This window comes from Pinus tabuliformis, chromosome 4_2 (genome assembly GCF_031772625.1).
Source record: "Pinus tabuliformis cultivar Carrire ecotype Pingquan chromosome 4_2, CPIR1, whole genome shotgun sequence".
NCBI lineage: Eukaryota > Viridiplantae > Streptophyta > Pinopsida > Pinales > Pinaceae > Pinus > Pinus tabuliformis.
Genome location: NC_142304.1, coordinates 197,829,239 through 197,901,327, shown reverse-complemented (window position 1 = coordinate 197,901,327; position 72,089 = coordinate 197,829,239).

Below are 72,089 nucleotides of genomic sequence, written 5' to 3'. Positions count from 1 at the left end.
CTGGCTGGGAAAGTGATGCAGAAATGCCGCGGCACCAAGGTGTTGGAATTTTGGCACAGGTGTGGCGCTACGGTACAGGTGTTGTCCTTGATGGCAACTCTCTTTGATGACAGATCTCAGTCCAGACTACAAGAATGAAGAGAAATTTCATATATACAGGTTCATTAAGCCCAAGTTGCGTATACACGCTGGTACGCTATATACTAAGTCGTGGATACGCAGGCTCGCTATATACGAAGTCGCGTATACATGCAGTTTCATGAACAGAAAAGAGCGTACATGTCGAGAAGCTTCCCTTGGTTCGTGGTAGTTAGTCCTCGGTACTTGCGCCTATGTTTTTGGACCAAAGTATCTCGACAGTCATGTTGATCTTGAGTTTTGAAGTTGATGGTATTGCATTACTATGGTTTTGGACCGTGGTATTGAGAAGGGCCTAAGGCTATATAAGGAGAAGAAGATCATTAGGCAAGTGTACTGAAAAAGTCTTGAATATCTGATAAACAAAGAGATCTAGTATGCAGGTTCTGGGTTGCTTGATCTAAGCTAAGGAGAGATCACACCGATTGATGGAAGACTAGATCTAAGGATAGATCAGGATCAAACGGTTTGAAATGAACTATCGGTATATGGTTGATTACGCATATTTTTAGATCTGCATACTGACGCAATGTTATGTTCTGGGTATGACTGATGTCTGGTACAGCTGCAAGTTATGAGAAATTATTTTTAGATCTGTACGCAGGTTGTCTTTGGTAAAAGCGCGTGTATACGCGGGTTGGTTTCATTGAAGTAGCGTATATCTTTTGAAGCTTAATTTTTGGGGTTGCAGTTGGGTTTGACTGTTATTGCAGAGTTCTGTAGTCTGCTCTGTGTTCTGGTGACTGGGTGTTGACAGGGTTTTAGTGGTTCAGTGATTCAAAGATTGATGATGATAGTATTGGTTGTTTTGTGCTTCAATGATTTGTTATGAAAAGTGAATGAATCGTGGTCTTCAGATTGTAATGTTGTGCTTCAGGAGTATCCAGTCTGAAAATTGATGAAAAGTGGTACCTGAAGGAAAGAAGATTGTAGGCCAGCACCTACGTACTAGTATCTTAGCTAGTACAAGAGCAAAGGGGGTTGGAGCTCCCTTCCAAGAGAGTTTGGAAAACGAGAGAAGGTTGTAGCCTTCTGCAGGTTGTAGCCTGCGTACTAGTATAAGGCTGCACCAGTACAAAAGATTGTAAACTGAAGTTTCTTATTAAAGAAAGATAGAGACGACTTGCAGCAGGTGGTTTTCACCCACATTGGGTTTCCACCTTATATCATGGTGTTCATGTGTGTGGTTTTTGTGTGATGATCTGTTCTGTTATACTGCACCTGTTTACTTTTAATATGGTTAATAATGTCCTGATGCATTTACTGAAGATAAACTAACTGAATCATAAGATTTTTGGTTATACGCTTGTTGCTTTAGACACAGTAGCGTGTACACGCTGGTTCACTTAACTGAAGTAGCGTATATGTTTCTGAGTATTGAAAAAGTTTTATTGATCTGATAATACTGATTCACCCCCCCCCCCCCTCTCAGTATTATTTCCAACAATTGGTATCGGAGCAGGTCCTTCAGAGAAGCTTGATCGCTTGAAGGTAGATCGTTCATCATGAGCAACTACGAGAGAGAAGCATCAATCAGGCCACCGGTTTTTGATGGGACAAACTTCAATTATTGGAAGGTAAGAGTTACTGCCTATCTTCAATCTCTTGGTACAGAAGTTTGGGACATTGTAGAGACAGGCTATACTTTTCCTTCAGCTACTCCTACAGATCCAGCCGAGAAAAAGAAATATGAAACAAATGCAAAAGCAGTCAGTACTCTATTAGGATGTATATCCCAATCAGAATTCATGAAGGTAATGCACTATAAATCCGCAAAAGAAATATGGGACAAAATTGTCACGAGCTATGAAGGAGATGAACAGGTAAAGCGTGCTAAACTTCAAACTCTCAGGATTAAGTATGAGACTCTCAGAATGTATAATGATGAAAGTGTGGCTAACTATTTCCTTAGGGTAGATGAGATTGTTAATTGCATGAAAAATTTGGGTGAAGAAATAAAAGAGGCTATTGTGGTTGAAAAGGTTCTAAGATCATTGTCCCCCAAATTTGAATCTAAAGTGTCTGCAATAGAAGAAAAGGAAAATCTACGAATTCTTACTATGTCTCAGCTTCACGGAATTCTAACTGCTTATGAAATGAGAAAAGGAGGTCCATCAGACAGAAGAGAAGCTGCTTTCAAGGCTTCAGGCAAAGAAGATTATTATGAAGCAAGTCACGTGCCAGAAGATGAAGAAGAAGAATCAAATTTTGTCAGAAATCTTCAAAGGGGTTCTGGAAGGTTCAGAGGTAAGTTACCTTTTAAATGCTTTGCTTGTGGAAGAGTAGGTCATTATGCTGCCAAATGTCTTCACAAAGATAAGAATGACAAGGGAAAGGAACCTGTTAGATGGAACAAGAAACAGAATGAAAAGAAGAAAAGCTATTACACTCATGAAGATAGTGATGGTCTTTCAAATAGTGACGAAGATGAACAGTTTAATAGATATAAACTTTTAATGGCTTTTGAATATGATGACTACATGGATGCTATAGATGTAGAAGGTTTTTGTGAAGAAATGAATAATCTCAAAGTTTGCTTAGAAGAGAAAAATGCTATTATTGATTCTCTACAATGTCAACTGGCGGAAAAGGAAAAACATCTTGAAAAATTGGAATGTGAGATTGTTTGTCTTAGAAAGGAGATTGAGAAAACAAAAGCGATTAATCTTAAATTTGTTAAAGGATCTCAAACCTTGGATGAGATTATCAATGTGCAGCGTTCTCCTCTGATCAAGACAGGTCTGGGATATAATGGAGAAACATCTCAAGCTTCTACCTCTAAAAGTTATCTTGATGCAGCAAGGAGGAGCGAGCAAAGACCAAATAAAAGACATCAGGTGAATCAGGGACAGTTTACCTCAAGAACAAATAAAGACTATCAAGAAATTCGGGGACAAGCTGCCTTAAGGACAAACAGAAGCTACAATCAGCCACAGGTAAAATCTTCCCAATTTGCCCCAAGAATGGATGTCAATAGAAGCTACAATCGGTTGGATGATAGATCTGATTATCGCAGAAATTTCTTTAATGGCCAATGTTTTTCTTGCCATAACTTCGGTCACAAAGCAGCTCAATGTGTTGCCTACAAGACAATCATGACTAGAGAAGCTCAAAAGCAAAGAAGTATGACTGGAACCATGAAAAGGACTTATAACAATTTTTCGGTTCTTGAAAATGAAGTTGAATGCTCTATTTGTAATAACTTTGGTCATTAAGACTCTGAATGCAGGAGCAGGTTCTGGAAGACAACTCAGAAGGAACAAACCTCAAATGTCAGAACATGGAGAATAAAGGAACCACAACCAGAAAGATGTGGGATAGCCTTTTATGCAGAAGGTCAAGAAAGTCTATGGTACATTGACAGCGGATGTTCGAAGCATATGACAGGGGACAAAGAAAAACTTGAATCATATACCGCATTAGAAAAGGGAAAGAAAGTTTCCTTTGGAAACGATATCTCTGCAGCCATAAAAGGAAAAGGCGTTGCTCCGTTGAAAGAGAAGGTCAAGGCTGGAAATGTTTTGTATGTTGATGGATTGAAGCATAATCTTCTGAGTGTCAGTCAGATGTGCGATCAAGGAACAGAGGTAATATTTAGATCAAATGGATGTTGTGTTCGTGATCTTGATACAGGTGAAACAGTGATCAAAGGAAGAAGGACTCCAAATAATCTATACATATTTGAAGAAAGACAACAACAATGTTATTTGAGCAAGAATGATGAACACTGGCTATGGCATCGGAGGTTGGGGCATCTAAGCTTTCCACAAATAAGGAAAGCATGCAAATATCAGGCAGTTCGTGACCTTCCAGATATCAAAATTCCAGACAACACCATATGCAAATCATGTCAGTTTGGAAAGCAAACCAGAACTAATTTTCCTGAGAAGGAAGGATCAGCTAGCATGCCTCTTGAGCTAGTACAGACAGATACATGTGGTCCATTCAGAAAAAGAACACCTCGAGGAGAAGAATATTTGATATTATTCATTGACGATTTCTCCAGGTTTGTCTGGTTAGGACTTATGAAGCACAAAGATGAAGCATTCGAAAAATTCAAATCCTTCAAAGCCGTGGCTGAAAATGAATCAGGACACAAAATTAAGTGCCTCAGATCTGACAGAGGTGGGGAGTTTACCTCGAATGAATTTTTCGATTTCTGTGAAGAACATGGGATAAGAAGAGAATTCTCTACAGCTAGAACTCCTCAGCAAAATGGAGTTGTGGAAAGAATGAACAGAACAATCCAACAAATGGCTCGTGCTATGCTTGATGAGTCAGGTACTCCCGCAACTTTCTGGGGTGAAGCTGCACATGCTGCGGTTATTATTCTCAACAAAACAAATGTCCGAGTAAACAGCACTCAAACTCCTCATGAGCTCTGGTGTGGTAAGACTCCTTCGGTGATGCACTTCAAAATCTTTGGGAGCAAATGTTATATTAAGAATACTGATGAGCAACTTGGCAAACTTGAACCAAGAGCAGATGAAGGCATTCTTCTTGGTTATTCTCCACATAGCAAAGCATACAAGTGCTACAATAAAAGACTTGGCAGAATTGTTGACAGCATTGATGTTGTGGTTGATGAGAAGGGATACATTCCTAGGCAAGTTCATCATGAAGACATCGAAGAAGATGAAGGCTATCCTCAAAGACAGAATGATGAAGAAGAACCTCAAGAAGAAGAAGAACCTCAAGAAGAACCAGAGGAGCAGACAAGAATAGAAGAGAAGACTCCATCCAAATATGTTCAGAAGAATCATCCAGAATCTCAGATTGTGGGGCAGAAAGAAGCAGGAGTACAAACAAGAAGAACAATTGCAGAAGCTTCAAGCTATTTGGCATTACTCTCTTCCACTGAACCACAAAATGTGAAAGAGGCATGCAAAGATGAATGTTGGGTCAAAGCAATGGATGAAGAACTTGAGCAGATCGAAAAGAACAACACTTGGGAATTGGTCCCTAGACCAAAAGATAAGAATGTCATAGGGACAAAATGGGTCTTCAAAAATAAGTTGAATGAAAATGGAGAAGTAATTAGAAACAAGGCCAGACTTGTTTGTAAAGGGTATGCACAGCAAGAAGGAATAGATTTTGAAGAGACCTTTGCTCCTGTTGCAAGACTTGAGGCCATCCGAATGTTCCTTGCTCTCTCAAGCTTTCAAAACTTCAAGGTATTTCAAATGGACGTGAAATCAACCTTTTTGAATGGAGACTTAGAAGAAGAAGTATATATTGAGCAACCAGATGGTTTTATTCTTGGGAATGATCCAAACCTTGTATGCAGATTGAAAAAGGCTCTCTATGGTCTCAAACAAGCTCCAAGGGCTTGGTACTATCGTTTGGACAAATATCTTCACCAACAAGGTTTTTCAAAAGGATCAGCAGATAGCAATCTCTATATGAAAGTTGAAAATAACAAATTGCTAATACTTGTTGTGTATGTAGATGATATTATCTTTGGCAGCAATGAAGAGGCTATGAGTCAAAACTTTGCCTTGGTTATGCAGAAAGAATTTGAAATGTCATTACTTGGAGAATTGACATACTTTCTTGGATTGCAAATCCAACAAAATGAAGGAGGTATTTTCTTGTCTCAAACCAAGTACCTCAAGCAGATCTTGAAGAAGTATGGCATGGAAGATTCAAAGCCAGTTTGTACCCCCATGGTTACAGGATGCAGCCTCAGTGCAAATGATGAATCAGCAGCAGTTCACCAACCAACTTATAGATCCATGATTGGGAGTTTGCTTTATTTGACAGGTACCCGACCAGATATTATGCATGCAGTAGGAATTGTTGGAAGATTTCAAGCCAACCCAAAGGACACTCATCTTCAGGCAGTCAAAAGAATCTTCAAGTATCTTCAAGGGACTCAAAACTATGGCTTATGGTATCTTAGAGATACAGATCTCACTCTTCATGCTTACACAGATGCAGATTGGGCCGGAAGTGTGGATGACAGGAAAAGCACAAGTGGTGGTGCTTTCTTCAAGGGTTCCAGATTAGTATCTTGGTTCAGCAAGAAACAGAGTTCGATTGCTTTATCTACAGCTGAAGCAGAATATGTGGCTGCGGCATCTTGTTGCACACAACTTCTTTGGATGATGCAGACCTTGCAGGATTTTCAAATCACTTGCACTCCACCAGTCTCTATCTTATGTGATAATACAAGTGCAATCAGCATCTCAAAGAATCCAGTCATGCATTCAAAGACCAAGCACATACCAATCAAGTATCACTTCCTCCGGGAACAAGTGCTTGAACAAAAGGTCAAGTTGGAGTATGTTTCTTCTAAAGAACAAGTTGCTGATATTCTCACAAAACCACTGCCCAGGGAGACTTTTGAATATCTCAGACAAAAGCTGGGAGTAGTTGATGCTTCATCCTGCTGTTGAAGCTTGTCTGTTCTAAAGAAAAGTTGGTGTACGCGTGTTGTATAAGGGATATCTGCGTACATACGCTGATTTATGCAGGTGAATTCGCGTATATGAAGTTCAGAACAGTAAGGGCAGACTCTGGTTGGAGAAGGTCTGAGATGGGTATGCCAGAGTCCTTCAGGCACAGTTTCAGGGGGTGCAGCAGGCACAGTTTCAGGGGGAGCAGCTTAAAGTCTAATAAAGAATTGTTGGCATTTAGATGTTTTTGGTTCTAGTTCACAACTGTTGTTGGTTTCAGGAGAAGGAGCCAGAAGGAAATCTTGGTTGCTGATCTAAAAGATGATTATCAGATGCTGCTGTTGACTTTCATAAGTCTTGGTCTAGATTTTTTCATCTCTATGTCATGTATCTCTTTTGTGATATATCTTTTATGATGTCAAGGTCATGTAACGGCCTATGTTGGTTTCCCCACTATGCCTGGGATGAATGATGTAATGTAATTGGTTGTTATATGTAAATTTCTGATGTATCTCCTCTTGGTTGGGAGTATGGATGTATGTATTGAGTCTTTTGGTGATAGGAAGGTCCTTTATGATGTATAAGTCTTGGTTCTTTTTGAAGAACATCTTTTATAGATCTTGCCTACGGTCAGGGGGAGCATGTTCAGCACAGCAGAGCAGAGATATCAGCATGTTCTCAGGGGGAGCACAGCCCTTTGCCCTTGATGACAAAGGGGGAGAATGATTCTAAGGATCTTGGGGTTGCCATCAAGTCCAAAGGGGGAGATTGTTGGCATTTTGGCACAAGTGTGGCGCTACGGTACAGGTGTTGTCCTTGATGGCAACTCTCTTTGATGACAGATCTCAGTCCAGACTACAAGAATGAAGAGAAATTTCATATACGCAGGTTCATTAAGCCCAAGTTGCGTATACACGCTGGTACGCTATATACTAAGTCGCGGATACGCAGGCTCACTATATACGAAGTCGCGTATACACGCAGTTTCATGAACAGAAAAGAGCGTACATGTCGAGAAGCTTCCCTTGGTCCGTGGTAGTTAGTCCTCAGTACTTGAGCCTATGTTTTTGGACCAAAGTATCTCGACAGTCGTGTTGATCCCGAGTTTTGAAGTTGATGGTATTGTATTACTATGGTTTTGGACCGTGGTATTGAGAAGGGCCTAAGGCTATATAAGGAGAAGAAGATCATTAGGCAAGTGTACTGAAAAAGTCTTGAATATCTGATAAACAAAGAGATCTAGTATGCAGGTTCTGGGTTGCTTGATCTAAGCTAAGGAGAGATCACACCGATTGATGGAAGACTAGATCTAAGGATAGATCGGGATCAAACGGTTTGAAATGAACTATCGGTATATGGTTGATTACGCATATTTTTAGATCTGCATACTGACGCAATGTTATGTTCTGGGTATGACTGATGTCTGGTACAGCTGCAAGTTATGAGAAATTATTTTTAGATCTGTACGCAGGTTGTCTTTGGTAAAAGCGCGTGTATACGTGGGTTGGTTTCATTGAAGTAGCGTACATCTTTTGAAGCTTAATTTTTGGGGTTGCAGTTGGGTCTGACTGTTATTGCAGAGTTCTGTAGTCTGCTCTGTGTTCTGGTGACTGGGTGTTGGCAGGGTTTCAGTGGTTCAGTGATTCAAAGATTGATGATGCTAGTATTGGTTGTTTTGTGCTTCAATGATTTGTTATGAAAAGTGAATGAATCGTGGTCTTTAGATTGTAATGTTGTGCTTCAGGAGTATCCAGTCTGAAAATTGATGAAAAGTGGTACCTGAAGGAAACAAGATTGTAGGCCAGCACCTACGTACTAGTATCTTATCTAGTACAAGAGCAAAGGGGGTTGGAACTCCCTTCCAGGAGAGTTTGGAAAACGAGAGAAGGTTGTAGCCTTCTGCAGGTTGTAGCCTGCGTACTGGTATAAGGCTGCACCAGTACAAAAGATTGTAAACTGAAGTTTCTTATTAAAGAAAGATAGAGACAACTTGCAGCAGGTGGTTTTCACCCACATTGGGTTTCCACCTTATATCATGGTGTTCATGTGTGTGGTTTTTGTGTGATGATCTGTTCTGTTATACTGCACCTGTTTACTTTTAATATGGTTAATAATGTCCTGATGCATTTACTGAAGATAAACTAACTGAATCATAAGATTTCTGGTTATACGCTGGTTGCTTTAGACACAGTAGCGTGTACACGCTGGTTCACTTAACTGAAGTAGCGTATATGTTTCTGAGTATTGAAAAAGTTTTATTGATCTGATAATACTGATTCACCCCCCCTCTCAGTATTATTTCCAACAATTGGTATCGGAGCAGGTCCTTCAGAGAAGCTTGATCGCTTGAAGGTAGATCGTTCATCATGAGCAACTACGAGAGAGAAGCATCAATCAGGTCACCGGTTTTTGGTGGGACAAACTTCAATTATTGGAAGGTAAGAGTTACTGCCTATCTTCAATCTCTTGGTATAGAAGTTTGGGACATTGTAGAGACAGGCTATACTTTTCCTTCAGCTACTCCTACAGATCCAGCCGAGAAAAAGAAATATGAAACATATGCAAAAGCAGTCAGTACTCTATTAGGATGTATATCCCAATCGGAATTCATGAAGGTAATGCACTATAAATCCGCAAAAGAAATATGGGACAAAATTGTCACAAGCTATGAAGGAGATGAACAGGTAAAGCGTGCTAAACTTCAAACTCTCAGGATTAAGTATGAGACTCTCAGAATGTATAATGATGAAAGTGTGGCTAACTATTTCCTTAGGGTAGATGAGATTGTTAATTGCATGAAAAATTTGGGTGAAGAAATAAAAGAGGCTATTGTGGTTGAAAAGGTTCTAAGATCATTGTCCCCCAAATTTGAATCTAAAGTGTCTGCAATAGAAGAAAAGGAAAATCTACGAATTCTTACTATGTCTCAGCTTCACGGAATTCAACTGCTTATGAAATGAGAAAAGGAGGTCCATCAGACAGAAGAGAAGCTGCTTTCAAGGCTTCAGGCAAAGAAGATTATTATGAAGCAAGTCACGTGCCAGAAGATGAAGAAGAAGAATCAAATTTTGTCAGAAATCTTCAAAGGGGTTCTGGAAGGTTCATAGGTAAGTTACCTTTTAAATGCTTTGCTTGTGGAAGAGTAGGTCATTATGCTGCCAAATGTCCTCACAAAGATAAGAATGACAAGGGAAAGGAACCTATTAGATGGAACAAGAAACAGAATGAAAAGAAGAAAAGCTATTACACTCATGAAGATAGTGATGGTCTTTCAAATAGTGACGAAGATGAACAGGTTAATAGATATAATCTTTTAATGGCTTTTGAAGATGATGACTACATGGATGCTATAGATGTAGAAGGTTTTTGTGAAGAAATGAATAATCTCAAAGTTTGCTTAGAAGAGAAAAATGCTATTATTGATTCTCTACAATGTCAACTGGCGGAAAAGGAAAAACATCTTGAAAATTGGAATGTGAGATTGTTTGTCTTAGAAAGGAGATTGAGAAAACAAAAGCGATTAATCTTAAATTTGTTAAAGGATCTAAAACCTTGGATGAGATTATCAATGTGCAGCGTTCTCCTCTGATCAAGACAGGTCTGGGATATAATGGAGAAACATCTCAAGCTTCTACCTCTAAAAGTTATCTTGATGCAGCAAGGAGGACGGAGCAAAGACCAAATAAAAGTCATCAGGTGAATCAGGGATAGTTTACCTCAAGAACAAATAAAGACTATCAAGAAATTCGGGGACAAGCTTCCTTAAGGACAAACAGAAGCTACAATCAGCCACAGGTAAAATCTTCCCAATTTGCCCCAAGAATGGATGTCAATAGAAGCTACAATCGGTTGGATGATAGATCTGATTATCGCAGAAATTTCTTTAATGGCCAATGTTTTTCTTGCCATAACTTCGGTCACAAAGCAGCTCAATGTGTTGCCTACAAGACAATCATGACTAGAGAAGCTCAAAAGCAAAGAAGTATGACTGGAACCATGAAAAGGACTTATAACAACTTTTCGGTTCTTGAAAATGAAGTTGAATGCTCTATTTGTAATAACTTTGGTCATGAAGACTCTGAATGTAGGAGCAGGTTCTGGAAGACAACTCAGAAGGAACAAACCTCAAATGTCAGAACATGGAGAATAAAGGAACCACAACTAGAAAGATGTGGGATAGCCTTTTATGCAGAAGGTCAAGAAAGTCTATGGTACATTGACAGCGGATGTTCGAAGCATATGACAGGGGACAAAGAAAAACTTGAATCATATACCGCATTAGAAAAGGGAAAGAAAGTTTCCTTTGGAAACGATATCTCTGCAGCCATAAAAGGAAAAGGCGTTGCTCCGTTGAAAGAGAAGGTCAAAGCTGGAAATGTTTTGTATGTTGATGGATTGAAGCATAATCTTCTGAGTGTCAGTCAGATGTGCGATCAAGGAACAGAGGTAATATTTAGATCAAATGGATGTTGTGTTCGTGATCTTGATACAGGTGAAATAGTGATCAAAGGAAGAAGGACTCCAAATAATCTATACATATTTGAAGAAAGACAACAACAATGTTATTTGAGCAAGAATGATGAACACTGGCTATGGCATCAGAGGTTGGGGCATCTAAGCTTTCCACAAATAAGGAAAGCATGCAAATATCAGGCAGTTCGTGACCTTCCAGATATCAAAATTCCAGACAACACCATATGCAAATCATGTCAGTTTGGAAAGCAAACCAGAACTAATTTTCCTGAGAAGGAAGGATCAGCTAGCATGCCTCTTGAGCTAGTACATACAGATACATGTGGTCCATTCAGAAAAAGAACACCTCGAGGAGAAGAATATTTGATATTATTCATTGACGATTTCTCCAGGTTTGTCTGGTTAGGACTTATGAAGCACAAAGATGAAGCATTCGAAAAATTCAAATCCTTCAAAGCCTTGGCTGAAAATGAATCAGGACACAAAATTAAGTGCCTCAGATCTGACAGAGGTGGGGAGTTTACCTCGAATGAATTTTTCGATTTCTGTGAAGAACATGGGATAAGAAGAGAATTCTCTACAGCTAGAACTCCTCAGCAAAATGGAGTTGTGGAAAGAATGAACAGAACAATCCAACAAATGGCTCGTGCTATGCTTGATGAGTCAGGTACTCCCGCAACTTTCTGGGGTGAAGCTGCACATGCTGCGGTTATTATTCTCAACAAAACAAATGTCCGAGTAAACAACACTCAAACTCCTCATGAGCTCTGGTGTGGTAAGACTCCTTCGGTGAAGCACTTCAAAATCTTTGGGAGCAAATGTTATATTAAGAATACTGATGAGCAACTTGGCAAACTTGAACCAAGAGCAGATGAAGGCATTCTTCTTGGTTATTCTCCACATAGCAAAGCATACAAGTGCTACAATAAAAGACTTGGCAGAATTGTTGACAGCATTGATGTTGTGGTTGATGAGAAGGGATACATTCCTAGGCAAGTTCATCATGAAGACATCGAAGAAGATGAAGGCTATCCTCAAATACAGAATGATGAATAAGAACCTCAAGAAGAAGAAGAACCTCAAGAAGAACCAGAGGAGCAGACAAGAATAGAAGAGAAGACTCCATCCAGATATGTTCAAAAGAATCATCCAGAATCTCAGATTGTGGGGCAGAAAGAAGCAGGAGTACAAACAAGAAGAACAATTGCAGAAGCTTCAAGCTATTTGGCATTACTCTCTTCCACTGAACCACAAAATGTGAAAGAGGCATGCAAAGATGAATGTTGGGTCAAAGCAATGGATGAAGAACTTGAGCAGATCGAAAAGAACAACACTTGGGAATTGGTCCCTAGACCAAAAGATAAGAATGTCATAGGGACAAAATGGGTCTTCAAAAATAAGTTGAATGAAAATGGAGAAGTAATTAGAAACAAGGCCAGACTTGTTTGTAAAGGGTATGCGCAGCAAGAAGGAATAGATTTTGAAGAGACCTCTGCTCCTGTTGCAAGACTTGAGGCCATCCGAATGTTCCTTGCTCTCTCAAGCTTTCAAAACTTCAAGGTATTTCAAATGGACGTGAAATCAGCCTTTCTGAATGGAGACTTAGAAGAAGAAGTATATATTGAGCAACCAGATGGTTTCATTCTTGGGAATGATCCAAACCTTGTATGCAGATTGAAAAAGGCTCTCTATGGTCTCAAACAAGCTCCAAGGGCTAGGTACTATTGTTTGGACAAATATCTTCACCAACAAGGTTTTTCAAAAGGATCAGCAGATAGCAATCTCTATATGAAAGTTGAAAATAACAAATTGCTAATACTTGTCGTGTATGTAGATGATATTATCTTTGGCAGCAATGAAGAGGCTATGAGTCAAAACTTTGCCTTGGTTATGCAGAAATAATTTGAAATGTCATTACTTGGAGAATTGACATACTTTCTTGGATTGCAAATCCAACAAAATGAAGGAGGTATTTTCTTGTCTCAAACCAAGTACCTCAAGCAGATCTTGAAGAAGTATGGCATGGAAGATTCAAAGCCAGTTTGTACCCCCATGGTTACAGGATGCAGCCTCAGTGCAAATGATGAATCAACAGCAGTTCACCAACCAACTTATAGATCCATGATTGGGAGTTTGCTTTACTTGACAGGTACCCGACCAGATATTATGCATGCAGTAGGAATTGTTGGAAGATTTCAAGCCAACCCAAAGGAAACTCATCTTCAGGCAGTCAAAAGAATCTTCAAGTATCTTCAAGGGACTCAAAACTATGGCTTATGGTATCCTAGAGATACAGATCTCACTCTTCATGCTTACACAGATGCAGATTGGGCCGGAAGTGTGGATGACAGGAAAAGCACAAGTGGTGGTGCTTTCTTCATGGGTTCCAGATTAGTATCTTGGTTCAGCAAGAAACAGAGTTCGATTGCTTTATCTACAGCTGAAGCAGAATATGTGGCTGCGGCATCTTGTTGCACACAACTTCTTTGGATGATGCAGACCTTGCAGGATTTTCAAATCACTTGCACTCCACCAGTCTCTATCTTATGTGATAATACAAGTGCAATCAGCATCTCAAAGAATCCAGTCATGCATTCAAAGACCAAGCACATACCAATCAAGTATCACTTCCTCCGGGAACAAGTGCTTGAACAAAAGGTCAAGTTGGAGTATGTTTCTTCTAAAGAACAAGTTGCTGATATTCTCACAAAACCACTGCCCAGGGAGACTTTTGAATATCTCAGACAAAAGTTGGGAGTAGTTGATGCTTCATCCTGCTGTTGAAGCTTGTCTGTTCTAAAGAAAAGTTGGTGTACGCGTGTTGTATAAGGGATATCTGCGTACATACGCTGATTTATGCAGGTGAAGTCGCGTATATGAAGTTCTGAATAGTAAGGGCAGACTCTGGTTGGAGAAGGTCTGAGATGGGTATGCCAGAGTCCTTCAGGCACAGTTTCAGGGGGTGCAGCAGGCACAGTTTTAGGGGGAGCAGCTTAAAGTCTAATAAAGCATTGTTGGCATTTAGATGTTTTTGGTTCTAGTTCACAACTGTTGTTGGTTTCAGGAGAAGGAGCCATAAGGAAATCTTGGTTGCTGATCTAAAAGACGATTATCAGATGCTGCTGGTGACTTTCATAAGTCTTGGTCTAGATTTTTTCGTCTCTATGTCATGTATCTCTTTTGTGATATATCTTTTATGATGTCAAGGTCATGTAACGGCCTATGTTGGTTTCCCCACTATGCCTGGGATGAATGATGTAATGTAATTGGTTGTTATATGTAAATTTCTGATGTATCTCCTCTTGGTTGGGAGTATGGATGTATGTATTGAGTCTTTTGGTGATAGGAAGGTCCTTTATGATGTATAAGTCTTGGTTCTTTTTGAAGAACATCTTTTATAGATCTTGCCTACGGTCAGGGGGAGCATGTTCAGCACAGCATAGCAGAGATATCAGCATGTTCTCAGGGGGAGCACAGCCCTTTGCCCTTGATGACAAAGGGGGAGAATGATTCTAAGGATCTTGGGGTTGCCATCAAGTCCAAAGGGGGAGATTGTTGGCATTTTGGCACAGGTGTGGCGCTACGGTACAGGTGTTGTCCTTGATGGCAACTCTCTTTGATGACAGATCTCAATCCAGACTACAAGAATGAAGAGAAATTTCATATACGCAGGTTCATTAAGCCCAAGTTGTGTATACACGCTGGTACACTATATACTAAGTCGCGGATACACAGGCTCGCTATATACGAAGTCGCGTATACACGCAGTTTCATGAACAGAAAAGAGCGTACATGTCAAGAAGCTTCCCTTGGTCCGTGGTAGTTAGTCCTCGGTACTTGAGCCTATGTTTTTGGACCAAAGTATCTCGACAGTCGTGTTGATCCCGAGTTTTGAAGTTGATGGTATTGTATTACTATGGTTTTGGACCGTGGTATTGAGAAGGGCCTAAGGCTATATAAGGAGAAGAAGATCATTAGGCAAGTGTACTGAAAAAGTCTTGAATATCTGATAAACAAAGAGATCTAGTATGCAGGTTCTGGGTTGCTTGATCTAAGCTAAGGAGAGATCACACCGATTGATGGAAGACTAGATCTAAGGATAGATCGGGATCAAACGGTTTGAAATGAACTATCGGTATATGGTTGATTACACATATTTTTAGATCTGCATACTGACGCAATGTTATGTTCTGGGTATGACTGATGTCTGGTACAGCTGCAAGTTATGAGAAATTATTTTTAGATCTGTACGCAGGTTGTCTTTGGTAAAAGCGCGTGTATACGCGGGTTGGTTTCATTGAAGTAGCGTATATATTTTGAAGCTTAATTTTTGGGGTTGCAGTTGGGTCTGACTGTTATTGCAGAGTTCTGTAGTCTGCTCTGTGTTCTGGTGACTGGGTGTTGACAGGGTTTCAGTGGTTCAGTGATTCAAAGATTGATGATGCTAGTATTGGTTGTTTTGTGCTTCAATGATTTGTTATGAAAAGTGAATGAATCGTGGTCTTCAGATTGTAATGTTGTGCTTCAGGAGTATCCAGTCTGAAAATTGATGAAAAGTGGTACCTGAAGGAAAGAAGATTGTAGGCCAGCACCTACGTACTAGTATCTTAGCTAGTACAAGAGCAAAGGGGGTTGGAGCTCCCTTCCAGGAGAGTTTGGAAAACGAGAGAAGGTTGTATCCTTCTGCAGGTTGTAGCCTGCGTACTGGTATAAGGTTGCACCAGTACAAAAGATTGTAAACTGAAGTTTCTTATTAAAGAAAGATAGAGACGACTTGCAGCAGGTGGTTTTCACCCACATTGGGTTTCCACCTTATATCATGGTGTTCATGTGTGTGGTTTTTGTGTGATGATCTGTTCTGTTATACTGCACCTGTTTAATTTTAATATGGTTAATAATGTCCTGATGCATTTACTGAAGATAAACTAACTGAATCATAAGATTTCTAGTTATACGCTGGTTTCTTTAGACACAGTAGCGTGTACACGCTGGTTCACTTAACTGAAGTAGCGTATATGTTTCTGAGTATTGAAAAAGTTTTATTGATCTGATAATACTGATTCACCCCCCCCTCTCAGTATTATTTCCAACAATTGGTATCGGAGCAGGTCCTTCAGAGAAGCTTGATCGCTTGAAGGTAGATCGTTCATCATGAGCAACTACGAGAGAGAAGCATCAATCAGGCCACCGGTTTTTGATGGGACAAACTTCAATTATTGGAAGGTAAGAGTTACTGCCTATCTTCAATCTCTTGGTACAGAAGTTTGGGACATTGTAGAGACATGCTATACTTTTCCTTCAGCTACTCCTACAGATCCAGCCGAGAAAAAGAAATATGAAACAAATGCAAAAGTAGTCAGTACTCTATTAGGATGTATATCCCAATCGGAATTCATGAAGGTAATGCACTATAAATCCGCAAGAGAAATATGGGACAAAATTGTCACGAGCTATGAAGGAGATGAACAGGTAAAGCGTGCTAAACTTCAAACTCTCATGATTAAGTATGAGACTCTCAGAATGTATAATGATGAAAAGGTTCTAAGATCATTGTCCCCCAAATTTGAATCTAAAGTGTCTGCAATAGAAGAAAAGGAAAATCTACGAATTCTTACTATGTCCCAGCTTCGCGGAATTCTAACTGCTTATGAAATGAGAAAAGGAGGTCCATCAGACAGAAGAGAAGCTGCTTTCAAGGCTTCAGGCAAAGAAGATTATTATGAAGCAAGTCACGTGCCAGAAGATGAAGAAGAAGAATCAAATTTTGTCAGAAATCCTCAAAGGGGTTCTGGAAGGTTCAGAGGTAAGTTACCTTTTAAATGCTTTGCTTGTGGAAGAGTAGGTCATTATGCTACCAAATGTCCTCACAAAGATAAGAATGACAAGGCAAAGGAACCTGTTAGATGGAACAAGAAACAGAATGAAAAGAAGAAAAGCTATTACACTCATGAAGATAGTGATGGTCTTTCAAATAGTGACGAAGATGAACAGGTTAATAGATATAAACTTTTAATGGCTTTTGAAGATGATGACTACATGGATGCTATAGATGTAGAAGGTTTTTGTGAAGAAATGAATAATCTCAAAGTTTGCTTAGAAGAAAAAAATGCTATTATTGATTCTCTACAATGTCAACTGGCGGAAAAGGAAAAACATCTTGAAAAATTGGAATGTGAGATTGTTTGTCTTAGAAAGGAGATTGAGAAAACAAAAGCGATTAATCTTAAATTTGTTAAAGGATCTGAAACCTTGGATGATATTATCAATGTGCAGCGTTTTCCTCTGATCAAGACAGGTCTGGGATATAATGGAGAAACATCTCAAGCTTCTACCTCTAAAAGTTATCTTGATGCAGCAAGGAGGAGCGAGCAAAGACCAAATAAAAGTCATCAGGTGAATCAGGGACAGTTTACCTCAAGAACAAATAAAGACTATCAAGAAATTCGGGGACAAGCTGCCTTAAGGACAAACAGAAGCTACAATCAGCCACAGGTAAAATCTTCCCAATTCGCCCCAAGAATGGATGTCAATAGAAGCTACAATCGGTTGGATGATAGATCTGATTATCGCAGAAATTTCTTTAATGGCCAATGTTTTTCTTGCCATAACTTCGGTCACAAAGCAGCTCAATGTGTTGCCTACAAGACAATCATGACTAGAGAAGCTCAAAAGCAAAGAAGTATGACTGGAACCATGAAAAGGACTTATAACAACTTTTCGGTTCTTGAAAATGAAGTTGAATGCTCTATTTGTAATAACTTTGGTCATGAAGACTCTGAATGCAGGAGCAGGTTCTGGAAGACAACTCAGAAGGAACAAACCTCAAATGTCAGAACATGGAGAATAAAGGAACCACAACCAGAAAGATGTGGGATAGCCTTTTATGCAGAAGGTCAAGAAAGTCTATGGTACATTGACAGCGGATGTTCGAAGCATATGACAGGGGACAAAGAAAAACTTGAATCATATACCGCATTAGAAAAGGGAAAGAAAGTTTCCTTTGGAAACGATATCTCTGCAGCCATAAAAGGAAAAGGCGTTGCTCCGTTGAAAGAGAAGGTCAAAGCTGGAAATGTTTTGTATGTTGATGGATTGAAGCATAATCTTCTGAGTGTCAGTCAGATGTGCAATCAAGGAACAGAGGTAATATTTAGATCAAATGGATGTTGTGTTCGTGATCTTGATACAGGTGAAACAGTGATCAAAGGAAGAAGGACTCCAAATAATCTATACATATTTGAAGAAAGACAACAACAATGTTATTTGAGCAAGAATGATGAACACTGGCTATGGCATCGGAGGTTGGGGCATCTAAGCTTTCCACAAATAAGGAAAGCATGCAAATATCAGGCAGTTCGTGACCTTCCAGATATCAAAATTCCAGACAACACCATATGCAAATCATGTCAGTTTGGAAAGCAAACCAGAACTAATTTTCCTGAGAAGGAAGGATCAGCTAGCATGCCTCTTGAGCTAGTACATACAGATACATGTGGTCCATTCAGAAAAAGAACACCTCGAGGAGAAGAATATTTGATATTATTCATTGACGATTTCTCCAGGTTTGTCTGGTTAGGACTTATGAAGCACAAAGATGAAGCATTCGAAAAATTCAAATCCTTCAAAGCCTTGGCTGAAAATGAATCAGGACACAAAATTAAGTGCCTCAGATCTGACAGAGGTGGGGAGTTTACCTCGAATGAATTTTTCGATTTCTGTGAAGAACATGGGATAAGAAGAGAATTCTCTACAGCTAGAACTCCTCAGCAAAATGGAGTTGTGGAAAGAATGAACAGAACAATCCAACAAATGGCTCGTGCTATGCTTGATGAGTCAGGTACTCCCGCAACTTTCTGGGGTGAAGCTGCACATGCTGCGGTTATTATTCTCAACAAAACAAATGTCCGAGTAAACAGCACTCAAACTCCTCATGAGCTCTGGTGTGGTAAGACTCCTTCGGTGAAGCACTTCAAAATCTTTGGGAGCAAATGTTATATTAAGAATACTGATGAGCAACTTGGCAAACTTGAACCAAGAGCAGATGAAGGCATTCTTCTTGGTTATTCTCCACATAGCAAAGCATACAAGTGCTACAATAAAAGACTTGGCAGAATTGTTGACAGCATTGATGTTGTGGTTGATGAGAAGGGATACATTCCTAGGCAAGTTCATCATGAAGACATTGAAGAAGATGAAGGCTATCCTCAAAGACAGAATGATGAAGAAGAACCTCAAGAAGAAGAAGAACCTCAAGAAGAACCAGAGGAGCAGACAAGAATAGAAGAGAAGACTCCATCCAGATATGTTCAGAAGAATCATCCAGAATCTCAGATTGTGGGGCAGAAAGAAGCAGGAGTACAAACAAGAAGAACAATTGCAGAAGCTTCAAGCTATTTGGCATTACTCTCTTCCACTGAACCACAAAATGTGAAAGAGGCATGCAAAGATGAATGTTGGGTCAAAGCAATGGATGAAGAACTTGAGCAGATCGAAAAGAACAACACTTGGGAATTGGTCCCTAGACCAAAAGATAAGAATGTCATAGGGACAAAATGGGTCTTCAAAAATAAGTTGAATGAAAATGGAGAAGTAATTAGAAACAAGGCCAGACTTGTTTGTAAAGGGTATGCGCAGCAAGAAGGAATAGATTTTGAAGAGACCTTTGCTCCTGTTGCAAGACTTGAGGCCATCCGAATGTTCCTTGCTCTCTCAAGCTTTCAAAACTTCAAGGTATTTCAAATGGACGTGAAATCAGCCTTTCTGAATGGAGACTTAGAAGAAGAAGTATATATTGAGCAACCAGATGGTTTCATTCTTGGGAATGATCCAAACCTTGTATGCAGATTGAAAAAGGCTCTCTATGGTCTCAAACAAGCTCCAAGGGCTTGGTACTATCGTTTGGACAAATATCTTCACCAACAAGGTTTTTCAAAAGGATCAGCAGATAGCAATCTCTATATGAAAGTTGAAAATAACAAATTGCTAATACTTGTTGTGTATGTAGATGATATTATCTTTGGCAGAAATGAAGAGGCTATGAGTCAAAACTTTGCCTTGGTTACGCAGAAAGAATTTGAAATGTCATTACTTGGAGAATTGACATACTTTCTTGGATTGCAAATCCAACAAAATGAAGGAGGTATTTTCTTGTCTCAAACCAAGTACCTCAAGAAGATCTTGAAGAAGTATGGCATGGAAGATTCAAAGCCAGTTTGTACCCCCATGGTTACAGGATGCAGCCTCAGTGAAAATGATGAATCAACAGCAGTTCACCAACCAACTTATAGATCCATGATTGGGAGTTTGCTTTATTTGACAGGTACCCGACCAGATATTATGCATGCAGTAGGAATTGTTGGAAGATTTCAAGCCAACCCAAAGGAAACTCATATTCAGGCAGTCAAAAGAATCTTCAAGTATCTTCAAGGGACTCAAAACTATGGCTTATGGTATCCTAGAGATACAGATCTCACTCTTCATGCTTACACAGATGCAGATTGGGCCGGAAGTGTGGATGACAGGAAAAGCACAAGTGGTGGTGCTTTCTTCATGGGTTCCAGATTAGTATCTTGGTTCAGCAAGAAACAGAGTTCAATTGCTTTATCTACAGCTGAAGCAGAATATGTGGCTGCGGCATCTTGTTGCACACAACTTCTTTGGATGATGCAGACCTTGCAGGATTTTCAAGTCACTTGCACTCCACCAGTCTCTATCTTATGTGATAATACAAGTGCAATCAGCATCTCAAAGAATCCAGTCATGCATTCAAAGACCAAGCACATACCAATCAAGTATCACTTCCTCCGAGAACAAGTGCTTGAACAAAAGTTCAAGTTGGAGTATGTTATCTTCTAAAGAACAAGTTGCTGATATTCTCACAAAACCACTGCCCAGGGAGACTTTTGAATATCTCAGACAAAAGCTGGGAGTAGTTGATGCTTCATCCTGCTGTTGAAGCTTGTCTGTTCTAAAGAAAAGTTGGTGTACGCGTGTTGTATAAGGGATATCTACGTACATACGCTGATTTATGCAGGTGAAGTCGCGTATATGAAGTTCTGAACACTAAGGGCAGACTCTGGTTGGAGAAGGTTTGAGATGGGTATGCCAGAGTCCTTCAGGCACAGTTTCAGGGGGTGCAGCAGGCACAGTTTCAGGGGGAGCAGCTTAAAGTCTAATAAAGCATTGTTGGCATTTAGATGTTTTTGGTTCTAGTTCACAACTGTTGTTGGTTTCAGGAGAAGGAGCTAGAAGGAAATCTTGGTTGCTGATCTAAAAGATGATTATCAGATGCTGCTGGTGACTTTCATAAGTCTTGGTCTAGATTTTTTCGTCTCTATGTCATGTATCTCTTTTGTGATATATCTTTTATGATGTCAAGGTCATGTAACGGCCTATGTTTGTTTCCCCACTATGCCTGGGATGAATGATGTAATGTAATTGGTTGTTATATGTAAATTTCTGATGTATCTCCTCTTGGTTGGGAGTATGGATGTATGTATTGAGTCTTTTGGTGATAGGAAGGTCCTTTATGATGTATAAGTCTTGGTTCTTTTTGAAGAACATCTTTTATAGATCTTGCCTACGGTCAGGGGGAGCATGTTCAGCACAGCAGAGCAGAGATATCAGCATGTTCTCAAGGGGAGCACAGCCCTTTGCCCTTGATGACAAAGGGGGAGAATGATTCTAAGGATCTTGGGGTTGCCATCAAGTCCAAAGGGGGAGATTGTTGGCATTTTGGCACAGGTGTGGCGCTACGGTACAGGTGTTGTCCTTGATGGCAACTCTCTTTGATGTCAGATCTCAGTCCAGACTACAAGAATGAAGAGAAATTTCATATACACAGGTTCATTAAGCCCAAGTTGCGTATACACGCTGGTACGCTATATACTAAGTCGCGGATACGCAGGCTCGCTATATACGAACTCGCGTATACACGCAGTTTCATGAACAGAAAAGAGCGTACATGTCGAGAAGCTTCCCTTGGTCCGTGGTAGTTAGTCCTCGGTACTTGAGCCTATGTTTTTGGACCAAAGTATCTCGACAGTCGTGTTGATCCCGAGTTTTGAAGTTGATGGTATTGCATTACTATGGTTTTGGACTGTGGTATTGAGAAGGGCCTAAGGCTATATAAGGAGAAGAAGATCATTAGGCAAGTGTACTGAAAAAGTCTTGAATATCTGATAAACAAAGAGATCTAGTATGCAGGTTCTGGGTTGCTTTATCTAAGCTAAGGAGAGATCAGACCGATTGATGGAAGACTAGATCTAAGGATAGATCGGGATCAAACGGTTTGAAATGAACTATCAGTATATGGTTGATTACGCATATTTTTAGATCTGCATACCGACGCAATGTTATGTTCTGGGTATGACTGATGTCTGGTACAGCTGCAAGTTATGAGAAATTATTTTTAGATATGTACGCAGGTTGTCTTTGGTAAAAGGCGTGTATACGCGGGTTGGTTTCATTGAAGTAGCGTATATCTTTTGAAGCTTAATTTTTGGGGTTGCAGTTGGGTCTTACTGTTATTGCAGAGTTCTGTAGTCTGCTCTGTGTTCTGGTGACTGGGTATTGACAGGGTTTCAGTGGTTCAGTGATTCAAAGATTGATGATGCTAGTATTGGTTGTTTTGTGCTTCAATGATTTGTTATGAAAAGTGAATGAATCATGGTCTTCAGATTGTAATGTTGTGCTTCAGGAGTATCCAGTCTGAAAATTGATGAAAAGTGGTACCTGAAGGAAAAAAGATTGTAGGCCAGCACCTACGTACTAGTATCTTAGCTAGTACAAGAGCAAAGGGGGTTGGAGCTCCCTTCGAGGAGAGTTTGGAAAACGAGAGAAGGTTGTAGCCTTCTGCAGGTTGTAGCCTGCGTACTGGTATAAGGCTGCACCAGTACAAAAGATTGTAAACTGAATTTTTTTATTAAAGAAAGATAGAGACGACTTGCAGCAGGTGGTTTTCACCCACATTGGGTTTCCACCTTATATCATGGTGTTCATGTGTGTGGTTTTTGTGTGATGATCTGTTCTGTTATACTGCACCTGTTTACTTTTAATATGGTTAATAATGTCCTGATGCATTTACTGAAGATAAACTAACTGAATCATAAAATTTCTGGTTATACGCTGGTTGCTTTAGACACAGTAGCGTGTACACGCTGGTTCACTTAACTGAAGTAGCGTATATGTTTCTGAGTATTGAAAAAGTTTTATTGATCTGATAATACTGATTCACCCCCCCCCTCTTAGTATTATTTCCAACCCAAGGTTCCAGCCATAGTCATTGCACTTGCTGAGGAATGCGCAGCTAGAGAGCGGTTCAATTAGTCACAGTTCCTTTGTGAAGAGTTCCTGACCAACTGTCGGGAGGTCCAAGAGGAGGGAAAGACCTTTCATTATGCGTGGCTGCTGCTGTCCATTGTGCTAGTTACCACTGAGTTACCCAAAGACAGCCAGTTCCCCACCTTGGACCAGGATTGGCCAGAAGCCAACAAATATGCTTCCCTTTGGGTGACAGGGGACGCTGTACAAAACTAGGGCATCAAGATCTTTTGGATATTGATGGATACGAATGTACGACAATGGATTAATGAGTAACCTTGCCTATCCACCGAAATCTATGCAAGTGTGAACATATTGTCGAGTTTAAAGTGGACATGCACTTTGTCTACATATGGGCGCACGAGGACCCTGACCGAACATGGAACACACTCCCTTTCATTGCCATTGATGAAGTTATTAACATAGTATTGGATACTTGGCGACTAACATGGCGCGGACTAGATGCAGTGGGGTGCAATGAGGCCGCTATCCGAAAGCAGAAGTATGAAGCTAAGCGTGCAGCCCAACAAAAGCAGAATGAATAGAACGTTGTGGAGCTTCAAGCGGCCAGGGAGGCGGCACAGACTTCAATAGAAAAAGCGCCGGCAGGAGGGGCTGCATCAACAAAGAAAAAAGTAGTTGGAAGGTACCCACGGAGATGGCCACGGAGACAGGGACAGAAGGAACACCATCAACCACCACGAGTGCACCCTTAAAATGGTCGGCACCGACAGAACGGATGAAGCTATAGAAGAAGGCCAAGGCGTCTAAATGGGATGGTGAACTGACCACCTTGACTGAGGGCGACCTAGGGGACATAGGGGACATCGTTTGCGAAGCCACTCGGGAGCAATCGACGATGCCATGTTAGAGCACCAGACTGTGTTGGGGGAGCTTCACACACAACTACAAGGACTGGGTACATGGGTTACGCACACAGGAACCACCGCTACTCATGAGGTTATAGGTATGTCAGCCACCGAGTAGTTACTGAAGGCCCAACTGGCTCATACTATCACGATTCTAGCAGGAGCATTGATAACAGAAAATGAGGAGGACCGAGATATGGTAGGATGACTTACAGGGCTAGGACTCAATTTGGCTTCCCTCCCGCGCAATAGTTTATACCAGCTCCAGGACAACACCGCGATGGAGCTTTGCGCCAGGGAGAGGCGTGTGGAACAAGTACTCAGCGAAAAGAGAATTAATATAGAATAGTTGAGCCTGCAACGGGACCAAGCCATCACACAAAGTCAACAAGTCGAGCAACTGGTCGGGGAAGCATTTTCACGGGCCCCTGAGCCGGAGATTGCGCCTGATTTTCCTATTGGCGTATGAATCGACAAGCTAGCTAGTGGTTTCCATGCCGCAAAGGAGGAGGCCGCAAAGATTCAAGTGGAGATTAGTTTGCAAATTTCCGAGTTGAAGCTGCAGGCACAACCTTCAACGCCCCCAGAGGTCACCGAGTAGTGCAAGAGCATCATTAGCTCCGGCCGGGAAAATATCAGACGATCCATGAAGGAATGCACTGACTTGTTGACTAAGTTTCTTGTTACGCTCACTTCACTCCAGGAATATCCTACCCTACAACGGCTGGAAACTGAGGCAAGAGAGCTCCAGCAAACCTATGATAATATCAGAGGGACCGCGCAGACAGTTGTGGTTACGCAGCGCTTGTCCAAGATGAAGGAGGCCTAGAATCTGCAAATCCAAGCTGATGTTGCCTGCCAGAAAGAAGCAGTGATCAAAGAACGTCTCCAACAATGGATTGATGAGGCATTCGTGGTTTCCACCGCCATTGAGCACAAGGTGGCACACATGCAGGCAAAGTATGCACTTGGTGAAGAAGCTCTGACAAAGACTGATGTGTCGGTGGCCCGCGTTGCACGAATACAACAGATTGTGGATGAGTTGGCTGCAAGTACCAAAGAAGCATAGAAATTGTTGTCTGACCTCCGTGCGAAGATTGTCACACCAGCTGAGTGACTCGGGATGAGTCACGATGATTGTGTTGGGGGAACGATGGGTAGCAAAGGGCCCGCGTAACAGTTTTGGGGTTCAAAGTCTGAAATTTTGGGGAAAGGTATGGTAAAGACTCCGTGAAGTGCGCGGAGCATGAATTGTAAATAAGTTGAGTCAAAGGGTTGTCCGCCCAAGAAATAAGATAGAATAATAGGAAGTAAGTTGGCTTGCCCATGGTTTGTGGACCATAGGAATGTATAAATAGAGCGAGGCTCTATGGGTAGAGAGTAGCTTTTTGGTATGTAATTTTGGATCTGATATGTAATAGGTTTTTGAGAAGAAAAGTCTTGAAACGTCCGTAAGTCAGAGTCAAGGGGGTTGGTAGAAAGATAGAGGCTCTACAACTGTGTGCGTAGAGGCCTAGTAGAGTTCGCAACTATGTGCGCGGACCCCTGCAGCTGAGTGCGCAGGGCAGATCGGGGTGTATTGGTGAATGAATTGAATAAAGATAAGCTGATTATGAAATTTCGCGTTAAATTTGAATTATTGCGGATCTGGCTAATTTATGGTTAATATAAATGTTTGATCTATGCGTGTATGATTATGGTATGAATTTTTGCGAATCTGTATCTTTTCTAAGTGCACGAACTGGTTAATTCTGTTAAATGTTTTCTTAAAGACCATAAAAAGTAGATTTACTCTATAACAACACATTAATAAGTATTAAGGAGTGTCCTGGGTCTGGATTTGTGTGGAGCAGAGTGGAGCGAAGCCACAGAACGGTGCATGAAACCTCCAGACCACATCAAGCCATCCCAAGGGTGTGGAAACCTGGTTCCAGTACCCTCCCCTACTACCTCGGATGAGACCTCAGTCCGCGCTCCGTGGGCTGTTGCTGAAAGGGGCGGTAGCTACGGGATTTGTTTGGCTAAATAACTCTTTTGAACATGGGTCAGGCCCATATAAGCCAACAGTATCTGATTGATTCTTCTTAGTTTTTGCTAAAAGAATTTTGCTTCTAGTTTCAAAGGAATCTTATGCTCAATCAAAGATGTATCATAAGTTTTTAACTCATTATAAGACCAAGCAAAAACATCTTTTTAATTTTTAAGAAGATTCAAGTATTTTACTTTTACATCCAAAGGCAAGGTTGATGACAATTTAACATTTCTCACATCATTCAAAGTCCCAATATTACATTCTTCGATTTATTCTTTAGGTCAGTTAAACAAGGGGTTTTTAGAGACATCATTATTATCAAATACTTTTTCCAATGGAACTAATCCTTTAGGAATAAAATTATTAGATAATTGGATGATATCATGATCAAGAATTTTAGGACTGAATGAATTTTCTGGATTTTGGCGATTTGATTCCTGAACATCTTTTTGATCTTCTTCAATTTGCATATTTGAGAACTCATCAATGACTTGAAGGAAGGATTTTAATTGTTCATCATCTTCAAAAATATGCTAGTGTTTACGGTTATCAGGAATTGATGGTCTATACTTGACTTGAATCTGGTATTCTAACAATACTTGCTCAGGGATTTTGAAAGATCTTGCTGAGACAACTAGTGAGTCAGCATGCATATTTTCATCTTTGGGAATAACAGTTATCTTAAATCCTTGGAAGAAATTTTCAATTGTGTCCCAAGCTTCATTTCTATAGGACCTAAGCCTTGGGTGTTTTGTTTGACAACAATTTCTAACCTACTTCACTATTAGCTCAGAATTAGAAAAGACACTCATGTTTTGAACTTTTAGACTCTTAGCTAGCTCAAGACCAAGAAGAAAATCCTCATACTCAGCCATATTATTGGTGACCTCAAATTCAAGTTTACATGACTGAGTTATGTTTTCTTTATTTGATGAGATTAAAACAATTCCTATTCCTGCTCCTTCATTTGAGCAAAAGCCATCAAAATAAAGTTTCCATATATCTATTTCTTCAATTTTAGGTTTGGAGACTATATTTTCAATGACAAGTTGAGTGTTTGATGCATTTAAGATAACTGAAAGCAACAAAAATCCTAATCTACTGCATAGATAGGGTGGTTTTTTGTTTGATCGAACCTACAAACAGTATGAAGGAATCTGACTTCCCTATATAGACTTAAATGTTCACCTCCATAGACTGGAATAATAGAAAAAGACATGTCCATTTGAAGTGATCCTCCAAGTTTAGCACAACATGATCTAGATAGGAGCATGCCAAACTTGGCAAGAATATCAGTGACAACTATGTCTAAAGCTATACTCTTGATAGGGATTTGAGCTATGGTCACAAATAGGTTTTTGATCAATCCTAGGCATGGTACTTTCTTTGAATCAAAGGTGTAAATATCATGATAAGAACGAGCAACTTGTAACTGAAGCTGGTCCATAATTACCTTTGGCATAAGGTTAGGAGAAGCTCAAGAATCTAGCATGTAGTTATACAAAAGAAATTCATGAGCCTTTAAAGTTACATAAAATGGTGGAACAATCTCATCAATCATGTCAGAACAAGGGCCAAACACTACTGAGGGATTTTCATCTTGCAAACTAATAACATCTCCCTCAACGTCTACACTATAGGACTGCATTGATTTAGACACTTGATTTTTATAACCAGGGTTTTTGGAAAGTTCAGCTAAGAGGATAGGGATCTTGACCCTTTCCAATTCCTTTTCAATATTGAAAGTTGTCAAAATGGTCTTGTCAGATGAAAAGGTTTCAGTGGATGACTCTGTAGTCTGAGGTGTTGGAGTTTGTGTTTGAATGGATTTTATTACAGGTTCAATTATAGTGGTACATTTTGAAGGTACACCAGGACTTGATTTAGGTCTTAGATCATACCTCTTATTCAATTCCGCAACCAGAAATTCAGAGAATGCTTGGTATTTTGAAAATTGAGCATATCCTTGTTATTGTTCAAAAGACTGAGGTGGAGATGAAGGAACTATTGCCATTTGTACTGTTGAAGAATCAATATTATTGATATATTTAGGGATTAAAGGGCTTGTATCCTATGGCTGTTGTTCATCAATCAACAAGGGTGGTTGAACATTTTGATCAGAACCTAGTCTCTGAAGAATCTGCATTTGAGGAGTTCTTTGGAATTGAGTTTGAGCTTTAGATCTGACAGCAGTTTGCTGAGAAGTTCTAGGTTGTGTTTCAATTTTAAAAATCCTATTAGAAAGATTTCTAAGTAAATATGTAATTTCATCAATTTTTTGATATTCAAGTTTAGATTTGGAAGAAGATGATTCATCAACCATAGCTTTTAGTTTTCTTTCTTCTTTCTATGCTTTAGCTTTATGTTTGAAAGAAGCTGACCTATTAGCTTCTACCTCTATAACATTTTTCTGCATGTCTTCTAATGTATTAGATACTCTTTCCCTTAGCATGACTGCAAAGTCATCCTCAAATGCTTTGGAAAATCTAACTTTTGCAGCTGCTACTAGTGGTTTACAATCAGCAGGCATGTTATGATAGAGTTTGTTAAATCTTTTGATGAATTCAGCAACTGGATCACCAAGGCTTCTCTTCAATTCTTCAAATTCAGTGAGAAAGTAAACAAGATCTTTCTTTACCCCCCATTAGTTTTTAAATATAGTTATGAGCTCATTCCATGTTGTAATAGAGTCATCTCTAAGTTGCCTAAACCAGATCTTAATATTTCCTTCTAAAGATTGCACAAATAATCTCATATAAACATCTTCCTGTTCTATGTTCATATTGTCAGCAAAATTTAGGAAAGCTGATGCATGATCCTCTACTGAGGGACTTGTTTCTCCATTAAATCTTGGCAGATGTTTTAGATATCCATCAAGAAAAGTTTCCAAGTTTGTAGGGAGAACTAGAGCAACATACCTTGCTTGCACAATGGGTCGAAAATCCATAATGGCAGGAGGAGTCTAGGGTGATTGAGTGGATGATGGTGAGGAAGAGGAAGATGATGAAGATGAAGGGGATGAAGATGAATCCGTAGGGGTATTAGTATGTGGAGGAGAGAAAGAGGGAGGATATCTCCTTGAGGATTTCAAAGGGGTTTTAATAACCAACTTCTGAACTCCTGGTGGAAAGTCTTCCTTACTATAAAACAAAGGATTTGAATAGACACAAAATGTCTCTTCAAGATTAGTAGAGGTTGATGGAATAGAATAAGGAGTTGGAAATGAAGTCTGTAGGCTGGAATTCAGGTAAATGTAAACCCAATTCTTCCTTAGATGAAGGTGATTTGATAGGAATGGATGGGACTTGATATGACTCAAGTGATTCTATTAAAAAGGCTGATGGAAGATCTACTCTTCTAGAATGGATTTCAAAAACCCTAGGAGGTAATCCAGTCCAATTAGGATGGGATGGCACAAATGAAAAAGGATCTACAGATGAGATGTCTTCAGGGTGTAAAGCTGAAGAGGAAGAAGGGATTATATGTCTTCTCCTTAAAGAGGCTCCCTGAATAAGTCTTTTTGGATTTTGTAGAGGGATAATAATCTCGGAATCAGAACATGATATAGTATGCTTAAAAGGAGCCAACTTGGACCAGTGGAACCACAAGGTGAAAGATTTTGACCTATATCCTTATCCTTTATTCACCTTAAAGGAAAGGGGGAATTGTTGCCCCAGGGAAAATTTAGCTTTCAATCCTTCGCTCCTTGGCAACGATGCCAATTGGATGTTTTCCTTTGAGATAACCTAAGGTCAATTAGTTATGCCAAAGCATCTATAATGTTTTGTTGTTTTGAGTGATTGGATGACCAACGAACTATTTATAAACATGTGCTTTAGACTTAGACATATCTTTGATAAAATGAAAGGTTGTTCTTTAACTGCACATGGTTAGTTTGATTTTAATGTGATGGAGAAGTAGAGTATGGAGAGGTATAATTGATTTGATATTCAAACTGAATATTTAACCATTTACAAGAAGAAATTGAGAAAACAATACTTTCTTAATCAACAAAATATAATCAAACTATTACATAGATCTAGTGTAATTTATGTTTAAAGAGGAATTTACAATAAAAAAAAAGTTCTGTAAATTAATCTCTTATTTAAATTACAACTTCATAGAGGATTCAAAATGAAACTGATATTCAATTATTGCAAAAGAATTAATTTATATGAAGAAAACATAATGAATAGACAAGATGAAATACAACTCACTAAGAGAAAGACCATATGAGGCAAATCCAGAATCTTTTATTATCTCAAAAATGGTCCAGCTTAGTACAAATCCGCTTGATAGCTTGTTCAAGGGTTCAACCCTTAATAACTCAAAGGAGGAGTTATTTATACAAAATTTTAAAAAAGATCTACAATCTGTTTGGAATAGAATACCAAAATAGTACAAAAGTACACAAATAGAACAATATAATAGGAACCAAAAATCTACTGAAGAGGTGGCTCTATCCTTCTGGAATTTGTTGATGATTTGGCTTGAAAAGACTGATGTGCTGTCCTAAAAACACTGATGTGATGTTCTCCTGTCATAATGATGAATTACTCAATTGTTTCACACCAATGATCCCATTTTTGTTCACTTGGGATTTGTACATTTATCATCTTCCTGAATGTTTCATCCACCTCTATATATCTTTCAAAATTAGGCTTCGTGAGAATCAAGTGCTTGATTTCATTTAAGATGGTTAAATCATATTCTAAGGCTTATGTGAAAGCCCTCCCTATTATCTGTCCTTTCACTCCTGCAAATTTGGCTCTGTCTACGACAATAACATACAACTCCTTGCAATAATCATCTAATATAATCAACTTATCATTTAAACCTAGTAATCCTGACAATCCTTTCTAATTTAAAACATTAAATTTGGAATGAAATCTCTTGACATAAATCTCCAAGGTTTGACACTTAGTTTCCAATTGATTGATCAAATTCCTTTTTGATCTCTAAAATGGTGTATGTTCTGTCAGAGATGTTTATTTCTTCTAATCCCTCTTTGTTATTTGAATTCAAAACCTCGATCATAACTGTGGCTTCTGCTAGCTTGGTCTTCAAGGCTGATTTTTTCTCTTCAATCACTGCTTTGCACCTAGTGATGAGTTCTTGCTACTAAAAAATAATTTGTATGGATGGCCATACATCTATCATAGATTGACTGATCTTTGTTCAGATACTCTCATTGGCATGGGCCAAAGTGTCTGTCATTAGTGACTCACTCTCTAACTTCTAGATTTTAAGCTCTAATTTGTGAGTCTTCTGCATTTCTTCTAGATACTTAGTATCATTTTTCACTTTCTACAATTCCATATTTTGAAATTTCTGAAGTAGTTTCTAGTTTTCCTGCTTCTAGATTGATAGTTGATGTGCTAATCTGGCTGAGTCGACTGTTGTTGATGTAGAATTAATGGTTGCAGATGAGGAACTAGGCTCTGTACCTGCAACTTCTATTGGGACTGCTGTAATGGGCACCATGGAAAATTGTGTTGTTTCCTTCTCCTTCAATAGCTCTTCAATATTTTCTTCCATCTTATTTAACTGTATATTTTGCTCAATGATCAGCTTTAGCATATCCTCCTTTTCCTGTTGAGTTTCTGCCATATAATTAGGGGATCCTCTATTGAAGGAAACTTAAATTGTTTCTTCAATGCAACAATGTCTGCATCTTTCTTCTTAAGAAGTAGTTCTACAACTTTTACATCCTTGGGATCATATCCCACTTTAATTACAAATTCCTCTTGTGATTTTATCCTATTGTCTTTAGCTAGAGAGAATATTTTTTCTAGCTTAAGCTGAGACTGAACATTTGATATAGCAGTCCTAAGTTTAGAAAGAGACATGGCTATTGTTGACACCTAATCCTTTGCGATTTGGTGAATTTGGAATGTGAACAGTCATCAGAAGATGAACTGAGCAGTCACATTCTTTGTATATAACAATACCTACCTAATGAAATAAATCGAATCAGTTTTCTGCCAAACTGGAGTTACTCCTGGCCTGACATGGTATCAGAGCCAGTTCTTAAAATAGTTGTAACTCCCTTCATTTTTGCTATTGTGGGTTGTACGCTGGTTTGAGCACTGTTCTGACTGACCTCTGTCTTGTGTATCATTGCCTTAACGCATCTGTCCATATTCCTTTCAGCTGCGCCACTGGGCTCTGTCCATAACTAACGCATCTGTCTCTCATAAGCTGCAGCCTGTCTCTGACCGCATCTGAAACTGAATAGTCAAGGTTTGAATCTCTATTATGGCGCCCATTCACAACGCTGTGTTAATGTTGGTATTGAACGCTGTTCAAGTTTATGTGAATTGACTGTGGTATTGAACGCTGTCCTGGTAATGACCTGGTTAGTCTGCACTGCTTTTGTCACCTCAGCGATCAACTTATTTCATCCTTGGATGCTGTGAACAACATTCTTGCTGCAGACTTTGTCCATGCAGACTTTGTCAATACGCCTCTCCAAACCACGCTGTCCTGAGATCTCTCATATACACGCATCTAATGCTGCAAAATTGATTTCTTGAACTTCTCCCATCCGGTAAACATTTCGTTTGCATTTGCAACCATTATTCCAGGCATTATACATACGCTGAAAAAGGATCTGATCCGCCGTATTTTCCAGATCTAAAATTCGGGACTCCTCAAACTTGTTACTGCAGTATTGGTATCTTAAGATCGTTTATTTAAACGTTGTCCCATATACGTTGTTGTCCCATATGCTTTGGTATCTTAAGATCGTTTATTTAAACACTGTCCCATATACGTTGTCTATTTGAATGTTGTCCCATATGCTTTGGTATCTTAAGATCGTTTATTTAAACGCTGTCCCATATACGTTGTCTATTTGAATGTTGTCCCATATGCTTTAAACGCTGTCCGATATGTTTTTAAACATTGTCCCATTGTTAAACAATATGTATACATTACTGTGTGCATCTCTTAAGAGTGACTTCTATGAGCAGTCCTAGACGCATGTTTAGTACACACTTGTGGCTAATGTTTTTAAAGCCTTAAAGCAGTAGAAAGATTCGGTCTCCATATTTTTAACGCTGCCATATGTTTTAGCGCTGGAAGGAAGTCTGGTTATGGGCCCAGGTCTAGAGAATCAAAGGGATTTATGGTGATTTTTTAGTCTTTTCAGTGAGCTTTAAAATTGTGATGCCGTTGCTGCTCCAACTTTGTAGAGCTCGCGGTTGATGCCGTTGCTGCTCCAACTTTGTAGAGCTCGTGGTGAAATATTGATTATTGACTATGATATGAATTAAACAACCAAAATTGTTTCCCACAGAAAATTTTTTGAGTACAATTTCACTGTATATCAGCAGAAGTTATTTTTTATCAGCAGAAGTATTTTTTTATAGAAAGCATTCAATCATCTCTATGGTAGGAATAGTTCTCACTGGCAAGGAGAACTATCCTGAATGGTCCCGGATGATAAAACACACCCTCATCTTCAATGAGTTGTGGAAAGGAGTGTCTGTTAGAGAAGGAGACAATGACCCAGTGCAGCCTACATCAGACAAAGAGCTCGTCATTTGGGAAAACAAGAACAGCAAAGCCTATGCATTAATTGCAGCATCTGTAAATGAAGAAGTAAGTCTCCATATTTCATCATATTCAACTGCCTTTGAAGCTTTACAAAAGCTTAAAGAAATCTATGACTCACATTCTGCACTTGAAGTTGTTCAGCTCATGATTAAACTCTTCACTCTTGAACTGAAAAATAATGATTCTCTTGCTCTTGCATCTGAAGTAAAGTCTATAATGCATGATATCAAATCCACCAAGGCTGAGCTGGATATCCCTCTTATTGCTTTTCTCAAGGCACTCTATCCTACCTACTCCAATTATCTTGAGTCTTTACAAGCAAATGGAAATCTTAAAGATATAACCTTTGACTCTCTTGTGAAAAAGTTTGCTGAAAGATAGAAAGCCTTTGGAAAGAAGACAATCCCTGAATCTTCTGAAGAGACTATGTGCCTTGCTCATAAAGAAAAGCATCGTGCTCAAGATTCTACAAGAGGAAGAGGTGGACGAAGAGGAAGAGGAAGATACTTCAGAGGCAGGGGGGTAGACATTCTCAAGGAGAAAAGGCAGACTTACACTGCATTTGCTGCAAAAGAAATGGATCACATGATGCTTCTACATGCAAGCTACCATGGGACAAAATTGAGCAGAAAAGAAACCAACAGAAAGGTAAAACTGATGATACAGACAAAGGTAAAGCACCTGAATCCACTCACTATATTGAGGCACAATGTAACATTGGAGTAAATGAAGATTTGTTTAATGCTTCACTTGCTTCTTCGAAAAATGATTGGTTGCTTGATTCAGGAGCAACCTGTCATATGACTCATAGAAAAGATTTTTTTGAAGATTTCACTGACAATGTTGATGGAGAAGTATACTTTGCAGATCAATAAAAAATCAAGCCATCAGGGCTTGGCACAATCAGGCTTAAACTGCCTAGTCTTCCAGACTTTCTTCTGGATCATGTTCTATATCTCCCACAACTCAAGAGAAACTTGCTATCCTTGGTCCACATCTGCCAGCAAGGTCTCTCCATTCATATGTTTGATGGCAAGCTTGAGGTAAGAAAAGCTTCTGACCACTCACTTGTCATGAGGGGAATAGAAGAAGAAAGACTTCTCAAACTGCAAGGAACCTCTGCTCATGCACAACATTTCTCATATATTTCTCATCATGAAGAAGGTACACTTCCATCAAGTTTATTATGGCATGCTAGATTTGGAGATTTAAACTATGATAGTCTCCGCTTATTAAAGAAAAATGGTGTTGCTGGTTTGCCTACAATTCCTAGGAAACATAAGCAATGTGATGCTTGCATTCTAGGAAAGCATAGCAAACAGTCTTTTCATGATTCACATTCAAGAGCACATAGGAAGCTTGAACTCATTCATTCAGATTTATGTGGTCCAATGCCTGTTCCTTCTGCAAATGGAAATAAATATATCATGACATTTATTGATGATTACACCAGAATGTGTTGGGTTTATTTATTGAAGAACAAATCTGATGCTTTTCAAACATTCAATAATTTTCATAAATGGATTGAAAATGATGCACAATCTCATATTGGGTCTATTCGCACTGATAATGGAAAAGAATATACATCAAATTAATTTGAAAACTATCTTCACCAACATGGGATCAAACATCAAACAACTGTGCCTTATAATCCCCAACAGAATGGTGTAGCTAAAAGAATGAATAGAACAATCTTGAATATGGTACGATCCATGCTTTTATTCAAAAATGTAAAGATAATGTTTTGGGCTGATGCTATTCTATGTGTTGCATATATAAAGAATAGATGTCCATCTAATGCTATAAGAAACAAGACTCCTTATGAATTGTGGTATGGACATGTTCCTTCGGTAAAACAACTCAGGATCTTTGGTTCCACCTGTTATGCTTTGATACCAAAGGTACATAGAAACAAACTTGGTGCTAGAAGTCATAAGTGTATCTTCCTGGGGTATTCAAACACCTCCAAAGCATACCGCCTCTATGATGAAGTAAATAAAAAGTTTGTTGTATCTAGAGATGTAATTTTTCTTGAATCATCCAAATCTGACAATGTTGTTGAGCGGCAACTTGATCGCTTGGATAGATTCGCAAAAACGAAATCATTTCAAGAATTTGATAATCAGATTCCACATCTTGAAGGGGGGATTCCTATACTAGATGGAATCTTCTTCTGAAGAACACTCTCCCCCGACTGAAACTACAACAACGGATGATGCTTTAAGTGATGTAATTGATAGAATTGGGAGACTCAATCTTGATTCAGTCCCAACTCAATCAACAGAGCAGCCTGGACCATCTCAGAAAGGTCCCCAAAAGTGGCTGACAAAGACACTTGAAAGTGTTCATCCTGATGAAATTGGAAAAACAGGAACCAGAAATTCAAACCGACAAATGGAGGTGATTTAGATGACTCTAATTCACCTATTGATATGGATGTTTCTTATGATTGTGAATTGAAATTGTCTACAGATTTTGAACCAACTTCCTTCAAAGAAGCTTCTTCTCATGATAAATGGAAAGAAGTGATGCAAAAGGAGTATGATGCCCTTATAAAGAACGACACTTGGAAGCTGGTTGATCCTCCATTTGGAACCAAACCAATTGGCTGCAAGTGGGTCTACAAGAACAAGTACAAAGCTGACGGCTCACTTGACAATCACAAATCTAGGCTTGTGGCAAAAGGTTTTGCACTAAAGGAAGGGGTCGATTATGAGGAAACTTTTGCCCCCACAGCAAAATGGGCCACCATCTGGACACTCTTTGCACTAGCAGCTCAGAACGGTTGGAAAGTCCATCAAATGGATGTAAAAACTGCCTTCTTGAATGGAGATCTAAAAGAGAATATTTTTATGTCCCAGCCTAAAGGATTTGCTGTGAAAGGACATGAAAAAAAAGTATGCAAACTTGTGAAGTCCTTGTATGGCCTCAAACAAGCACCACGAGCCTGGTATGAAAAACTAACTGAGCATCTTCTGAAACTCAACTTCAATCATTTTGATCTTGATGATGCAACTTTATTTGTCAAGAAAGTTGGCAAAACAGTTGTATATCTTGTGGTATATGTAGATGATCTTTTAATGACAGGGAACAATGAAAGCTACATTGCATCCATAAAGAAGGAATTGGGGAAAAGTTTTGAAATGACTGATTTGGGCTATGTTCATTACTATCTTGGCATTGAAGTAACCCAACATCCAAAATCCATATTTCTTTATCAAAAGAAATACATTGGAGATTTGTTAAACAGATTTGGCATGACAGAGTGCAATCCTCTTTCTACTCCAATGGAACAAAACTTAAAGCTCACATCTATTGAAGGAAAGGAATTTGAGGATGCAACAAAGTATAGACAGCTTGTAGGAAGTCTCATCTACCTCACTACTACCAGACCAGACATTTCATTTGCTATTGGAATCCTCTCTAGGTTTATGCAAAAGCCTTGTGAGGGAAATTGGTGTGCTACAAAAAGAGTTCTAAGATACTTGAAGGGAACTCAAGACCTTGGAATCAAGTATACACAGGTAGACGACTTCAGCTTGATTGGATACTCTGATTCAGACTTCGATGGAGACAAAGACACTGGGGTATCTACTTCAGGATATGCTATGAGTCTTGGATCAGGATCTGTCTCTTGGAGATCACGCAAACAATCAGTTCCAGCAGATTCCACAACAGAAGCAAAATACGTGGTAGCAGCTGAAGCAACGAAAGAAATTGTGTGGCTCAGGAAAATTCTTGAAGATTTCCAGGTAAAACAAGTACAATCAACTCCACTCATGATTGAAAACACCTTTGCAATAAAGTTGGCCAAGAACCCAAAGTTCCATGATCGTACAAAGCACATCAATACTAAATATCATCTGATCCGACATCATGTTGAGGCCAAAACAATCCATCTCCGTCATTGTTCCACAAATGAGCAAATTGCAGACATCTTCACCAAAGCGCTTGGAAGAGAAAATCTTGAAAGATTTAGAACGATGCTTGGACTCACCAACATCCCTTCAGATTAAGGGGGGGAATGTTGACACCTAATCCTCTGCGATTGGGTGAATTTGGAATGTGAACAGTCATCAGAAGATGAACTGAGCAGTCACATTCTTTGTATATAACAATACCTACCTAATGAAATAAATCGAATCAGTTTTTTGCCAAATTGGAGTTACTCCTGGCCTGACAGCTATAGTTGTCATAACGGAAAATAACATCTCACCAGTTTTTCTGTGCATGTCCATCTGGTCAATTGGATGAATTTGACTAGTGTCAAATGAAAACAGAGTCTTCTTGTAATCAGCTGGTGATTTAGGAAAAGTAATCTGGGCTAGTAAGAAAGCCATTTGCATTCTTCCCTTCTCCCTATCAAAAGCAAAAAGGAGCCTATGTTGAGAGGTTGATGTTTGCTTCCAAAACTGACTATATACATTGGACTTTAAAGTCTCATTTTTCTTCTTAATTTCTAGGAACCTTGAAAATATATTTGAATCATCTGAAGTGATGGTTCCCCATGTAGTTCATCCATGTGAATCATCTGCTTGATATATTCTAGAGAAAATATTCTCAAAGGAGCATATTTAGGCAGCTTGTATGGTCCAAGCTCAGAACCATATACTCTTATTTCAGTGTAGTTCTGGTATAAATACTAGTCACCAATCTTGGTTTGTTCACTTAGGTGTAAGATCCTTTTAATCGCATTCCCAATTTTGGGCTCTATATGAATATTAAGGAGCCGTAACACTGGATGTATGAATTCATCCAAAAATTCTACAAATGATGAGGTGGTAGAAGTTTCCCTGACCATTTCTATCCAATGACTCACTAATTGATTCACTCCTTGTTCATCCTTCTTGCTAAGTTTGATTGGTAATAGATCACCTTGTTGAAAAAGAAGCATGTGAAAAAGTACAGCACTCCCTGCACAGTGAAGTTCATGAATTGATCATGTATATTGTCAGGCAAGAATTTGGCTGTAATTATACATGAAAGCTGGTTGTTGGTATTTATTGAAAATGGATAGGAAACCAAGGATTACCTCATAAACAGATTGGTATTAAGGGTATCCTAATAGATAGGAAAGAAGGGAAATACAATGTCTAGAGGCTTCAGGAAACATGGCAGATGAATAAGGTGGATTTCTTTTTGGAAATTCTGCACCCTCAGGCAAAAATATTTCGAATATTTGGTCTCTTTGTGGGAAAGTTAACTTATGGTACAGATCCATAAGTGCCGTTGGTGAGAATTGATTCAAGGAGTCAATTTGAGGAACTAAGAGAATTTCACTTATAGTTTGAGCAGAGATAATTATCAGGACGTCTCCATTCTGAGCTATGACTGCTCTTTTCACAGGGTCATACTTGGCTTGACACCAAGTAATAAGACCAGGGAATTCATGTGTCTTTGGGAAACTGTAAAAAGGCAACAGGGACTCCCAAAACCTAATTGGATGTTGCTGATCAAGATAATTCTATTTAAGCCACAAGTGTAGCTCATGAAAATCAAACTCACACTTGTCTTCTGCAACTTTGAACAATGAATCGAAAATTGGGATATGGCCAAGGTCAGGCTGGGTCGAGGTAATAGTACTCTCCTCTATGGCCTGCTTCTTAGATTTTGCTTTTGGGTCCATGGTGGCAGACAGGAAGAAAAATAATTATAAATGGTAGACTGAGGAAAAGGAAAGAAGTTCTGCAACACTGTAAACCTACAAACAATTTGAGAATAATCAGAAGAAAATGACAAAAGGGGTGGTTTTGTTTTATTTATAAGGTGTGGGAAGGAGTAATGGTTTTTTTGATAACTGTAGAAACTTTAAATGAAAGGGAGTGGGACTGCAACAGATGGATACAACAGTATGATGAACAGGGAGACAAGCGTGTAAAGAGGTAATGGATGGGAGGAATAATTAATGGATAGGTGAGGTGTCAAGTCGAGATTAGTGGAGGGATAATGACTTTTTAGCGGGGTGAAAGAGCCATTGGCGGAGAAAACCACGAGTGGTTTGCGGGGGGGGGTTGCGGAGAGATGTGAGGGTGACACATGAGGTCGGGGAGTCCATCATGAATCTGCTTTGTGGACCCCCCCTGTTGCGTTAACGTGAAACAATGGAGGGGGGTGTGAAATCTCTCCCAGTCGTTGATCTGGACGGGGAGTACATCAACCATCAGATCATGCACCTTGGTTATTCGAAACCGAAAATACTTTTTGTCGTTTATTGGCTGGGTCAAATCAAACTTGCATGTGATAATATAATTGAAATGCCATAGTTATTAAATAAAATAATTAATCCTGATTAAGTAACTAATTATAAATTAACATAATTTGACATTTTCTAATGTGGTGCATTTTTACTAGTAGCCTTTGCATTTATAAAAATATGAAAAGAAGCCATTCTTTTCTTTTTGCTTCCCTAACATTTTATTTTTCTTTTGCCTTCTTTATTTAGGGCAGCTAATACCTATCATTTTATTAATATGGATTCCTATAAAACATTAAATTGGCCTAACATTTTAACTTTTCTTTCTTTTGCATCCATAATTAAAATTGTTTTGACTAATATACTAACTTATCAAAAAAAAATTATGATACAACAGGAAACATTGAAGAAGCACTAGTGGCTAGAAAATCTCAAGAAGTGTGAATTTGAGCAAAAATGTTTAGTGTATCTTGGTTATGTGATCGGTGGAGGAAAGTTAAAGATATATCCTTTCAAGGTGGATTCCATCAAGAAATGGTTGGTGCCTACTAATGTTTCTGAGGTCAGGAGTTTCATTGGGGCAAAAAAATACCTATAGAGATTCATGGCCTCATTTTTAGCGGTAGAAACACCAATCCATGCCATAATAGCAAGTGGCAAGAGTTTCTAGTGGGGAGAAGGTCAGAAGAAGGCTATCAAGGAGCTAAAGAAGAAGATCAGTCAAGCACCGGTTCTAACATTACCAAACTTGAAACGACCCTTCGAAGTGGAAACATATGTGAGTGGGTATGCTATGGTAGTTGTCTTGATGTAGGGAGAAAGGCTTGAATTCCACCAACGGTTTGGACGATGAAAATATTGGGTGTTGTAGTAACATCAGAGGTTATCCCGAGGCATGATCCTGAGAGTAACAAATTGGATTATGTGGACATGAAGGTTGGGAAAGGCACCTTACTCACTATGGTGGACAACACTGCAATCCATAACTTCATTAGAGAGGAGGTTGCAAGGAAAGTTGGGTTGAAATTTGTGCAAACCCAAGCTTGTCTCAAGGCATTGAAATCTCCACTAGATAAGGTCATTGGCATTGCAGAGAATGTGGAGGTACATATTGGTGAGTTGTCTAGGAAGATCGACTTCATAATAGTACAGATGGATGATTATGAGGTAGTTTTGGGGATAGAATTCATGAAGAAGTATGAAGCAATGATGGTGTCACATATGAAGAAGTTGTATATTTATGATGGATGGGAGGAATTTGGAAGTTTAGGCAGAGTTCGAGTTGCTTGGGGTGCATGTTCTTTTGTTCCATTTTTTCTGGGATTTCCCCCCCTCATTAGATACTTTCACAACAAGAGTGGTTTAATGATGAGGTTTCCATGGAAATAAACCAAAGGAAGGGGAGGGAACAATGGGTTTAACCAGAGCCAAAGTCATATAAGTTTTAAGCTTATGTGGATATGTGTTTGTAGGGGGATATATATACCAAATTGGGACCCCCAAAGAAATTTTAGGATAGACTCAACATGGCCATTAAAGGAGTGGAAAATATTCTTGGTGGAGGGATTAAGAAAGGTATCTGACTGGAGGGATAATGACCTAGAGGAACTACTCTTGGATGGGAAATACCTAGAATAATTGTTCGTAGTTGGAAAGGACTATGAGAGATACTAGCGGGAGGGAATTGTTTTAGCATAATTATTCCTGAAGGATGAGTTGAATCTTGTGCAGGGGGTTGCTGAGGATCTAGATACTAGTAATACGTACTGAGCTTCTTGCCAGTAGATTATGATGATTGAAACATGCAAACACTTGAAGAGATAGGCTTAGAAGGGGTAGGCGGAGGGCCATAAAAATACCTAAGCAGCATGGAATCTTTATATAATCTAGGGGAAATAATGGTACCAGTAGTGGTGGTATTTTTTCCCACCATTGATGAGATGATATTCTTAGGAGATGCAACTAATGGTCATAGTAAGTAAGCCAATTGACGGTAATGATCTTTCCATTATGGGGAAAGAACATATTGTGAAATACACAAGATGCGACAGTTGAAATGGAATAGGCGTTACTATGGCCCGGAAAGAGGTTATAATCTAAAGAGTCATTGATGATTTCGATATCAATCATGACCATCTTCCTAGCAAAAGTGACAGGGAAATTCTGATATAGACTAAGAGGGGTGACCATCCCATGCATGAATGGTAATGGTTGATGGTGATAGGTCAGGGAAACCAAGTCACTTATAGACACTAGCATCCATCACAGAGGTGGAGGTGCCTTTATCAATTATACACTATTTAACAATGACATTTTTATTGAGACTAGTATTTGAAAAGCAATGGATAAAGGAAGGAGAGGATTTTCTGCTTTATCAACGTCAAAGAAAATTAAGCGATTAGCAATAGGATCCAAAATAGGCTAAGTAGATAGTAGAGTTTTTTGTTGTGATGGGCATGTTTGGAGGACTTTGAGCATTGACATGGTAACAGGAGACTGCACCAAGTCATCTACTATACTGAAAGTATGGTCAGCTCGAGAAATAACGACATTTCAATGTAATAGGTCTTTGATGATATTAGGAGGAACCTATACCTTAAGTGAAGGGATATTTAAGGTTCCATTTGGTGACGAAAGAGGCTTAGAGGAAACTTTATTTTGGGAGTCAATTTCTAACTCATCAAGAGGATTTTCATATTGGCACGACTGATTCTAGAGGTTGATTTCTTCGAAATCAATCATGAGAATCTGGTAATTCCCATTCCAAGGTTGTGAAGGTTGAGGGGGTGGAGGATTATAGGTAGCTTGGGTAGCCACATATCCTTGATGATGGAATAGATTCGTAAGCACTGCTGGTTGTGATGAATAAGGAGAGGGAGGAGGTGGAGCAATGGGTTGAGGTCCTCTAGAGGTAGTTGCTTGAGATTTTCATGTTGGATGCATTTGAGTTAAAATGGGACATTCATGAGTATAATGGTAAAAACCTCCACATTGGGAAATTTTTTTATTTACTCTAAGAGCCTTGTTTCAGCTTGGGATGTCTGCCCTATTTTTAGGTTACGTGATTATGCTTGCCACCCTAGGGGCCTTAGGTTGTATACCTTTTTTTCCTTGGTTACCTTAAGGTTGTTGGATATGGTTAACCTTCCCCTTATTCCTTCTCTTTAGTGTAGGGGGATTGGTAGCAATCTATTGAGAACACACTTCAATTTGTGGAGGCGGTTGCTACTGAGACAAAAGAGTTGGAGGCATGGAAGGTTGAGGCACTGGTGTCGTTGGGGCTGGGGTGATAGGTGGTGAATAGGGAAAATAAATATTCATGATAAGATTTTAGTAACCTGGTTGAGAAACAACTGGACCTGACATTGACTGATGTGAATGGGGAAATGTATATGATGTGCTTGTATTATGGTAAGAGTTGACATGTGAAGGATAAAGAGGGGGATAGGTGTAAGGTTAACTTGTCCCCCCCTAAGGTTGACCATAACTGATAAGAGATTGAGGATATGGTGATGGTTAATGGTGGGAAAGAGATCCAACGATACCATTAGCAGCATAAGGTTCCCCCGACATAGTGGCAACACCAAGCCAAGGTAGATAGGGGAGGATAGTATAAACATAACCTCATTTTACATAGATTAGATCATATTTCAAGGCTATCTGGAGGGCTTCTTATTTAGTTTGAGGGAAGTGAGAGGTGACATATTTACCTATAGGGGACAACGACATTCTTAAAAACTAATCCATATACGCATGGTCTTAAAAGTCATGGGCTTTACAAATGCTCCTCCTTCTGTGCCATTCTTGAACATGGTCAGAGAGGTGGGTGGAAAAAGTTTGACGAAAATAGGTCAATAGTTTGGTACCAGTGTTATATCGAAGAGGTAATTGGAAATATGAAGAAAGGTTTTGGTGAGAGTCACAAAGGTGGAATGAGAGGCATGTGTTTGTTCCACATATCATTTGGCAACAACTCCAGTTAGGGTGTGTTGGAAAAGACGAATATGAAAGCAGTCTTCGGTAATGGAATTCGATGAACACCACAGGTGAAAGGAGCGAATATGATTGGTGGGGTCTTATTTAGGATTACCTTAAGGATTGGGAATGTCTAAGGGGAGCTTGGTGGGCATGGGAGGACGACTCTAGTTATGGAGAAGAGGATCGTTGATGAGCTATCACAAATCAAGGAGGATCAAACCATACGGAAGCAAGGGTGGATTAGTGGTCATACCTACATAAGTTTCATTGGTAGGGTTACCATGGTTAATACATTAGTAACCTAGGTTTCCACCACCCACATTAGTGCTTGAGATGGTGGTGGCGCGTGGTAGGGAGGATGTAAAATTACAGAAAGAACTGGAGGAATCATAAGAACTAGGGTCAGTATGGGGACTCAATGGAGTACTAGGAGGATGGGTCCGAACTCGATGAGCAGGAGTAAGTGAATGTCCTAAATGCAACTAGGGTTGAAGTACATGAAGTCTTTGAAAAAAAACCTGGGGTGCATAATGGAGTTAGGACAAATATGATTCAAGAGGCTAAAGGATGATGATCAAAGAATAGAGTAAAAGACAACAAATAAACTGCTGGGTAGTAGAGGGCCCGCGTAACAGTTTTTGGGATCAAAGCCCGCAATTTGGGGAAAGGTATGGTAAGGACTCCGCAAAGTGTGTGGAGCACAAATTGTAAATGAGTCAAGTCAAAGGGTTGTTCGCCAAAAAATCATGTAAAATAATAGGACGTGAGTCAGCCTGCCCATGGTCCGCGGACCATGGGAATGTATAAATAGAGCAAGGCTCCATGGATAGAAGTTAGTTTTTGATGGTATGTACTTCTGGATCTAAAATGTAATGGGTTTTTGAAGAAAGAAGTCTTAAAGTGTCTGTAAGTCCGAGTCATGGGTGTTGGTGGGTAGATAGAGGCTCTGCAGCTGTGTGCACAGAGGCCTAGTAGAGTCCGCAGCTGTGTGCACAGAGGCCTAGTAGAGTCCGCAACTGTGTGCGCAGACCCCTGCAACTGAGTGTGTAGGGCAGATCTAGATGTATTGGCAAAAAAGTTGAATAAAGATAAGTTGGTTCTGAAATATTGTGTTAAATTTGAAATATTGTGGATATGGTTAATTTATGGTTGATATATCTATTTGATCTACGTGCTTATGCTTATGTTATGAGTTTATGCAAATCTATAACTTTTCTGGGTGCGCGAACTGGTTATCTCTATTAAATGTTTACTTAAAGACTGTAAAAAATAAATCTGATCTATAATAGCTCATTAATAATAAGTATTAAGGAATTGCCTTGCTTTGGATCTACGCGGAAGCAGAGTAGCACGAGGCCCTAGAACGGTGCGCAACTTCTCCAGACCACATCATGACATCCCAAGGGTGCGGAAACCTAGTTCTAGCACCCTCCCCTACTACCTCGGGTGAGACCTTAGTCCACGCTCCGTGGATTGTTGCCAAAAGGGCCAGTAGCTACGGGATTTGTTTGGCCAAATAACTCTTCTGAACTTGGGTCAGGCCCCTATAAGCCAACAAATGGTTCCATTGCTGGGACCAGGATTTTCCTAAGGGATGTCTGATGTCAGAACACTGGAATCCTACAAAAAAAGAGCTTGAAGATTGGCTGGATCAGAAGCTTCACGAGTTTGTGGTTCAGGAAAATAGAAACCTGCAGATATCGGAGGAAGGGTGGTTGGATCGTTACATATACACAGATATCCATGAGACCTTCTTCGCGACATTCCCGATAGAGTTGTACGAGTGCATCGCGAGGTTAGCTGACAGCGTGGGAAGGTGCATACTATATCAACCTATTGTGTGGACTCCAAAATTCGTGCATAGGCTAGAAGCATTCGAAGATAAAATTGCACGTGTAGTAGATCAATGGTTGGATTGGGTAATAGGAGGGTTTATTACTGAGTTCGCGATAGACACAACTGTGAGTTATAGTGAAGCAGAAAGGTGCTTTCTCCAAGGACCGCAGGGTAAGTATATTAAATCGTTGAATACTTGGATTAATATGCTATTGTGTGAAAAGAAGATTATGCACATTTATTGATGTCTTGCATAACGGGGAGTGGAAGAGGCTATCGAGGAACCAAAGGATTAGAGAATAGTACGCTAATTCCTATTTCATGGGAAAGCGAGGAGGAGCTCACGAGGTTCTCTCCAAGAAGCGTAGTCTGGTTGATTAAGAAGCGTTTTCCACTGATACCACCTCCATCTACACCATCACCTACTTCACCGATGTCAAATCCATCGTCACCAACTCCACCTCCGCCACCACTGAAGGTTGGGATGGCGAGCGCAGTCAAGTTGCCGGTATTTAAGGGTGTAGGAAATGAGGAACCAGGTTAGTTTTGGTTTGTGGTAAGGGCTGTATGGGAAGCCCAAGGCATAACAGATGATAACATCAAAAAGGCTACTTTGGTTAGCACACTGCAGGACCGCACGTTGACATGGTATATAAAGTACTCAAGCGATCATCCGAATGTGGGAATAACGGCGATTCAGGATGCATTAAACAAAGAATTTGGTTGGCCAAAATCAGAGACATAGTCGGTCATTGGGTTCAAGGATATCGTGATGTTACCTGGTGAAACCCCGTGGGATATGGGTTAGAGATTAAAGAGCACAATATGCGAGGCTAACATGACATTGACAGATGTGTAGCACTACACGTGGTTTGTGGCGTCCTTGACACCACATCTAAGGATGACACTATCACAGCAAAAGATGTCAACCCAAGCCGAAGCATTAGAGACTGCGATGAGATTGCACGAAACCCCAATACAGGATCCAGGGTTGGGAGTTAAACAAATCCACGTGCAAATACAAAACCTATGCTTAGAGATGCGAAGTTTGAAACAAGGATAGGCTCTTCGGTCAGAAGTGCACGAGGAAGTATGGTGTATCAAATGTAAGGGCTAGGGCCATGATAAGGACCACTGTCAGGTCTTTACAAACTATGTGGCGGTGGAGGGACCAATACCATTGCGACCAGAGGTACAAGCAGGGCCAAGCATGGCACCCACACTCTGGTGTGCAATATGTCAGGTGGGAGGAAAGCATGCCACAAACAACTGTCATCTATTACAGAACCTGAGACAACCCCCCCCCTCCCCAGCGATTATTTTGCAACTTTTGTAGAAGGGTGGGCCACGATGAAAGAAACTACCGAAGTTACGAGATGTTGATGGATTGAACACCTGCTTATAGGATCATAGAAAATTTTAGGGGCGAATGTTCGCCCTTTGGCGAAATTAAGGGATTTTAATTTTTTAGTGGGCGAATATTTTGTATCATAGTACATTTTTACAAATCACCTCAAATAACCCACCTTATTTTAAGGGAGAGGGCAAAAAAGGTAAATTTAGCCCTTGAAATTAGGAGTTACAACCTTCCATTTTCCCATTTTCAAGAATAGGTTTTATTTAAGTGAATCCTATGGGCCAAAGGCCCAAATACCATATTTATAAAAGAGGTATGGTAAATTAATAAAAATATAAATAAATGAGAGGTATGGTAAATAAATAAAACATTTTTTATATTTACTTCATAAGTCACCTTATATTTACGAACACTCAAAAAATGCGTTATATTTAGGTGAAACATATGGGCAAAATACTTTGGGACAATACCATGCAAAAAAACATTATTAACCCTAATATTAGTATTAATAAAAATAAAAATGGCACATGGTATTGACCCATGGTATTCACCAAAATGGCACATGGTATTGACCCATGGTATTCACTTGGAATGTAGCCTATTTAAATGGGGGAATTAAACCAGCATAGATCCATCTTTACTCTGGATCTACTAACCCCCAAGAGGTATCAAATATCGTGATATGAAAACTAGCATAGAGTGAAAAAATATTTGATCCGATCAAGAGTAAAAATGGATGTTGCAATTTAATGTATGTTAAACATTTTAGCTTGGTTAAAATAAAAAATAAAATAAAAATCAACTATTAATTTTATTAATTTTTATAAATTACTAATAGTAATTTCTAAGCTCCATGTTTATGATAACCCATGGTAATACCATGGTATTCATGTGAGCATAGACTATTTAAAGGGGAAATTCTATCATCTTAGATCCATCTTAATTCTGGGTCTACCAAGTGCTCATAGGGATAAATAGATTTCATTCCCCTAAGAGTGGTAGATGTGGAGTTAAGATGGATATAGGTTGGTTTTTATGATAATGAAGATATTAAATAGACTTAGGAAATTATATTATAAAAACATCTTAAGGTGAATGGTTAAAGCATAGACATTGGACAAGTATATTTGTATACTTCTGTTTTAAACTGAAACAAATCCAGGGCTAAAAGGAATGGATTGATTGCACTAGTCATCCTTCTATAACTTTCCAACATATGCTGGAGTAAACAGATTGTAATTTGGGTAATTTTTCTAATTGCAAAGAGGAACATACTTGTGTATTGGCAGGGTGGTTACGAGGTCCCTAGAAGTGATGAATTTGAATTTTTCTTGGTTTTATATATAGTATTAGGTTTTTTTTCATGCTTTCTATGAATGGCACGGGTGAATTTTATCCTAGGTTATTGATATGTAATTTCGGTAATTTTGATTTCAAAAGATATTTTAAAGAAAAGCAATGATTTCATTTGTGTATTCAATAAACACAAGATTTTATAGTTGAGTAAAATATTTGCCATGTCTGGTGAGACATTCGCCAAAAAAATATATATACATATCATATTATTGATAAAATTGCCTTCCATTTTCCCTATATACCATGGAGATTCGCCCATTTATTATACATGTAAATTTGGGGGGGTTCTTAAAATTTTCCCTGTATAGGATGCATATGGAGGTGCCTAGGCAGGATCCTGTCGTAGCAATAACATGGGGCAGATTCAAAGGATGCGGATGGGGGTGAGGGGGAATGGGACCCGGACACAGACGAGGACAATTAATATGCTATAATTGTGGAGGACCAGGGAGCTACGCGCGTGATTGCACAAACCCGACCAGAACCTATTGCCCGTACTATTACCAATTCAACCAAAAAGCAATCGATTGCCCCATGCTAATTGCTCAGATGCAGGAAAAAGGGGTGCTTCCGACTACTCCCACTCATAACGTCCAAATGATGAAGGCTGAACCATGCATGGGAGATCCTAACATGAATATGATGCTCAAAAGTGGTGCAACTACGGGAGAAGATAAAGGGAAGCAACCATAGGAGGATGGATGGGTTCGCAAGGCTCCCACGAAACAACAAGAATTTGATTTGGAGTGCACAAAGGAAACATTTATGGAGGCCAAGAAGAACTTTGTGGAAGCTTCCACTTCAGATAGCAAGGATCAAACAGAGTCAGAGAGGGATACTTATATGCTAACTACCTTCTTAGAGACATGCATGAAGCTACTACAGGATACCAAAGCAGTGAAGGGATTACAAGAGTTAATAACTAGGTGCACAGGATTGAATGAACCCTGAATGGTACGGAAGTTGGGCAAGCATGCGTTGCGAATTGGGTGGGAAATGCGGTTGACTGCCCAGATTGGGGACTATGAGATGGACCAGGTTGTTCTGGACTTGGGGTCAGATGCAAATGTCCTACCTAAACAAACCTGGGAGTGCATGGGCAGGCCCGCACTACAATGGTCCCCTATCTAGCTACGGATGGCGAACCAACAAAAGATCTTGCCTATGGGAAGACTGCAAGGAGTTACAGTAGACATCGATGGTGTAAGCACACTAACCGATTTTGAGGTCATAGAAATTGTGGATGACAGTAACCCATATCCTGCATTATTAGGGATAGATTGGGCAATGGATATGAATGGAGTCATCAACCTAAAGAAATGAAAAATGATATTCAAGAAAAAATATCTCCACAAAGTGGTTCCATTGGACCTAGCCGAAGGAGCGCACTATACCGAGCCAGTGTGCAAAGAGGATAGCAACGACGAACTAGATTGTATTTACCAGATCACCATGCAATATCAGGACCGAGTGAATCCGACAGCGGACGGACGAATCTCATGGGACTGTGACAGTTCTTGCACATCGGACTCAGATGAAGAGATTGAGCGGTGGTAGAACTGATTGCATGAGGTAACAACACTAAATTGTAATATGATGGTTCGATCTCTACGCCGTGCAACAATGGAAGCAAGGGAGTGGCCAAATGATGAGGATGCCATGAAGGTGGAGGCACAAGTTGACCAACGCGAAACGATGAATTTGAGACAAAGACCGTAGGATTCCCCTACATAGATGCTGTGTGTGAAAATTGTCTACAAATGGAGTACATGCCCAAAGATTTGGTGAAAGTAGCACAGATGTCCAAAGTAGGTACACACAAGGGTTAGAGGGAAATCTAGTTTGTTAGTGGTCCATGACAAACTCAGGAGGGGAACAGGGGGAAGCTTTCTCAGCGTTCGCTTGAGAAAACAAACCACTGGGAAGTTGCGGATACCACGGGTTCGATGGGTCTGTAATAGAAGGGAGGCATAGATGAGAGTGTCACTAATTAAACAGGCGGGAGACCAGAATAATCGGGGTAGCAACAGGCCTCATGAAATCAAACAAATATGGGCATGGCTAGGAAAGAAAAGCATGCTAGTGAGAGAAGGAATTAGCAAGATGAAAGGTAGCAACGCCCATGGAGGCCGGGTGAATCTGCACATAAGGTAACCAGGCCCGGTCGGGTATCCCGCAGAATGAGAACGAGCTGTGACCCTGCTATCATGGCTGTGCCCGCACCTACGGAAGAATATACCCCACACAATGGCGCACGAAGGGATAATGACTACATAGACACTTGGAAGGTGATTATAGCCCGGGCTAGCAGGAAAGCTTCGAACTTGCATCAGGGGTGCAACCACCTGACTAGCTGTAGGAAGCACAGTCTTAGTGCCCCAAGTAGTTGAAAGAAGGCGCGGGACTATAAACGAGTCTGCGGGAGGCCGACACAGCAAAAAGGTTCTATACAGAGTCATTCAGTTCATAGGATCATGGCTGCGTGTGAGGGATAGAGCTACCACGCGGAAAGGTCGAGAGGTGACCGTTAACACCACTATTCCTGACAAGAACATCAAGTTACGCCAGGAAGGATTGGGTGGCGGGCCATTAAGATGAAAGTTCCGAGCTAGATACGAAAAGATCTACTGCAGAGACGCTGTTAATAAACTGGAAGTGGAGGGAATGGATCCATTCAAATTTACATGTTCATCTAACAACCTCTGGACGACACTAGGATATTTGAGATTGGAACTAGTAACGACTAACAAACACTCGGCTACTAGGTATTCCATGAGTACCATGGTGAGAACCCGAGCACGGTTCGTGGAAGAACTATACTCAATGCAAGAGGAGCTAGATGAAGCTACCGCGGTCCCCGAAGTCCTAAAATCCCCACGCACGCTATAGCCTCAGAAAAATAAGTAGCCGATGGGGCCAGTCAGGATATCGCCAAGGTTTAATAAGCTATCAGGAGCTGAAAAGGGCAAAGTAATAACCACCGAACCTGAGGAGGACGACGAAGATTTGTAAGCTTTGATCAATTAGATTGACGCACAAGATGAGGACAAAGAGGATGCTTTCCAAATCCCTTCACGACCCCCATATATCTCTGCATGGACTGGCATGGCCAAGATACCGAAGGATGTGGACGCTGCAAAGAATACGCTCCAGACCCCGCTTCTTTCGGATGAGATAAGGTTCGATGGGCTACCGCTGGGCTGAGTCCTGAGCATCAAGTTTGAATACTAGGACCTTGCAGATAGTGACAAGTTCCCTGAATTGGTCGAAGAGAAATTACTGCCGCGGAAGTGGTTAATAGGTGTGGAAAAGGCGAGATTACTTAATCTAAGGTGGATACCTCACTATCACCACACGGACATCACCATATTTGTTATCCGACAGTTACTATGTCTGGTACATGATGGGTATCTCTGGTTGGAGGAGCTGATTCCTATCACAGCTGATTTAGTACATTGGATTACCCACTTGCCGGTAAAAGGGAATGACTGAACAAACATAGCTGGAAAAAGTAGCGATGCGGGTCGTGCCGAAACAATGAAGGCTAAATATAAGTTGGAGAAGTGGAGTGGGGGTATGCAATAGCAAGCATCAAATACTGAGGGGTGTGAATCACCACCCAATTACTAGCAAGTAAAGTAATGAGGAAATTCCGAGCAGATGAGGTGCCAGCTCCTATCATTGTGCTTGCGGAACAGTGCGCGGTAGGGGTTCAGTTTAACTGGGTGCAGTTCTTATGCGACGAATTTTTGACAAACTGTCAGGAAGCACAAGACAAAGGTAAGACATTTTATTATGCATGGTTGCTACTATCAATCCTTCTGGTTGCAGGAGAACTTCCGTAGGGTAGCCAGTTTCCCAGCATTGAAGACATCCTACTAGAAGCAGTGTGGTATACTTCACTCTAGGCTACAAAGGACACATCGAGGGTTTCTAACATCAACATTTTTTGGACCTTCATGGAGGGGACTTTCCGGACACAGATCACTCGCAGGCCACGGATGTCTCCAACAATCTACAACAATTTGCAAAGCACGACCGAGTTCAAAGCGGACATGCATAACTTATATATCCGGGCGTGGAAGGATCCAAAGTGAGCATGGGTCACGCTTCCATTCATTGCAATAGATGATGCTATTTATGAGGTATTGGTAACATGGCCCCCAGAGTGGTACACTCCAGACAAGGCTGTACTAGAAAGAATGGCAGTGTAGTAGCGAAAAAAGGAACTCTAGCAACGACTCACTCACATGGTAGAAAATGCCCGTCAGGGACAACAGGCAGCTTCGCAGAAGGAGGCAACCAAGGAAATGATAGCTGAAGAAACCATGACAAATCAAGAAATGGCCTTGGAACAAGACATGCAACAAGAAAAGGAGATGTATGAATGCACAGACCATCTTATTGAATCAACACCCATCAAGCGACCGTGTAGCAAGGAATCACCGCACAGACGCAAAAATTCAAAAACAGCAAAAGCTTTGGAGAAAGAGTTTATTGACAACAACAAACTGGCGAGTAATGTCCCTACTATTGCATTGATGGAATTGATCATAGAGAAGAAAATTGTGTTGGGGGAGATCTGAGTGCAGTTGCAGGCATTACAAGTGTGACCCCCGGGCGGGGTAATCCTAAAATTAACAGAGGACACAGCTGCAGATGACCAGATGGTACACACTAATACAATGAACACCTTAGCATTGCCAGCAGGTGTTATCTTAACAGAAGTAGAGGGGGATGTGCGAAGTTTGGGATTGAATCTGGCCACTCTTCCTAGAGAAACCTTATACCAACTACAGGATGGGGTAACCATTGATCTTCGTGCTTGGGAAGGCCGCACCCTCCAAACATTGATGGAGCACAAGGAATATCTGGAGCAGGTCAGTCTCTAGTGAGATGACTTGATCTCACACACCCAGGAAGTGGAACAGGCCGTGATGGCCACTTGCAACAAGGTCCCAGACTTAGCTATCCCAGCCAAACCTCCAACCCCTGACAAGATTCATCGCATGGCCACAGGATTCCGTACGGCCCAAGAGGAGGCCGCGAAGGCTCAATGGGAATTAAATATACAAACTGTAGAGCTAAGAATGAAGGCACAGTCGACCACACCACCAGAAATCCAGGAGTAGCACCACGGTGAAATTCATGTAGGACGGGAAATAATAAAGCGCGCTGTGCGAGATTGCTCGGGATTGTTAGATCAATCCCTCTTTACGCTCACCTCCCTCCAGGAAGACCCAACCATACAACAAGTAGAAAATGAAGCGCAAGAGTTGCAGTAGGCTTATGACATAGTCTAAGGGACTGTGCAGACAGTCGCTATCACACAACGGTTGGCTAAAATGAAGGAGGCCTAGGCTCTCAAGGCACAAGTTGATGCCGTGTGGCAAAAGGAGGAAGTGCTTAAGGAACGCATCCAACCTTGGCTTGATGAAGAATTCGCGGTCTCCATAGCCATCGAAGGAACGTTAGCGCACATGCAAGCAGTATGTGATCCCGGATAGGCAACTCCAAGTGATAGGAATGCATTAGTGGCTCGCGTAGAACAGGTACAAAAGATAGTGGCAGAATGTGTTGCAAGCATAAGCGACGCGCAAAAATTGTTGACCGACCTCTGCGCGAAGATTACCGCACCAGTCAAGTGACTTGGGACGAGTCACGATGATTGTGTTGGGGGATTGTTGGGTAGCAGAGGGCCCGCGTAATAGTTTTGGTGATCAAAGCCTGCAATTTGGGGAAGGTATGGTAAGGACTCCATGAAGTGCGCGAAGCACGAATTGTAAATGAGTCAAGTCAAAGGTTTGTCCGCCCAAAAATAATGTAAAATAATAGGAAGTGAGTCGGACAGCCCATGGTCTGTAGACCTTGGGAATGTATAAATAGAGCAAGGCTCTATGGATAGAAGTTAGTTTTTGATGGTATGTACTTTTGGATTTGAAATGTAATGGGTTTCTGAAGAAGGAAGTCTTGAAGTGTCTGTAAGTCTGAGTCGTGGGTGTTGGTGGGTAGATAGAGGCTCTGTAGTTGTGTGCATAGAGGCCTAGTATAGTCTACAACTATGTGTGCGGACCCCTGCAGCTGAGTGCGCAGGGCAGATCTGGATGTATTGGCGAAAAAGTTGAATAAAGATAAGTTGGTTCTGAAATACTGTGTTAAATCTAAAATATTGTGGATTTGGTTAATTTATGGTTGATATATCTATTTGATCTGCGCGCTTATGCTTATGTTATGAGTTTATGCAAATCTATAACTTTTCTGGGTGCGCGAACTGGTTATCTCTATTAAATGTTTGCTTAAAGACCGTAAAAAGTAGATCTGATCCATAGCAACTCATTAATAATAAGTATTAAGGAATTTAATTGCTCTCCAGACCACATCATGACATCCCAAGGGTGCGGAAACCTGGTTCCAGCACCCTCCCCTACTACCTCGAGTGAGACCTCAGTCCGCGCTCCGTGAAATGTTGCTAAAAGGGCCGGTAGCTGCGGGATTTGCTTGGCTAAATAACTCTTCCAAACTTGGGTCAGGTCCCTATAAGCCAACATAAACACCTAGTGCAGTGGTGCCAAGTGTAAACTAACTATAATGACAAGCTACTCTAATTCAATAAAACACATCATATCAAAGAAAAATGACCTCTAACCTAAAGGTGATATAAATCCTCAAACAAGCCCTATTTAACCTATTTTAGATGGCCTTCCAAAAGACTTATTACTTGACAGAATCTGATCCTCACAAGTAGAACTGTATAGAGAAAGTTGGGGTAGATATCCAACTACTTTTCCAAAAACTAGTCCCATAGGGTGTTTACCTAATATTCGCCACTAAGGTTACCTTCGCCCCATGGAGGTAGTTGATTCTTGAGCTTCTTGGTGACCATCCATGTCATAGGATTCCCTGGCACAAGTTAGGGAGACTCACAAAGAACTGCTTGTATCGATACCTAGCCTAACCCCCTCTAAATCGGGTTTCTAATGCACTCTGGCTTTGGCCCATGGGATGGTGAAGGATTTGAAGCTCCCTAAAATGTCAATTTTCTATGTCTCAATGTAAGTGATCAGTGTATGTTGTTGAAAGCCTATACCACTGATCCTACACCTAATTACAAGGATTGTTTTGGCCCTAATGCCCAAGTGGGCTTAATCTATGTGAGTTAAGTTATTATTATGGTGGAGTTCTTCATGTCTTGGATTGGTGGGATAACTAAGCTCATCTTCGCTTAGGTTGTGCATGTGTGAAAATGTGTCAAGTGGATGAGTTAATTAAGCATGTTTTGATGATGCCAATGCTGCTGAAAATAAAGTGCATAAACTGTAAATAGTACTGAAAATGAATAGTAAAATGAATGGTAAACTAAAGCAAAAAGGCCCCCACCCAAGAAGGAAATCAATCAGCAAGAAAAATGATGCAAACAAGAAACTCAAAGCCACACAAAATGGCCAAAATATCTAATGTCTAAGGGACTTGGATGTAAAGGTAAAAGTCTGTTGAAAGTGGTGCATAAAACCAACAACAAAAAATAGATGTGAAAATGTTAGAGAAAGACAGGAAATAAGTTACAAAAATGAGGATACAAAAGGGGATCCTAAAGAGGGAAGACAACACAAGATTCTAAAGGGAATAATTTTATTTAAAATCTATCTAAAATGACTGCAAAAAAGTGGAAAAAATATTGAAAAATAGTGGTTTAAAACATTGCACACTAGACTCCTCAACTCAACAATTCTCTTCCTAAATGATGGAGGTGTACTCTAAACCCTAGGTGGATTTTTCCTTCCTCAATGAGAAACTATTAAGGGCATCCAGGCCTAGAGGTGACTTAGTAAATAAAAAAAACCATTTTCGACACACCCGCCACAATCTCGGCAAAATTTGGAAAATCTAAAAAAAATTATGAAAAAATGCAGAACACAAGTATTGACCTAGAAAGTGCGTCTAGGTGTAGTTTTTGGGTTGAAAAGTAGGTTAGTGGGTGCAGAAAAGGGCCCAAAAATTGTGCTTGGTTATTTCTTCTTTCACTCGACAAATCTGACCCAGATTGTGTCATCTCCTGCTCGACTGGTACCTATGACCCGCGGATAGACGTGAAACCCCAATAGAAGCAGAGAATTCTCTAGAAAGTAGAAGAAATATAAAACTATAAATTGAGAGGAATAAAGATTATCGAAAAACATTGAAAATAGTTGAAGTAGCAGCCACCAAGGTTCTAAATTACTACACCAGTGGAGTCATCATTTTTTAGTGTAAAGTTTTTTTGCAAGTGAGTGAAAATCACTTACTTAAGTTATAGGTGACTTATAACCCTAACAAAAAAAAGATGGTTGTGCCTATGCTTCAAATCCGCAATAAAAACATGAGAAAAAGCCTGCAGCAAAATGGATCATGCAAATGAAAACATATAACAAAAGAAAAAAAGTGCAATAACCCAATGGAGGACTTGAATAAATGACAATTTTATTAATGAATACACTTGGTAAGGAGAAATTACAAAATGGGTCTGCAGTTCTCCCTCCGTGGGATGGGTCCTTCTTGTCCTAGTGCTTCAACGATGTGCTTCTCTCTCTCAATATGTTGTATGGAAAAGAAAAATGGAAAAATGCTTAAACTCAATGGGATCTCAAATGCTGTGAGATGATAATGTTGATGATGAAAATGGTCATAGTGAAGAATGGAGAGAAAACCGTCTATTTATAATAAAATATTGAGCTAAATTAGGAATTAGAAAATAATAAAATATTATTGACTAAATCAAAATCTATCCATTGTGAATACTTTATTATATTTTCGAGAGGGAAAATATATTCAAAATGGTCAAATATCTTTATTTAGAAGGTGGTTGAAGTAATTAACAAATAAAAATGATTTATTAATCAATTTTGTGAGTATTACGAAATAAATGATTATTAAATAATGGTTTAATAATTATCTCATAAAGAAAATAGGGGATAACTAAGGAATAATAAATAAATAATGGTTTGTTTAATTATTCCAAGGTGATTAAGTCAAAATTGATAAGAAAGAAATATTCAATAATGATATAATAATGAGAGAATATTAAATAAATAATGATTTATTTAATTATTCTGAGGGGGGGTTTTTTGGCTTTTAATGAGAAATAATTTAGAAAAGTGTTTTACTAAATTATTTCCTATGGTGACAGTGGGTTTTATCATGGTAAATTAATCCTACATGGCTTATTTCAATCTACCTAGTAAGAAATGGCTAGGTGAACATTTTTTGGGTGATAACATTGAGCCCATTGTTGTCCAGTGTCTACCACATAAATTTTATTCCTGAATCTGCCATCTTTTGTGAGATGATAATCCATGTTATCACTTAGAACTAAAAACTTTATGCATATAGATGTTTGTCTTAGTCCAATGACAAAGGTCCGTGTCAAGTTGATTTCGTTTTATGTTTCTTACTTAGGATTTGGAGTTTTAAAAATTTTTTGATTCAAACTATACTCGAATCCTATTGGTTCTCCTCCACCATCATTGTTTTATAAGCCATGTCTTGTCTTATCCTAGTCACCGAGTCTTTTAGTAATTTCGCAGCGTAATCCTATTGGCCAGTTTCGAAGCGCAATTATGGTTTAACAATTTCGCAGCGCGTTATGATTAGGCCGTTTCGCAACGCATCATTAGAATTTTAAACTAACCGCGCTGCGAAATCGGGGATTCGTGCATTTCGCAGCGAATCTTTCCCAAAATGTCAAGTTTGTTGATGAGTCACCTATTGTGTCCTCTCATGTCAGTTTCTGTACCTCTCGTATCATGTTTGAGCGCTCATTAATCACTACTCCACCAATAGATCTGTTGAAATGCACAGAAATATCATTCCCAATGGATTTTACCATGCATGGACCTTTATGATAACCGTAAGTGCTGCATGAGTGTCAAGTCTGTCTGATGATGTATTTGAAATTTCAAGCGAGGTTGTTTTCAAGCGAGCTTGATTACAAGCGAGGCCGAGTTAAAAAAGAACTGAACCGCCATTTCAACTGAAGCTGTTGGTCATTGTGTGTGTGAAGATTTCAAAGAGAAAACTGGAGAGAAAAGAACACAGATCCGGTAAATGCCAGAGGACTGAACCTGAAGGTGTAGACATAGCATTGAGGGATGAAGGCGTGAAGAAAGCATTCAAAGATACCGGGTGCTGGAACTTTTGTAAAAAGCTACAAGGAGGACATGCGCAGGTAACCAAAGAATTTGCGCTAAACTTCACTGGTTTAAATTCAAAAATAGCTATGTTGGAAGTTCAAGTGTCTCCAGAAGCAATATCTGCTATAACAGAGATCCCAAGAGGACGGCAAGAATGGTTTAAGAATTTTAAGTTTGATATGAATCCATGTAAGGAGTTTTTAAAAGAGGCATATGTGAATGAAGACCTAACAAAAGCAGTGCCCAGAAACTATGTCAAGGAGCATTATGCCCTTCTTCTCACCTGCATTCAAAAATACTTGACCTATGAAGGAAGATACAATAAGGTCTATTCTTATCATTTCAAACTGCTCTTGCATTTCACTGGGAAAGTTTCCATAGATATTCCTTTTTACTTATTTCGCAGTTTGAGTAAAATGTGTGATAAGGTGCAGCTGAGGAAAGAGGACTGTGAAACCTCCTTATTTCATCATGGTTTGATTAAGTTGCTAGTTTTAGATGGCCTCCAGAAGATAGGCAGAGACTGGAATTCGTTCATTTTCATGGCTGGATTCCAAAGAAAAACTGGTCTTACTTCACAACCAGTTAAAGAACAACCAGTCAGAGAACTCACAATAGCTGAGCTTCAAAAAGAGGCCAGAGCTAAAAAACAAACCAAGTCACAGCTAAGAGAACCAGTGAAGCCACTGATCATTAAAGAACAACCTCAGCAATCAACAAAAGAAAAAGCTCAGGATAAGAAGACTGTACCTGAAACAAGCAGATCTGAAGCAGTCTCAAGGGTAAGGACAAGGAGCCAAATAAATAAAGAAAAAGGTAAAGAAATAGCTGTTGAAGAGAGCCCAGTGTCTAAGGCAAGCCTGAATGATTTATTACAGGCCATTGAGTTTGAGCAAATTGAACCAGTGCATATTGATTTGACACAGTCATCACCAGAAAGTACCAAGAAGTCTAAGGCCTCAAAAAGGCTGAAGTTCGATGAGCCAGGTGAAGAATTCATTTTCAAACCTAGAAGACCTATTACAAGGAAGCAAGTAAAGGAAGCTCTGCCCAGAATAGAGGAGGCCAAAAAATTGCCCAGAACAGAGGAGGCCGAGAAATTGCCCCGAACAGAGGAAGCCGAGAAAATTAAGCAAAAAGACACAAGCAAAACAGTCATCATATCTCAAGGAGGTAATATTATAGCTATAAGGAACCAGTTAGAAGCAGCTAAACATGAGATTGCTAAGGTGAAGAAGGCCACTAGGGATTCTGCAGTCAGGTATGCAAATTATCGTAAGGCTGTATGGAAAGAAAATGAAACCCTAGAAAACCAGTTGGATTCAGTAGTTGATGTTTATACATGGACAGTACCAGCAATCAAAGAGGCCAAATTCGTCAGAAAGATAAATATGCACCTAAGAGCTGAGAATAAAGCTATGAAGAAGAAAATCAAAGATCTGAAGGCACAGCTAGACCAGTTAGCTGCTAAATGAAGTTTCTTTTCAAAGAAAGGTTTGTTCCAAATTTTGCTTAGTTTTATTGTTTTGAGGACATGTAGATCCCTGTTATATATATCAAAGGTCAAAGGGAGTTTTGGAAATCAAATGTCTGGGCGGTAAATATCTCAGGACAAAGGCAAGCTGTTTAAACAATTCAGCAGTTTCGTAGCGCGCTACGAAACTGCTGTAGGTGATGGTTTTAACGCAGACAAACAGTTTGGTAATATGGGCGGGAATTTTCAAAAGGAAACACCTAAAGGATATGTAAGAAACCAAATGAAGCTATCAAAGCCGTTCAGATCAAGACAGGTGTACCTTTAAAAAGGTGGAATATTTTAACTCAAGTTTAAAGTTTCTGTTATAAAGCCACTTTATCACCGTTCATGGGGTATTAAATGAATTGCATACAAGGAATTTTGGCCTGCACACTTGTCCATCGATGAAGCCTCCAACACATCAGGAACATGGTAGTGTTCTATATTTTTGGGATATTAAAGGGCTAGAAGACATGCTACTGTATATTCGAACAAGTTGTGGAAAACTGGAACCGAAAAGCAAGGGATATCTCCTAACACCACTGAAGCAGTTAAAGGGGTCAGCATCCAAGGTCAACATGGAGCATTGATTACCCATCTCAGCCATCTCAGCCAAACTGAAAGAAGACCAGGTGTCAAAGAACGAAGAGGAATCATTATACATGGAAGATAGAGTTAGAGTCATAGTCAAATTAGAACTCTTTAAAACTCCAGTTAAGCACTTTATTGTATTTAATAGTTAGTTGAATAGCAGATAGGTGTCATCAAAAGCAGTTATCGAATTCCCCTCATGCTGGAGGAGGAATCTCGAATTAGGTAGAATAAGAATTCTATATATAGCTAAGACAGTGATGTAATGGGGGTTGGAGATTTTATAAAAAGAGAGTACTGTTTTGGCTTATGTAGAAAGACAGAGTTCAGTAATATAATAAAACTGCTTTTCTTCTCAGGATTCATAAAGTGTTTTTATGTTCAAGATGTATGGTTTTGCTTATCCCTGATCTATTTTACAGTTGCATAAATGTGTAATCACTCAGAATTCACTTATGCTGCTCTGATTTCCTGTACACATTCATGAACTGTGGTTTATAAGAGTTGTGTTTTGGACATTTAAATGCCACATGCCCTGACTTCTATGTAAAGGCTGTATCATTATTTGCTGAAGTTTTATTGACTCCATAGGCCCAATGAAAACTTGTGTAATGTTTGTCCAACCTTCATATTTGCCACTGTTATTTCACAAGAGTTAGCCCTCTTATTTTTAAATCAAAATCAATAACCTTTTTGAGAGAGCCCTCTCAGGCTAAGGAGGCTAAGCCTTAGTCAAAAGATTGGTTTGAAACAGTTACTTGAAGTCTTCCTGGTTAGCAGCCTTCCAGGGTCTGATTTTGAGATAACAATCCACATCCTAGTCACTTGCACCTTGCTGTTGTAACCCATGCTTAAGTTGTGGATACTTTTACTCATGTTGTACTGCCTACAAGATCTGGTCTTATAAGTCTATCACATAAGAACTCATTGCTCCAATGTGATTCACCTGTACTCTTCTAGTACGAGCATCTACAACCCTATTCTCCTTACACTTAATGTACTTATTCTCAAAATCAAACTCATTGAGGGTAGCCAACCATATAGATTTCCTAGCATTCAAATTGGATTGATCAAACAAGTACCTCAGCCCATTATAATCACTCATCAAGATGAAGCTCCTTGAAGGGAACATTTTAGGGGCTAATATTCATAGGTGGGCTAATTTTCCATGATTTTTCCAAAAAATATTCGCAAATTCCTATTTTTTTTCTAGAATGATTCACCCAAATTTTATAGTATACCATTATTTTACCTTAAAAATCACTAAAATATTATATTGACTAATATAAAATAATTGGAAATCTAAACATTTTTACAAAAATATCAACAATTTTTTTACATTTTGCATATCAGGGACTGTAAGATTCACCAAGGTTTCTAAACTTCAAGATAAACTTCCATCCTTAAAATTTTCCTTGCCTCTTGCTAAGGAGATAATGTCTCCACATATTTAGGGCATGAATGATAACTTCCAACTCAATATCTTGAGTCACATAGTTCTACTCGTGCTCATTCAACTTCCTTGATTCATAGCATACAACTTATCCTTCCTACACCGAGACTCCACCAAGTCCTCTCTTGCAAACATCTATACATACCACAAACTCTTTGTCTAGATCTGTAATCTTCAAGACTGAAGCATTTGTAAGAAAATTATTCAACTGATTAAAACTAGTTGCACACTCCTCATTCCATTGAAACATCTTCCCTTTTCAATGTAGATATGTAATAGGATAGGCAATCCATGAGAAGTTCCTGATGAACCTACTGTAATAACCTCCTAATCCCATGAATGATCTGACCTCATCCACATTTCTAGGATTTTCCCACTCCATGATAGCTCTGATCTTTTTTGGGTCCATTGCTATGCCTTCCTTGGAAACAACATGTCCCAAGTAATGAATTTATGTTTGAAATAAACTCCAATTACTAATCTTGGCATACAATTGATACTCTCTCAACAAATTTAATATTTATGCCAGGTGTTTTTCATGCTCTTCCTCATTCTTAGAATATATCAATTTTTCATCAATTAATACTATCACAAACTTATCCAAATAAGGACACAACCACTATTCATCGAACACATGAAAGTAGTTGGAGCATTAGTAAGACCAAAAGGAACTACTATAAACTCATAATGATCATACCTAGTATGGAATGCAGTTCTGTAGATGTCCTCATATTTTATGCATGCCTAATGATATCCTTATCTCAATTCAATCTTCAAGAAAAATGTTTCTCCCTTCATCTGATCAAACAAATCATCAATCTACAACAAAGGATACCTATTCTTGATAGTGACTTTGTTCAAATGCTTGTAATCAATGCAAAACCTGAGAGTACAATCTTTATTCTTCACAAAATACACTGATGCACCCTAAGGCAACAAGCTTGGCATAATGTATCCCTTATCAAGCATTTCCTTAAGGTGAAAATTCAATTCCAAAAACTCTAGAGTACTCATCCTGTATGGTGCCTTTGATGTTGATGATACTCTCTACATCATCTCAATAGAAAAGTTCACTTGTGTATGAGGTGGTAACTCTAAAATCTTTGCTGAAATACATCTTGAAACTGCTACAAAACCAGATACCTCTTCAATAATTCAACATTCTCAACATCCTTTCCTTTGTCACTGGAAATATGAACTACAAACAATACACACCCTTTCCTGCTACTGGGATTTTCTTGCATAGCTATAACCATTCTCACTTACATAGGTTTCTTTTTACCGTGGAATATTCTCCTCTGTCCATCATCATACAATCACTCAATAGCCTTATCAAAGAAATCTACCTTAGTCTTATGAATGTACAACTAATCTATACCCATTATCATACTATATGATCCCAACAAAATCACATTTAGATGCATTGATGTATACATATCGTTAAACTAAAATGCACAAGATCTCACCCAATGATGAAATCTTTTCTTAGTACCTGTAGCCAACTACACCAACAAAGACTTTGCATGCACTTCCTTATTCAAGCAATACTTATCCACCAGGTTAGAACTGATATAATTGTAGTTAGATCTAGGGTCAATCAAAATAGAAAAAAATAATCACAAACCTTACTTCCATCTTGTTGTTGGGAAAAGTATCTATTCAGAATGCCCCTATCCCACTCTAAGGTGTGATAGTGCCTTAGCAACAAACAAGGAAAAACTACTTGAGTATTTCTTCTTTATGAAATGTAAATGAGGAGAAAGGATGTAACTAACCTGTGTCTTTCACTAGTTTGTTGATCCAATCACTCCTCTCTTCAATAGCTCCCAGCTCCCTTACCGGCCCAGCTTCACCGAATTCCTGCAAGATCACAAGAAAGAGAAACTACATGAAGATACAGATATACATTCATAAAAAGCTCAGGATCAGATTGAACTAAACATGCAAATATAACAAAACATCATTCGTACACAGCATGTAGGAGAAACTCAAATAGTTTATTGATAGAATAAGAAAGTCCAAGAGGAGATACAACCAAGTGAGTCTCGATCCAGCATCTACCTCCCAGCAAAGGAATCCCTTCCTCTCCTCCAACAAAGCATAAATCACCCAATGTACTAATCTCAATCTCAAACCAACAGCAATTCTCTGCAAAGTACAAAATTCCAGCCTCCTGGATCTCTGGGATGAGGGATCCATATATAGATGTAAGCAGAGAGGATGAGTCAGCTTATGTTTTGACTTGTGGCTTCTCTCTGTCAGTTCTTGCTTCCACTTGGAGACTGAGAGCCTCTTACTCATCACTTGGTCGAATTCAGTGAGGCAAGTGTCATTGGAGAAGATTCTGGAAGCTTCGATGGTCTTTCCACCTCGTTGAATGACTCTGCCACTTGTCCTTTCCCTCTCAACGCACCTGGGTAGTGCATTCAAGTGCATTGCAACACACCTAGATAGTGTACTGGGGTGCTTTGCAACGCAGGAAGCTAGTGGAGCACTTGAATTGATCCTGAATTGACTGTTTCTGAGTGGTTTTTGGTGGAGAACTTCTGGGAGAAGCTGTCATTGGTTGACCTTGTTCCTTTAGGAGCTGTAACAACATCTTTAGGGACTTTGGATCCCTTGGATTATTGAAATTTCATGCTCAAAGCTATAAGGCACAAAAATGTCTATAACACATCTTGATAATAGATTCCTGATGATCAACCTACCTACTATCCAATGCTGCATGTTGGCTTGTATGGGCCTGACCCAGGTTCAGAGGTGATTTAGCCAAGAAAATCCCAGTACTACTAGCCCCTTTGGAAACAGTCCATGTAGCGCGGACTGAGGTCTCACCCGAAGTAGTATTGGAGTGTGCTAGAACTAGGTTTCCGTACCCTTGGGATGTCTGATGGGCTTTTGGAGGTCTGTTGTCTGACCCGTCGCTATGCACACTTGTGATCCCTTCACAACCTGTGTTGTGGCTTTTGCGTAGCCCTACTCGAGGCATGATCCGTATAATATCCAAGTTCCTTGCTAATTAACCGATTACTTAACTTGTGTGTGTAAGTTTTATGGTTATTACAACATATTCAATAATCATATCAGTGTGCGCGATACAGAAACTAATACAAACGTAAAGAAGATAATGCACAACAAATACACAGAAATAAGAATCAACTTCACTTTATTAATCTTCAATCCCGCTTACAAACTCAAAACCGCCCTATGCACTCAGCTACAGGGGTCCGCGCACTCAGCTGCAGACTCTACTAGGCCTCTGTGCACTCAGATATAGAGCCTCTTTCTACTACTATGACCCATACACTTAGAATCCTACTTAAGCTCGAACCATTCCTTCGCTACTCTCTCTATCTTCTACTCTCTTTTCAACTTAGAGCCCTGCTCTATTTATATAATCCCATGGTTCGCAGACCATGGGTAGGTCGACATGACTTTACATTACATTACATTACTTTAGGACAGACAACCCTATGATTTAACCTATACTTCGCACTTCGCACCCGAAATTCGCGGAGTCTTACAAAACCTTTGACCAAAACTTGGGCTTTGATCCCCAAAACACGTTGTGGGGGGATTCCATGCCAACAGGCCCCTAACACAATCATCGTGACTCATCCTGAGTCACTCTGCTGGTGCGGCGATCTTGGCACATAGTCCCTCCAACTGTTCCCGTACTGCCTGGAGGTTCGCGACACACTGTTTTGATGTTTGTTGGACCTACTGTATGAGATCTTCTGTTTCTTCTTTGTGAGGCTCTGCTATCTGTCTTAGCACATATAGTCCCTGCATCTACACAAGCTTGCCCTCAATCTTAGTCTTAATGGTGAAGGCCTCATCAATCGAAGGCTGGACATGTGCTTTGAGAAGGGCCTCTTTCTGTCTTGCATCATTCACCTGCTCCTTCAGTGTCCTTGCCTGCTGCATCTTAGCTAGCCGTTGGGTGAGGATGACTGTTTGTGCCGTTCCCCTGATGCTATGATAATGCTGCTGCAGTTCACACACCTCTGTTTCCAGGCACTGTATGTTGGGGTCCTCCTGCAAGGATGTGAGGGCGTCGAACACTTGGTCCAACATACCAGTGTAGTCCTGCACCGCTTGTCCAATTTCTTCCAATCATGTCTGAATCACACTAAAGTTCTGTTCTTTAACTTCTGGAAGAGTGGAAGGCTGCGCCTTCTTCCACAGCTCAGCAATCTCGAGGTTCAGCTCTAGTTTCACTCATGTTGTTTCCTCGCACATGCTTCATACTCCACTTGCCAGACAGTGGATCCGCATCTCGGTTGGTAGGTATGCGGTGATGGATAATTCTAGAACGCGTCGGCATGCTTCATCCACTGTTTGCGTGATCTGTCGATTTTGTGACACTTGTTCGTTACGTTGCAGGCTAAGCTATTCGATGTTGATCTTATGCTCACTCAATACGTGGATCGCGTGGCCTTCCTGGGAGCATAGCTCTATTGTTATGCCATCTTGCAACTGGTACAATGTGTCCCACGGAAGGGTAGCCAAATTTAGGCCAAGTCCCTTGATCCGGCCCACTGCGACTCTGTCGTCCTCGCTCTCTACTGTGAGCGCTCCTTCCGACAGCACTATGGTGTTGGCCATTTTTGCGTGCAGTAGCTACCCCGCTACTGATGTACCTACAGTGTCATAGGCGGCTACTGTTCCTTCTTGTGGGGGTCGCACCTGAAGTTCCTACAGCTGCACCCTTAGGTCCCCCAACACATTCTGTTGCACCATCATAACTTCTTGGAGCACTTCCCTAGTGACCTCATGAATCATGTCGCCGATGTCATAGAGGTCACCCTCTATCAATGTAATTGGTTCGATGTACCGTTTGGAAGCCTTGGCCTTCTTTCGTGGGCTTAATCTTTCCGTAACGCCTGATCATTTCAGCTATGTAGATGTTGTGCTCGAGTCTGCGCCTTCTACTGTGTCCTCTGCTCCTTGTCCTGTGGACAAGTTCGGGTCCCCTTCCTCTTGCATCGTGGTGGCCCTTGTTACCTGTGTTGCTGCTAATTTTTCGGCTATCTTTGCTTGCTTTGCGGCTACCTCGCGGGTAGCCCTTACCTCTGTGGCCAACTATTCGTTGCACTTTTGTTTGGCCAGCTGGGTGATACACAACTTGGGGGCATCCTTCTGCTTTTGTGCCACCATTTTATCTTGCTCCACCAGATCCAGGGTGTGCCATTCGGGAGGCCACGATTCGAGCACAAAGAAGATGGCATCATCAATTGCAATGAAAGGAAGCTTGGTCCAGTTTTGAATCAGATCCTTACACGCCTTGATATACACATTGTGCATATCTATTTTGAAGTCTGCAAAGCTCTGCAGACTATTGTACACTGTGGGGGATAGGCGCGGCCTCTTGTTAATCCACATCCGGACGCTCACCTCCATGAGCACCTAGAAGATCTTAGTTTCACGGATCCGCATGGTGTCCTTTGTAGCCTAGAGCAATGCATAATTTGCAGCCTCTAAAAGTCTTATTCAATATGAGGGAACTAACTGTCCTTAGGCAGTTCCCGTGTCACCAATAAAATAGACAAGAGAAACCATGCATAGTGGAAGGTCTTGCCATACTCTTGAGCTTCCTTGTGGTGAATTAGGAATTCTTCATAGAGGAACTCAGCCTAGATGAATTGGAACCCCTTCGCGCATTGTTTTGTCAGCGCAACTACCGACGCTAGTACCTCTTCTCCACAACATTTTCTCATCACCTTCCCAGCCAGGAGTTGGGTGGCTATGCACACCCCTTTATCTTTAATTCTACTGATTGCGTAGCCCCTCTTCTTCTTTTCCAATTTGTACTTCTTCTTCATGGCCTATGCGAGCGACAAATCTCTGCTTTTTCCAGCTATCTCCACGAGGTCCTTTCCCTTATAGGGAAGCCGGGAAATCCTGTGGATAAGCTTCGCCATGATGGGAATAGGCTCCTCTAGCCATAAGTACTCATCGTGCACTAGGAAAAGCCGCTGCCTGATGATGAATATTGTGATAGGTGCGCGGTGAAAGTGAGGAATCCATAGTAGGTGGAGTAGTCCAACCTTCTCCACACTGCGTAGCCATTTCTATGGCTCTAGCATTGTAACTGATCCCTCCTTGCTATGTTTCATGAGGTTCTTAGTCTCTAATGTGGGAAGTTCTCACTGTCCCTGAGGTCCTAGTCTTCAAATTTCATTATGGGCACAGAGCCCAAGGCTGAGCCCTCAAACAGGATTCCATCTGGGAGGAGCGGGGTTTGGAGTGTGCTCTTAGTGACATCCAAATCCTTGGGTACCTTAGCTTTCCATTTCCACGGAGGAACGTACTTGGGTAATTTTGTTACAGCACACACCGGCTGGATGTCTTCTTCCATTTCTTCATCTGCCTCTATCTCATCTACGAGAGCTATAGGTCCTCCTCCTCATCATTTGTCTCAATGGTGACAGCCTTGCCCTTTTCTTCCATGGAAAGTTTACCAAACCGCGGATTTCGCGGGGAAATGCGGACTAGTCCCGCTGCCTGTTTATCCTTCTTGGACCTCGACTTCCAAGGTGATTTCGAAATTTTTGGCGCATCCCCAACCTGCACCATAGGGTTCTGCACAGCTTCCTCAGCGGTAGTATCTACAAAACCCACACCTCTCCTGCTAGTTTTCATCTTGTTCGAATTGTCCGTGGTTGTTTGTGAACTTGGGGGCTCAAATATCGCTTGGTGCTCAACGCTCTGTGCTCTTCGTAGTAGCTCAAATCTCAAATGAATAAGTGTTGTCTTGTGGCTATCCCTTAGAGTTTTATACCATCTTTTGAATGTGAATTCAACTGTTCCCCCCACTTTTGAGTCATTAATGCTTTCTTGGTGGCAGATCGTCCCAAATCATGTCCTTAATTTGTATCTTAAATGCCTGCTGCCCGCACCTTTTTGCCTTAAATTGGACATCCGTCATGAACAGTGACACCAGCGGTCACTTCCTAGCTTACTCGCGTGGTAGTGCAGCCCCCTATGCATGGTCGAAACCCTTGTGACATGCTGATTTGCACGCATCTCCCTTATCACGCAGCTCCCACACAGACTCTTTTATAGTCCCGCACTCTCTTTCAACTGCCTGGAGTGCTAAGACTATGCTCCCTACAGCTAGTCAAGTGGTCGCACCATCTGTGTGAGACTTCAATTCGCCTTCCAGTATAGTCCGTGGACACTCCTCAATTGCCCTCACGACAGCCGGTGCCGCGTGTTCTACCTTATGTGGTGCACTCCCCTTGTTACTGCGTTTGGTAAGGTGCAGTCTCAGCCATGGTAGCAGAGTCATAAATTCTCGGCGAAAATCTTATAATGTAGTGGTATGACCATCTGTATATTTCCTTGTCATCCTTGGTTTATCGACGAGACATGCTTACGTGACCTCATTTTCTAGTCTTTTGATCTTAGCATCCATCAACATGCTTTTCTTCCTCAATCATACCCAATATTCTTCGAGTTCATGAAGACTATGTCTCCCTCGTCGAATGGCTTCTCGAATCCTTATATGGTCATCCTCATGTAGCTATGTGATTCCTTCGTCCTGGTCATCACACACTGTCCCTACTACAGGGCCCAGTACATGCGCATTCCTTTCTGTATTTTCTTCAGTAAGTATTGTCTCCATTTTGTTCCGCTCCTTTGGAATCGTCTCCCCGTTCAGGGTTTTACACATGGTATGGGAGGCCCATCGAACCAATGGCATGCATAATTCCCAATAATTTCGTCTCGCCTGGTGAACCTTGTTTAGTATTCTACACACCCTATCGAAGGCTTCGTTGCGGAGAACTGGTAGTGCACGTCGCCTTTCTTGTTGCTGTTCTTTGTTCCGATTCATTATTATGGGGTTGGTGTGTGCTTGTGTGGGTTTTACAACATATGTATGTACCCATCGAGAAAGGTGGGTGTGCAAGTTGTTCCACCCCTATTGATTGAATTTCATTTGAAGCTGGGGTTTTCCAAACCGTAGGCGCATCATCCTTCTTCATCTACGCCAATCCTCGAAATTTCCCTGATGTGTACCCCACCATCATGTGGGTGTTGCGCACAATGCCCATTTCAGCACATGAAACCACTGTTGTTCTGATATTGCGCTTTCAAATTTTCTGAGAAATTCATACACCGTTAACAATCCATCATATGTTGGTAGCTCCATTGCCTCTATTGTTACGCAACGCAATGACTTCATCATCATGTTACATTTCAGTGTTGTTACTTTGTGCAGTCGATTCTGCCATCGCTCTATCTCTTCGTCTAAATCCGAAGTGCAAGAGCTTTCGCACTCCCATGAAATCCTTCCACTCTGCAGTTGGATTCACCCAATCCTCTCCTTGTGTAGTTATCCTGTAGATACAGTCGAGATCATCATCACTATCGTTGTCGCGCACTGGTTCACTGTATCATGCTCCTTCGGCTAGATCTAGCGGTACTACTACATGTAGTGACTTTTTCTCAAAGATCATTTTGCGCTTCTTTAGATTTATGACTCCATTCATATCAGTAGACCAGTCTATTCCTAGTAGCACATGATAGGAATTGTTGTCATCGACAATCTCGATCACTTCAAAATCCATCTGTGCACTCGTGCCTTACCTGATCCATTTCATACTTGCCTATTTGCACAGTCAACCTCATCTCCCTTTCGGTGCACAATGCATTCTTTCCAAGTTTTTGGACCACGCGCGGTTCTCCTAACCCTGCCCACCTAGTGATAAGTTCCTGTAGCCCTTTGACTACCTTTATATCATGCAATAGTTTCATGCATGTCTCCAGAAAGGTAGTGAGCATTGAAGGATCCATCCCTGGTTCTAGTTGATCCTTACGACTTGACGTGGAGGCCTCCGTGAAGCTCTTCTTAGCTTCCATGAATGTCTCCTTCATGCTTTCTAAGTCAAACTTGGGTTCCTTTGTAGGAGCCTTGTTAACCCACGCACTTTCTTCTGGCTGCTTCCCTTTATCATCTCCTATGATCATACCCCTCCTGAGCATCATGTTTACATTTGGGTCTTCTTTGCGCAGTTTAGACCTCATCATTTGTAAGTTCTGGGTCGAAGGGGGCTGGAGTACCCCTTTTCGTGCATCTTTGCTATCAATGAAGGGAAATCTTCTGCCTCATGATCAAACTGATTACATTACCAACATGATATCCTAGTCAGGTTCGTACAATCACGGGCATAATGCCCTAGCCCTCCGTAATTGTAACAAATTATTTGGTCGCGACCCCTTCCTGGTCCCATTCCACCTTGACTCGACCGCACCCCTGAAACCCAGTGCACGCCATCCTTACATTTGGGTTGAGGGCTTATGTTTCAGCCTACACCCTATAGACAGGAGTTTGATCCATCATAAGTTCATAACTCCGGAAGGTGTGTTCGTCATGGCCTACCGACCTGCAGAAATTGCAAAATAATTGCTGGGACATCTGCGTATACTTCTGCAACAGATGACAATTATCCGTGGTGTGTTTTCCTCCTATATAGCAGATTGCACACCATAATGCAAACACCACACTCAGCCCTGCCTGTGCCTCCGGTCTTAGTGGCATTGGCCCTCCCCCTGCCAAGTAGTTCGTGAACACTGGATAGTGGTCCTTGTGCCCTTGGCCTTTGCATTTTATGCCCCATACTTCCTCGCGCACCTCTAGTCGAGTCGTCCTGTCCTATTTCAAACTTTGCATTTCTAGACACAGATTCTGTAGTTGCACATGGATTTGTTGGACTCCCAACCCAGGTTCTTGTATAGGGGTCTCATCCAATCTCATTGCAATCTCCAACGCTTCGGCCTGGGTGGAAAGTTTTTGTTGTGACAATGCCGTCCTTAAGTGTGGCGTAAGTGAGGCCACAAACCATG